Source organism: Peromyscus leucopus, chromosome 22 (assembly GCF_004664715.2).
Source record: "Peromyscus leucopus breed LL Stock chromosome 22, UCI_PerLeu_2.1, whole genome shotgun sequence".
Taxonomy (NCBI): domain Eukaryota; kingdom Metazoa; phylum Chordata; class Mammalia; order Rodentia; family Cricetidae; genus Peromyscus; species Peromyscus leucopus.
Window position 1 is genome coordinate 39,902,470 of NC_051081.1, and position 72,089 is coordinate 39,974,558.

Genomic DNA, 72,089 nt, shown 5'->3' on the forward strand with positions numbered 1-72,089 from the left:
AGAAACAAAGTATTAATGTTTGCTGCTACGTGGATGAGATTTGCTTACATTCTTATGCTACATGAAGAAAGCCAGTCCTATAAGACTGGTATATGTATACCCTGAGACGTCTAATATCTAGAAAAGGGGGAATTATGGAATAAAGAAAGTATGCTGTAAGTTTCCTGCTCTTGAGCAAGCCTCGCTTATAAAAAAGGTGCCTCTCTTCCCCATCCTATGAACTTCCCACATATGCTTCTGCCATTTAGTTGTCTTACAGAGGGATTGACTACCGTCCCACATGCAGATCCTCAGCACATTTTATTACTTATTCCATAACCAGAGGCAAACCTAGCAAATGATTCACAGAATGCATGGTACACATTGGGAACTATAAACACATCTCAAAACAGTGTGACCTTTTCTGGGTTTTATTGTCAGAATCCTGGTGCAGAAATGAATTCTAGAGCTTTTGGAGAACCACGAAGGAATGTGGTGCTGGACTGAGTCAAATTTACTGGTAATGATTCTATGAAAGAGAATTGGATTTGATGTAGTACACTTCAAGTGATCCTACTAGCTGGTTTGGTAGATAGACTAAAATTTGGCCCCAAATTGGCCTATATTAAATGAAGTTCAAATGCCAAAAGCTCTCTGGCACTTTTAGATGAAAATATCCACTGGATTAGGAAAATTAAAGCTTTGGAATAGATTTTCCAAATTTGTTATTTTCCATTTGCCTATTTATCTCCCAAAGGACACATCCTTAACAAAAGTTATGAGAGATATATTGCCATGTAGAACCCTAGAATTCCAAAATAACTCAGTGGAATTGACTCTATCCATGCTATGATTATTGATGGAAACGGCTACCATTGACTAGTATTCCTGGAATCCATTTAGAACTGATGGGATCTGAGACTGGCAAAGCCAAGTGAGGTCACATCATCAATAAAGTCAAAGTGGGAGTGGTTGCTATCACAGAATGAGAATCAAAGCAAACAGTAGTCAGGGTTTAGTGTTGGTTAGTTGGCAACGGTATCTCACCAATTGAAATAGACGGGCAGGCTATTAAAATCTTCCACATTTCTTGGAAACAAAATTTCTCCAGGTCTCAGAAGCAGAATTCTGACTTGACTCAGTTGAACAGAGTCATGACTGGCCAACCAATTTCCGATTTTTGAGCCATTCACAGATGGATAATCGCATTAAAAATAAAATGAAGAGGACAGCTGAGGTTCTTGAGAAAGGATGCTGACATGCTGGCCAACTTTTTACCCTATCTCGTTGACTTACTCTCTCCTGAAAGAATTTCTGTCTTAGCTATTTACCAGAGTGGATATGCATTGGGAAAAGGGAAGCAATTCCACTTGACTGACTTGAAATCCCAGAGACCAAGCACATCACTTCCAACCACCCTTCAGAGTAGAGATCAAAGTGGGAAGGGGAGAACATGAATAAAACTTTGCCAGCGTCAGAGTCGGGGTGTATGCATCTGAGGGGCCATTTTGTGTATTATTTTTCCTATTTCAGAGTACAAAAGAAATACACTAAGCACCTGGCAGAACCACCCCATCTGTTACTGGTCCTGTAGAATCTCTGCTTATATAAGGGGGAAAAAAATCAAACTTAAAACAGTGTAACTACATCTTGCCAAAATAGTAAACCACAAGAAAAACTGCATTCCTGGAGGGACCATAAAGACTAATAGAAGGATTAAGAGGTGAACAGCACAGTGGTGGTGATGTCTTCGGTACTCTCCCTCAAACCTGCCCAAGTAAGAGAACAACGGGCCTCAATAACTTGGCAATGGAATACTGAACACTTAAATGGGTGGTGACTTAAGGTAGGTTGTTCCATTACTGGAGCAGATTTCACATACCCTGGTAATGGCCACAATTGATAGGCTGAATTATTTTCTCTGTATCAGATAGTAAAGCATCAAAAATAATTTCCCATGGACTGGGCCAGGCATAGATCTTTCTTACCCACCAAGAACTAACTTCCAAGGCTATATCATAATCTGTCTATAGATTCTTTGACAGTCTTTCTCTGCCTTCCACAGTACAACATGCTATCCATTATATTACTATCAAGAGTGCTAATCTGTTATATTATTACAAATCCATGAGTAGTATAATAACAATTGCATCTAGCTTCAGACCAGATATTTGAGTTTCTGATGTCAGAATTTACTACGTTCCAACCACACCAACAATTCCTAACTTCAAAGCTTTGGGTCAAATCAAAATTTTAATGATACTTGGTTTTTGTACATTGAAAATTGAAAATACAGTGCTTCCCTCAGAGGAGTTGAGAAAATTAAATGAGATACTAAATGCAAATATAGCATTGGCTGTACAAAATAAGTCCTAAACAAACTATTATTTACCTTGGCAGGTTCGTGTGTGCAAAAGCAAGAGTGTAAGTTCTGCAAAGTTGTAGGAACTTTACTACCTCACTGAAAAGTCTGGGAGAACCAGACATTCAAAAATACCAAAAACTCCATCTAAGAGGAAAAGTAAATTGCTTCATCTTGCCCCTCTTGGCATTAATCATCACAATTTTTGCAGTCACTTTTCAGACTGCATAGACTGCACTTGAGTGTGCTGGTCTATTCCTTTTGCCAAGAAAACTCCGAAGCTACAAAAACAAAAGCCCACAAGGAAAGCTCTACACCAGGTCTAGACAACCAGGCCAGCCTCCTTGCCACCTAACCCAGGAAACCTGGCAGGTACTCTGCTGCTTAAGTGTCTGTCACAGATAGAATACTATCAAGAGTCCTTGTCAGACCTCGATATGTGAAGCTTGGCACACACAGACCCTTAGAATGATAGAGCAAAGCTTTATCATCCACTAGTGATAATGAGTCTACTTTTAAAAATCAGTTCTGGCTTGTTACTCAGTCTTAGTAGAAACTGGCTATTTCACTACATGTTGCTAAATTCTCAGGCAATCTAAGCTACCATTTTGAACTGGATGTCTTCTGTCTCAAAAGTCACAAAATTGCTTGGGTTCCAGTAGAGTTGACCCCGTTCGTGGGCTGGGGAGGGGATGGGAGAGTGGGGAATATGTGCAGGTGAGCTGGCCCTGAGGGTGTGAGAGCAGGAAAACTGACCCTGCCCCACCCCACCATGCAGTGGCATGGGTGATGGAAAGATGCCCCTCCCCACATCCACACCCACCCACCCAACCCACCCACTGCCACCTGTGGCAGTCAGAAGAGCTGGCTTCAGGAACACGAGAGTAGGAGAGCTGGGCCCATACCTTACCAACCTTAGCACTCAGGAAAGTGGGCCCTGCACCTTGCCTGAACAAAACAGTAGAGCTGGCCCTGGTGGTGTGGGTGTGGGTGAGCTGGTCCAAAGGGAATGAGAGCAAGAGAACTGGCCCTGCTCCCTGCTGCCCGTTGCAGTTGGGTGAGCTAGCCAGGGCAATGCTAGAATGCTCACACGCCTGTTGTCAACGAGGGAAAGCTGGCAGGCTAACCAAACCAACTACCATCCGGCTCAGAACCAGGGCTATGAGTTGGCTCACCACAACATCCACCTCATCTATGAACTGCAGGAGCATGGGAAGGGGCCAGACCTGCAGAGCCAAGGCTGCAGGATTTCCATGACACAGGGCAACAACAGGATATCCAAGAGGAGTCCCAGTGAGGGCCCAATATTGAGGGTGTAGCAGAAGTCAGAGGCCACGAACCAGACCAATGACTCATTGCAATGAACACTTACAAGTAAAGATTTATGGGCTGAAGGATGAACTGTATGACTCACTCTGTCACACCACAGCTTCCACTTCCATGCCAAGATTTGTTTTTTAAATTGGTTTGGTTGGTTTCATTTTGTTTTGGGTTGTTTTTTTTTTTTTTCTTTGAATTTTGGGGAAGTTGTTTTGTTTTGGAGGAGAGGTTGCAAGGGCAGAGGGCAGATATGAAGGGACAGGGAGATGGATAGGATTCGGATGCATGATGTGAAACACACAAAGAATCAATTAAAAAATGGGTGTGTCCAACAGTCACTCATCAGATAGTGATATAAAGGAAAGATTAGACTTAAGCAAATCATTACTATAAGAACATTTGCATGTATCCAGACTTGCATTGCTTCCAACACACAATATTTCTACTAAAGTCATTATTCTTAATCACTGTATGGCATTCCCAAGCATTGCTGTTCAAACAAAGTTTCACTTGAAAAAAAATCAACTATGGCAATAGGTCCATCCCTAAGAAATTCGTAAGAATCATACTGTTTTCCATCACCCTGAAGTAGGTGGCTTGAAGGAATTGCAATCTGACTTCTTTTAACAACTTTTCATGCCGGTAACATATACAGAAGAAGAAAGGAAAACATAAATCTCAAGTAACCAGGAATCTCTCTCCCAGTTGGCTAGCTCACATAGTGGCAGAAAGTATTATACAGGAATAGAAAAGCTATCATTGGTGCTACCAAGCATGGAATGCTGCATGCTATGATAAAGACTCAATTGTCAAGATATACCCAAGAGTACAGTAGTGGCCTGCCCAAGAGTGGCATGATGGTTATGGAGCTAACTAACTGCTTTCTGTTTCAATATGTAGCCTATTCTACCAAAGGTGTTTCATGTGTTGTACCATAAAACTGGTCAAAAGCTCATCACCAGGGAGATCATAAACCCTAGTTGGGGACCTTTGTTGTCAAACTGCCTTCTAAGTATTGTTTATGCATTATTGTTTATAGATTTGTGCTTCTCATATACCATATCAGAGGAGCTTCTTTTTACAGCAGGTAACAATTGATGTGGAGATTCATAACTGGTCAAAATGCCAAGTAAAAATGACCACCAGTGTTCAGTTATGGATGAATCGTCTATGCTAACTTATCTGCATCCAAGGCACTGGAACCATCATAGAAGGGTGGCAGAAGAATCTAAAAGCTGGAAGATAAGGTGGAGAGCTGGGAAACACTGACTTCTGGATAGGACATGGCTGTTGCACATATCAATCAACTCATAGCAACTGCCATTACCTACACAGGACCTGCACAAGGTAAAGCCAGTCAAATTCTAAGAGGAATAGGGGAGGGGACTCTAAAGCTCCACCCTTGGTGGGAGAGCTACTGGCAGTTGATAGTCACTGAGAGTGGAAGAGAGAGTCACTCTCTCTAAGGGAACAGAACTGCAAGTAGGTTGGCCATGTTTCCGTGGATGGATCCACACCTCTGTCCATATGACCAGCACTAGCTGGAGCCAGGAGGCTATACAAAACAAAAAATCAAAATAAGGGAGAACAAGAAATCAGGAGGGAGTGCAGATGGGTGGCACTAAGGAGTGGGACACAGTAATGGAAGGAAATGATCAAAATCCATGTGTAAATGGACAAAACTGTCACAATTTTCCTACAAAATGACACATCATTGGGGTTCTGGTGGAAATGCCACTGGATCTACCCGTTGTTGTTGTATTGTCTTCTCATCCAAGAGCATGCGTGCTTCCATATTTATCTATGACTTCATTAATGTCTGCAGGCAACGTTTATCTCCTTGGTTAATTCCTAAGTGTTATATTATTTTCGATGCTATTGTAAGGTAATTTTCTTTGGGGGATTCCCATTATGAATCACAACATGCAGCTGATTCCTGTATGCTGGTTTTATAGCTTGCAACTTAGCTTCATTCATTAGCACTAACCATTTCATGAACTCTTTAGTTTCCCACATCTGTGTTCATACGATGTGCAAACAGGGATGATTTTAATATTCCCTTTCCAATCTAGGTAGATTTTGTCCTTTTTACTGACTAATGGCTCGGCCCTTTAATTGAATTTCCAGTGCTCTCTTGAAAAGAGATGATACAAACACCTAACAAAAGAGCACTACAGCACTACAGCCTTGTGCTCTTGTAGACAACCTAGATTTGGTTCCAAACACCTACATCAGAGAGCTCACAATGACCTGAAACTCCAGTGCCACCAGATATGATGTCTTCTTCTGGCCTCCTTAGGCTCCTGCATGCATGTGCTACACATAAAACTTACAGAGGCACAAACATATAAATAAAAATAGGGAAACCATTGAAAGGTGATTATAACAGATGGTTTTATTTCTAATATTAAAAGACAACATCTCAATCCCATATCATTGAATGATTTTAGTGCTGGTCTTCACATGTATGGCTTTAATATTGGAGTGGACTCCTCCCATTTCTAGTTTGTGAAAGGCTATCATAAAAGGATATTTGATGTTACCAGGAGCATTTTCTGCATTGATTAAGTAACCATGTGGAATTTTCCCCTTCATTCTCCATAATGTGGTATATGAAGCTTTATAATTTTTGTATAGTAAACTAGTGGTATGCTCTAGGAATAAACACAATTGACCATGGTGTATGAGTCTATAATATGCTGCAGAATTCCATTTGGTAGAGTTTTGCTGAATTCTGTCAGTGTTCACAGGAGGTATTAAAATGTGAATTTATTCATTTTATTGATTTATTTATTTCATATTGTGTTTGTTGGCTTTCAGAGTGATGGCCCCATAGAACTTATAGAATGAGTTGGGAAATATTCTCTCCTTCATATTGCTTTGGGAAATTTTGAAAAGGCTTGACATTACTTGCCATTAAATGTTTAGAGTTTAGAGAATGGCTCAGTGAAACTAGCAGGTCCAAGAATTTCATGTCAGGAGGTTTGATGACTGATTTATCCTACATATTGATTACAGAATTTTTCAGTTCCTTTCTTTCCAGTGGTTTAGTCTTAGTGGGTTTTGTATTTCTAGCAATTCGTACATTTCTTCTGGTATCTAATTTGTGGCCATACAATACCTTTTGTAGCCTCTTGTAATTATTTTTATCTGTATATAATTGGTAGGAATGTTCCCGTTTTCATTTTAGGTTTCATTATGGACTTAGTTTATCACATTTAAAATTGTGTCAATTTCCTTGAACTTTTCAAAGAACCTACTTTTGGTTCTATTGATTGTCTCAAGATCATTTCCATTCTCCATTTTTCTTATGACTAATCCTTATTAGTCCCTCCCTCTGCTGACTCTCAATTTAGTTTTTGTCTTTCTCTACCTTCTTACATTGTCAAGTTTTGTTCTTCACGTGATAACTTTCTTCTTGTGGGATGCTCTCATTATGTCTGTTAGATAAAGTGGTCTTATTGTGTCACGTCTTCTGTTTCTAATTTACTGTTCTCCAGTTGCTTCATCTATTATTGAGGGGAAGGTACTGAAATTTCTCACTAATTTCCTCCATTTATGCCTTCATTTCAGTTATTTTCTTATTGTATCATAATGGTCTGTTGTTCTCTATGTAAATGTTTGTAAGTTTTATATCCTCGTGCTGTGTTGAATATTTTATTACATATAATGTCTTCCTCTCTTGTAAGTTTTTTTTTCTTTTACTCAAAATTGATTTTATCTAATATTCCTATAGCTACCCTGCTCTATTTTGGCGAATGTCTTTCTTTCAACTTTTTTCAGGATAGTTGTGTCTCTTTACCTACACTGCTGCTTTTTAGACAATGTATAAACATATGTTTACCCTTATCTAATCTTTGACTTTTTATTGGATAATTTAATCCTTTAACATGAACACTAGTTAATATCAAGAAGAAACTCTTTTTAAATTTGCTTTATCTATGTCTTACAGCATACTCACTTTGCTAGTTTGGCTTCTTCTTTCTTAGGTTAAGCATCTCACTATGCACCCAGTGGGTATTTGTGAAATGTCTTTCTTTCTTTCTCAGTCCCTTTGGGCACATTCTATAGCTACTTAACTTGTGGTAGCCGGGATGACCTTCAATAGCTGGGACTCACAATCTTCTACGTTGAATTGATAAGTTGAACTGATACAGGACAGCATCCAGTCCCTTCTATGTTGAACTGATACAGGACAGCATCCAGTCCCTTCTATGTTGAACTGATACAGGACAGCATCCATACATTCTGCTCCTTCATAGGTTAGACTTGCCTTTTGCAGTTGTTTATTTCATTTGGTCCTCACTTCCTTCACTTGAACCTGAAGAGCTCCAAGTAACAGATTCCTTCTGTCCTTATTTATCTTGGAAGGCTTCAATTTCTCCCTAATTCATGAGGGGCATTTTTTGCCGGACATAGGAGTTGTGGTTGGCAGATTGTTTTGGTTAAAGTGAAAGAAAACAAAAATAATCCTATTAATTAACAACAGGCAGAAAATGCCAAGAGATTAGGAGTGCTGTATCAGAGATCGAATGTGCAGCAAATAAGAACAAAGGATGCACAAAGACTCTTACACCCTGGAAATGGTAAGACCAGTCAGAGATCTGGCCTAGCACTCTGGTGAATAGCTTAGACATCTATTATTATTACTAACTTTACAGGTTCTTGACCAGCTACCTCACTGTTAAAATTGCAAGATTTCCCAAGTACAGCTCACATCTCGGTTGTGTTTTCTATTGTTATGACAAAACATTCTGACAAACATAACATAAGGGGCAAAGGGTTTATTTAGCTCACAATTGCAGAGTTAAAGTCCATCACTGCAGGGCAGTCAAGACGGCAGCGATCTGAAGCAGCTAGAAACAGCCACTGTGAAGAGCAGAGAGAATGAATGCATGCATGCTTCGACTCAGTCCCCTTTCTCCACTCTTACACAATTCAAGACCTCCCACATGAGGAACAGCCCCATCTGCAGTGGACAGGTCTTCCCACATCCATTAACAAAATCAATGCACCACAGATAAGCCCATGGGTCAATCAGATCTAGACAAGTCCTCATTGAGACTCTTTGTGGGTGATTCTAGATTGTATCAAGTTAACAATTAAAACTAACCATTACAATTCAGCATGGAAAGTTGTCAACCAAAGACAGATAAAAAAGATAATTTTTAAAAAAATCCTCTTTGGGGAGAAAATGTCAGTTTGGATTCCATTGTACACACAATATTTTATACCAGCCAGCAGAAAATTAATTTTGCTATTATCCCTATTTGGAAATCAATCATAGGAGTATTTAAGAAGGCACAGTTGGCATTGTACCCATGATGCTTTGGGCAATGACAGACTGAATATATAAAGGTGGTGGACTTATAAATACATAATGGAGTTGGAAATTTCCTACCTCCTATTGACACTGTAGCTGCTGTAAATTTGGGGCAAAAAGCAAAACTTTGTTCTTGTGCATGTGGTAATACTCTATGTCAGGAGGCTTATAAACCAATGCACTTCACTTCTGTCATGAAGGCAGAAAAAACACAGTAATGTCTTCTGTCAAACACGTCCTCATCCATATTACTGGCTTATATATTTATGGTACGATGCTTTTAATGGCTGCTGTGGAATCTACTCCTCCCCGTATATACAAAAATGGTGACTGTAGGGCATAATATACCATGTAAGCAGCAGCTACTTAGATCTGTTTGTTGTCTCTTGATTGTATCAAGAGACCACATCCCATGACTGACCAATCCCATTTAAGTTCATATATGCTTTATAATCTTTTCACAGGAATAGAATTTCTTAGTGGCATATTTCTCAAGAGCCATCCCTCAGAACACATCTCCATCATTAAACAGTATGTCACTGTACACAGATGTCAGGTTTAAAAAGCTGGACTACGGATTGTCTGCTACTGTTGACAAATTTGTACACTAATAAGTGGATCAACTTAGCAGAAACATCTGTTTCCTCAAATATTGTCAACACTGAACATTTCTCTGTTAGCACCATCAGCAAGAGATATTTTACAGGAGATTTAAAAACTAGAAATTGGGTTATTTTTTTAAAAATCATATTCTTCTCAGTCACTGTGGATCAGTATAGGACACCAGACACTGTTGCCAGGGAAGACTTCTTTTCCTTCTCAGCTAGCTAAGCTGGCTGTCTTAGAATACAAACAAAGCCTGCCCTACTAGTTTCCAGTGATCTTCTTGGTTTCTCTGACTTCTAGACCATGTACACATTTAGCATCAGATGAAGAGAGCAAGCTTCTTCAGAAGGTCTCACACATCACTGAGGTGGAGGGCTTGGAGGCAGAGAAAGCCTCATGTAGACTTAGTCTCTCTCTACCTGGGTTTCTAACTCAGCCTCGTGGGACCTAGATCTTTTTTTTTTCCCTTGTTCTACCTTACTTTATATTCATCTTTCTTTCCAAACTGTCTGCACTGCTCACTTCAAGGCTCCACGCTAAACACTGAAGCAGTAACTTTTCCAATACTGTTGAACCAGCTGTCGCAGTTGTCTTTCTGAATCATTATAATAAATTCCATCTTATCTATTATTCCTATTGGGTCTGCTTCCCTGGGAAAACCCAAAGTGATGCGTTCATAGCGAAGTTTATACAACCATAGGGCACTGAAAAGAGAACACTTAGCAGGAACCCCACACTCCCCTGCCATCTTTGAGCTCAAAAGGATCACAGGCAGAAAGATATTGGAGATTGGGACAAGACCACTGGTTAGTGCCAAAGGTGAAAAGTGCAGCAGTTTTGATGGCTGAGGTGAAAGAAGTCATTAAAAGGTCACCTTTATCAGGAGAAAAATTACTTGTTAAATTCAGAATTGCTAATATGCCATCTATGGTTGCTGTTCTTAGGGAACTCCTTGAGAGAACACACAGACTCTCAAAGCCAATGGACTGACTGGCCCAGAAACTAGGCTTAAGGGAGAAGTGTCCTAAAGACAAAGCACAAAGAGAAACACTAGTTCCTAGCTATGTCCAAAACTGCATGTGGTGGTTTGAATAAGAATGACCCCATAGAAACATATTTGAAAGCTTGTTTACTAGGGAGTGACACTATTAGGAGGTATGGTTTTGTTGGAGTAGGTGTGGCCTTGTTGGAGGAAGTGTGTCACTGGGAGTGGGTTTTGAGGTTTCAGCCAGGTCCAGTGTCTCTCCCTCTCTTCCTGCTGCCTGCCAATCCAGATGTAGAACTCTCAGCTTCTTCTCCAGCACTGTGTTTTCTTGTGCACCACTGCCATGCTTCCCACCATGACGATAACGGTCTAAACCTCTGAACTGTAAGCCAGCCCCAGTTAAATGTTTTCCTTTGTAAGAGCTGCCATGGGCGTGGTGTCTCTTCACAGCAATAGAAACCCTAACTAAGACACTATATATTAGGCTCACAGTATTCTTGAGTTCTGCCTTCAGCCTGTGGCTGCCACTCAACATTGTTCCTAAGCTGCTTCCTCAGATGATGTCATAAGACACTAAAAATGGCAAAGGCCGATCCACTTCTGAAAGGCACAGAAGCACTGACTGAGAGAAAATTCTAGAATCATATCTTTACCACTCTTTCTAGATTCCATACATGATTATCAGAGAATCCATTCACATTCAATACTCACAAGTGCATAGAAAGACCCTAGTGTGGGACTTAGCAAGAATATCTTTAAATATTTTTAAGCATTTATTATTATTATTATTAGTAGTAGTAGTAGTAGTAGTAGTAGTAGTAGTGTATGTGTGTGTATGTGTGAATGATACATCAGAGGAAGAGGCTGTACATGCACCACAATGTATATGTGGACATCAGAGAACAAATTTGTGGAGTTGGTTCTCTTCCTTCACCTTTATGCGAGTCCTGGGAATTGAACTTACATCACCAGGTTTGCTCAGAAAATGCCTTTACCCACTGAGCCATCTCACCAGGCTGTGTTGCGGGAATTCATTCTGTTCAGCCAATGGCTTTGGGGTACAAGCCCTAGGGCGTGACTTTGCCTGCCTACATGACCCCTTAAGAGTTGAGGAAGAGTCTTCGTTCACTCCTTTGGGTGGCCAGGACTGGGTTAAGCAGCATAGAGCAGCTTGCAATTGGCTCCATCCTGCCCAGGGCAAAAAGATATGAAAGCAGTAGCTGGACCAGCAGGCTCAGCAATGGTGTCTTCCGTGTTCTGTATGAGTGAGTCTATATCCCCACTGTATCCCCTTAATAAATTAATAATAGACCTCTGCGGATTGTCGCATTAAGGCTCTGCTTTGAAATACCTGAAGGATGATGTACTGACACAAAACTCACTGTCTGGAGTGATCAACCCACCAGACTGTCCACTTAAGTCCAAAGACTAAGAGCAGGACTAAGTGGTACAGGTAATGTCCTACAGGACAAAATATCCTGGTCAGGGTTGAGAATGAGCAGGTGTCTATGCCAGACAGGATAAACAGGGACCATAACAAGCAGTTAATGCTAATATTATCTTAGATCTACACCAACACTTTCCACTTTAAAAGTCACTTGAAATATTTATTCAGTCAATGCTGCAGGCATAGTTCTATGCAATAGACTATGGTCGTGATAAAACAGAAAAAGAAAAGGCTCTGCTGCCAGAATTCTCACTCTTTGGAGGAAAACAGACAGTTCACAAGTGAAGAGATAATTGGTGTTATGGACTATGAAATATAAGAGAAGAGGAAGGGGGGACGATAAGAGTTCTATTTCACAGCAGAGAATCAGCCGAAACATTGATCTGAAAGTAGCCATTATCCTGGGCCCCAAAAGAACTGCTGCAGTAAATTATGCAAATGTCTGTGGGAGAAAGGGCTATCAAGTAAAAGATATCAGGCTTGAATCCAAGGTACCTGGTTTATAAACTTGTGCATATTTTCTTTCTGGTGTTCTTGTGATATTCTAAGTTGATTCTGAACACTTGAGTGTATCAAATCACAGCCAGACAACGCTCTATGTTATGTCTAAGCTTATTCTTCAACTTTTCCCAACCTTCCAAGCTAATGTAGGGTCCTTTTGAAGGGGCCAAAAGTATAGTAAAGGGTTCCAACACAGGTCTCTTAGAGGTAAACCAGTGTGCCAAAGGCCATGAGACACTCTAATGGATGTTCTACCATTAAGTTACCTGCGAAGTCCTCTCATTTGTGGTATGTGTCATCAACCTGGCATTAGAAGGCATGCCCTTTCAACACTCTGATGAAAAGGAGGGAGCCCATTTTGAGCCTAGGCATCTTAGTCAAACATGCATTGCAAATCCAGACTTTCTAGGCTTGCAAATTCTGGAGGCAGAGACTGGTACACAATCCTGTTTACTACAAAGAGGCTCACAGCGCTGACCTAGTTACCTGATATTTCCACACCCGCCCTTCCGCAGCTGTTTGGTTATCAGGCAAAAGGCTAATGGCACAGTAAATTTTGAGTTGCTGCCTCAGTTCTGTCAGAACCTAGCTGCTTAAAGAGTTCACTTGCAGAAATACACTTCACAGGGAAGAAAGAAAAAGACCCACTGAGGAGAAGGATGCTCAGTCACTTACATGCCCCTCAGTCAGTGAAGATATTCATGTCCACGAGTTTAAAGCAGAGACAGTGTGAGCTAGTTCTTAATATATTTTTATGAAGTCGTCACAAAATATGGACTTCATAAAGAAAAGTACACAGATCATGAATGTCTTTTTTTGTTAAAAGTCATCCAAACCTCCTTTTGGAGTCCTAATTATATGCCCCACACAAACATAAAACCGGTCCATAGCTGCCATAGTTAATGTTGCACAAGAGAAATCATAACACATCACATGTTCTTTCGTAGCTGCCTTGTTTCCCCCAAGATTGTGTTTCATCCATCCATATGGCTGCACACTGTAGTAGCTTGCTCTTCTATACCATATCATTTTGTACAGCTTTTGTGCCAATTCCAAAACAAAATTCCTATGTTTCACAAACCTATACATAACGTGGGCTTAAATTCAGATACCTAAGAGTGATAACTCAGTTTACATGGGAAAACATTGAGAAATGTAGGGGAAAGGGATAATATTAAATACTGAACCCTGCTGTGGGATGAGCCTTCTGTACGCTATAAGTATGTATTACTCTTATTGGTTAATAATAAAGCTGTTTGGCTTATGACAAGTCAGGATAAGATTAAGCAGAAAATCAAACTGAGAACTCAGATAAAGAGGCTCGAGAGATGCCAGTGAGCCACCCAAGAAGCAAGATGCCAGAGGACTGTTAAAGCCATGGCCATGTAGCAATACACAGATTAACAGAAATGAGTTAATTTAAATGAAAGAGATAGTTAGCAATAAGCCTGAGCTATTGGCCCAACATTTTGTAATTAATATGAGTTTTGTGTGTTTATTTAGGACCATGAAGTTAGGACAGAAAACTCCACCTCCATTTACAGAACCCTTTGAAAGAGAGCTTAGACCCAAGAAAGAAACTAAAGGGAGATGCTAAATCATTAAAATCCAATGGGGGGTTGTCCTTGATAATGAAGTACAGGCATCTCTCCAGGTCATGAGAGAGCTCATTGTAGTACATTATTCTACTGTCTATTGAGCATCAACCATACAAACACTGAACTGAAAATTAATCTGAGCATAATCTGGTCAAATGTATAATTGTGAGCATCATCCTAATGGCCCTAAACAAGCAGTTGAAAAAGACAAAATCTCCAAGAGATAGAGAAGAAAATAAGAAACCACTGGCTAAAGACAGAAAGTGGAAAGCTGAGAATAAAACTGAGTCTGAACACCTGGATTGAGTATATCTGGAAAGTCATTCTTATAGGCCAAAACATGATATCTAGTACTTTAATTAGTTAACTGCCAATTCTGTTCATCAAAGAGGTTTTTGGTTCTGTTGTGGTAAGGTAATTCACTTCTGAAATTTCAAAAGCTGGTTTTTAAAAATATTAATTTTCTAAGCCTCAGTTTCTTCGTCCATAATTCAAGACTAGTTCTCATTTTCAAATTATTATTTTTTGGGGAAATGAGATGAATCAAGTTATAACCAATGACTAATAAGGTAATCACTTAAAAAATGAGTCTTTAGACATATTTTTCAGGAATTGTCTACTATATTTAGTTGAAAAAAAAAAAGAAATGAGAGCATAAGCTACTTGCTTTCTACCTGGTCCATTTGTACATAGATGTAGGCGTTGATATTCATGAGTTAGACAGAGACAGAGATGCTGAGCTGCCACCTCTGTCAACATCTGTGCTTAGCCACCTGCCCAGGACCCCTTCCACTATCAACTAGAGTCTTCTATCTGGCAGTTACATGACCCTCTAAGCAGGACAAAGGTCATCACAGTCCTGGCTCCTTGCTGACACATCAGACCCTGAAAGCTGTAAGGGACTCGCAGGACCTGTGACCAGCATCTTCCTAGGGCTTGTGTCTGTGGTAGCTTTGGCAGAGGTCATGCACCTTCTGTTCGAACATCATCTATGACAGGAAGTGTGGTGTTTTACAAAGCAGTCTGCCCTGTTGTTGAGCTTCTGTGGTGGCTACCTGTCCCATGTTAAACTGAAACTGTCTTCCTGCAACATCATTCATTGGTTTTCCTTCTGCCTTCTGTAGTACACACAGTCTGAATTCTTCCACCTGAAAATCATTCAGGAAGATTTCCTTCTTTTGTGAATATGCATCACTTACCAAAAAGGTGATTGGCAAGTGAGCCTTGAAAGTCTGACAGCCTATTTTCTTTACTTCTTTAATGTGCTAGAATAAATCAACCCCCTATACTGTGTGTATGTGTGTGTGTGTGTTTGTAGTGTTGATTTTACATGTAGCTGTATGAGATTATTGCTCACGAGAGTCACTAAAACTTTGTGCTTGTATGACTATAACTTGATAGAAAATAGTTCCATAATTCAAAATCAGCAACATGTTGAATCTATACTGAAAGGAAGGGTTAGATGTGTTGACATATATAGAAGAAAAGATGGTGGAATAATCCTTCTGTACACTGTGAATATGTATTACTCTCATTGGTTAATAAAAAGCTGATAGGCTGGTAGTCAGGCAGGAAGTATGGGGCAGGACAGCCAGAAACAGGACTCTGGGAAGAAGAAAGCAGAGTCTGGGGAGTCACCAGCAGATGCTGAGGGATCAGGAGATGAACATGCTATGCTAATAAAGATACTGCCACATGGTGCATAAATAAGGAATATGTGTTAATTTAATGGGGGAGAGTTAGTTAGTAATAAGCCTGGGCTACCCATTGAGTATTTGTAATTAATATAAGCCTCTGTGTGGTAATTTGGAAGTGGCTCCCGGGTGGGAAAACTCCACCTACAGGCTATGGGATTTGATGGAAATATTTTGAAACAGTGTCCCATGTACTCCAGACAGATCTCAAATTTGTTATGTAAAGTTAATGACCTTAAGATCTTACCTGATCTTCCTACAACCATCTCCTAAGTACTGAGATTACAGACATATGTCATCACATTTGGTTTCTGCAGTGTTTAGAATTTAATCTAGGTCATATGCCTGCTAAACAGAATCTCTGAAACTCTACCAACTGAGTTACATTCCCAGCCCAGGACATGGACTATAGAGTCAATCTGCCAGAAGGAAATCTTCGTTCTTCTCTACATTCTGCTTACTAAGTCACCTTGAACAATTCCATTTTTTTCTGAGCATCATTTTTCTTATTTTTGAAATTGTTTATTGAGAGATTCATATGAGATTAAGACTCTTTAACTTGTTAATATACAGTACATAACTAATAAAAATAAATTGTGTAATGATAGTTATTATTTTGATTACTGTTATTCTAGACCATCCTTGACCTCATTTGAGCACATTAACCTGAAATCCATTTTTTCTTCAAATCAGTCAAGGCCACATAAGTAGCAAGAGTCAAAGTAAGAAATCAACTTTAAAGCATTTAACTTTAAATACTGTGATTCTCTTAACAGGCCCAATCTGTCCCCATGTCACAGGCCTGATTAAATAAGGAGCCAAGCCTTCAGCAAAAACCAAGACCTTTTCTTCAAAACAGTCCCCACAGGAGATAATTCCTATATTCCAAAGATGTTGCCTCCTCAGAATATATCTAGATTCCTTATAAAAAAAAAAGATTTGAGAGCGAACTGAACTTTGAAAATAAATTCTCAGTGGAAGCAAATTGTGCCTTTTGTTGCCAAAAATAAAACTCACCCTCACTCAAAAGTCATTCAGAGTCAAGTCTGATGAATAGGCTGAGTGATGGAGCTGGGGTTAGTTTTATACCACATGCGACATGTGCCTATGAAACTAAGTAGTTTCCATGTGTGATTCATAAATAAGCTCCCAAAACCATTCCCCAAAGGAATGTCCATAAGGTTTTGGATTGTTCCCACTGGAATAAGCCTACATCTTAAAGAAACTTCATTCAAGAAAGACCACATTTATTTGAAAGCATAAATTCTCACTTATTTGTTAAAAGCTGAAAGTCAATCCCTGTAACTTACCTAAAGGCAACAATATGGTAGATTGTCTTTTTACCATATGCTTCAAATTATATCCTAAATCTTAAAGATGCAGTCTTGTCCTATGAACAGTTTAAACTGCAGCCAAGGGAAAAAAAGAAAGGCTAGGAATGATGCCACGGGAATTGATTCATGTTCAAAGTGTAATGAAAAGGGAAAGTAAGATATTCAGACTCAACAACTCTGTGGGGAAGCTAGTTAGAGATGGTGACAAATTAATGACTTCAATGGGTGTCTATCTCAGAGTCAGTCAAGGAGATGGTGAATGGAAAAAACATTCTACACATATACAATACAACCAACCTAAGTCCCCAAGGCATGAGATGATAGAGTGCCCTAGCATCTGTGAATTCCCCAAGACATGAGATAATAGAGTCCCCTAGCATCTGTGAAGTCCCCAAGGCATGAGATGATAGAGTGCCCTAGCATCTATGAAGTCCCCAAGGCATGAGATGATAGAGTGCCCTAGCATCTATGAAGTCCCCAAGGCATGAGATGATAGAGTGCCCTAGCATCTGTGAAGTCTCCAAGGCATGAGACAATAGAGTGCCCTAGCATCTGTGAAGTCCCCAAGGCATGAGATGATAGTGGGCCCTAGCATCTGTGAAATCCCCAAGGCATGAGAGGCTAGTGTGCCTTAGCATCTATGAAGTCTTACTATGTCTAACTTGGAGAGTGTTTATAGTGTTGTGTTGTGAAAGACTTGAAGAAACAGTATTATGAAGAATTGCACCTGTAATATTAAGAAGTTTGCAGAATACTAAGAAATAAGCAGAAATACATGGCCCAATTTTACAGCTTAGAAAAAATATTCTTTAAAACCAGATATGGTGGCCAGATAACTAAAAGCCAGAACTTAGATGGAAGATGCAGGAGGGTCAGATGGAAAGGTCAAGGTCATCCTTGACTACACAGCAACATAGCAAGATCAAGGCCAGTCAATGTAACATGAATATGAAGCAGGGAGAGGGAGAGGGAGAGAGAGGGAGAGGGAGAGGGAGAGGGAGAGAGAAGGGAAGGGAAGGGAAGGGAAGGGAAGGGAAGAAGGGAAGGGAAGGAGGGAAGGGAAGGGAAGGGAAGGGAAGGGAAGGGAAGGGAAGGGAAAGGGAAAGGGAAAGGAAAGGAAAGGAAAGGAAAGGAAAGGAAAGGAAAGGAAAGGAAAGGAAAGGAAAGGAAAGGAAAGGAAAGGAAAGGAAAGGAAAGGAAAGGAAAGGAAAGGAAAGGAAAGGAAAGGGAAGGGAAGGGAAGGGAAGGGAAGGGAAATGGAAAGGAAAGGAAAGGAAAGGAAAGGAAAGGAAAGGAAAGGAAAGGAAAGGAAAGGAAAGGAAAGGAAAGGAAAGGAAAGGAAAGGAAAGGAAAGGAAAGGAAAGGAAAGGAAAGGAAAGGAAAGGAAAGGAAAGGAAAGGAAAGGAAAGGAAAGGAAAGGGAGGGGGAAAGGGAGACAGAAAAAGATAGGGAGAAGAAAAGAAAAAAGAAAGAAATCCTAACAGTAGCATGGGGAACCAGGAATGAAATAAAACCAGTCAAAGGTGATAGCAGGAATTCAGTGGAGATGCCTGGGAGATGTGGACAGAGGTGATGGGGTGAAGAAGATGAGGGGCTTTGGTGAGGATTGAGGGGAGGATCAGCTAAAAAGATTTGTTTTGAAACTGAAATAATAAGTCAAGGAAATGAGGGGAAACAAAAAGATTTTTATGACAATTTGGCTCACTAAGGGCCTTTTCTTTTTACAGAGACAGCATTATCAGAGCACATGTGCGCGTGTGCGAGCACACACACACACACACACACACACACACACACACACAAGAACAATGAATACATTTCATTATTTTTAGTCAATCACAGGGCCATCACAGAGAAAATAAGTGATACATGAGCTCAGAAATAATTTTAAACCTCTGTGTTTGGCATTTATTTAAGGTTATTATAAAGAGATAATAGTCTATGTGCTGCTTATAATAAAGCTGTAGGGTTTTCTTTTTTTTTCCTCTTTCAAATTAAAGTAGCAAGGAGTGAAAAATGCCTTGGGCATGGCAGTGATAGTTAAGCATCTTCTTTTAGTTTCTTTCTCAGGTCCAAGGTGATTTCCAAGAGACCTTGGAGACTGCTGTGAGTTTCCCATTGATTCCATATGCACAGCGGTTCCAGGTGTGCTCCAAACCCAGATGGTGGTGCCTATTGTTAAATACTTTTAAAGGAGAAAGGCCCTAAGAGGGAAGAAGAGCCATAGTGATGAGTTTCAAGGCAAAAGAAAAGCTATCTCCCAAAAAAGACTGATGCCCTGTCACCTTACCTCACGGTCAGAGAATTTTCTTAGACTATGGCCACAGCGTAAAAGAAAGCATAAAAACCTTTCTTCTAGAATGCCCAGGATATTTCAAAACAAACAACAACAAAACAACAAACACACACACAAACAAAACCTTTGCCAAAGAGGAAGGAGGGGAGAGAAGACAGAAAGGGCCTAGAGAGGGAGGACTACACCTTGCTCCGCAAAATGGAATTAATTGACAGGAAAAAAAAAAGAACTTCAGGAGACCTAGCAGCAATGTGGAAGCAGATCCTGTGAAACAGGAAGTAAGGTCACTATGGCACCATTGACTAAAGAGGGAAAGAGCATCACAAAGGAGCTTTATTCCTCATGGTTCCAAGTCAGGTCCCACAGAAAGGACCTGGTACAAAACACAGTGAGAAAACAGCCATGCAGCTAGCTCTCCTATCTAAATAATTCACATTAATGAAATGTTGTAGTGAATTCATATTTAGTCCCTTGAATTTTCTGGGATATTTGTTAAACAACTATGGATACATAGGAACTACTCACTTCCCTTCCCTTGAATGAATTCATACTTTGAATTCATGAAAGACAGATCCTTTCATCCCTCTAGGTCACTGTGTCGAGAAATGGACAGGGCAGAGTATTACAAAGCACACGGCCATGCCGAGGGAGAAGAGAGAGAATCACTGTGGGCATAGGGAAGGCAACATTTACACAGGACGTTTTACATTTGCATTGGACATACTCAAGTTAAGCAGGAAGTGTTGGGGCCAAGGCTTCCCCTGTGCAAACTGGCGTGACGTAAGCGTTTCCTCAAGGAAAGACACTGTTATCCACCACCATGTATCATCATCACGGCTGAGGCCACATCAAGACATTCGCCTCCCTAAAGTCCCCTTTACATCTACGCACAGCACATCATGGATCTAGCTTGAGAAAACAGAATTCGAATTGACCGTTTCGTAGAGGCCTGAGATCTCCCTGAGAGCGAGTCTAACCGAGGAGGGTAAGAAGTAGGAGGTGTCTTGAGAAGCTGCGTTATTTGTGTTTAGAGCAGATATGGGTGGAAAAACAAATCTGGTAGGGGACAGTATGGGGGCAATTACATACGGCACTCTGAAATTATCCCCTCTCGACCCCTGTTTTACTCTGTCTTTGAATCACCCCAACAGCCGTGTACCTCACCACGCTCTAGAATCAGGAGGGCTGTGTCTCCCTCCCCTGAAAACCACAGTCATCACAGTAGTGTAATTTGGAGATCGCCTAAAAGAGGTCTGTCTTGGTTATTGGATGTTATAATGAAAGCAATTTTAGGAGTAAAGGTTTATTTTGACTCGAAGTTTGAGGTTGTAGTCCCTTGTGGTTGGGAAGTCGTAGCAGCAGGAGTTTAAGGCAGCAGGTCACAATGCATTCACAATCAAAGAGTACAAGCTGATAAATGGCTGTACTCGGCTTCCCTTTCTCCTTTTTATAAAGTTCGGGGTCTCAGCCTAGGAAATGATGATGTTCACAGTGGGCGGGTCTTTCCTTCTCAACCTAATCAAGGTAATTCTCTACAGACATGCAGAAAGACCTGCGCTCCAAGTGAGTCTGTTACTGTAGTGTGGGAAACTATTCCCTTTTGATCAAAATAATGGACTTTACTTCTGGGTATGTAGGGGTAGCCATTCCAGCTTTGATCTGGAAGTTCCAGACCCCATTGAGGCTTCAGTAACTATCACATCTACAAGGTGGGGACAAGAGAGGCCCCTGAAGACCTGAGATCCAGATGTGCTGGTTCTCTTGGTTCCTGGCCCCTGGATGCTGGAGGTAAACAGAGCAGAGTTCTCCAGAGAACACCGCCGGACAGCGCTACACCTTTCCCAGACTCTGTAAACTATCCCTTCACTTGTAAGTTACCCCACAAAATAAACCTCCCTTTTAACTATGTGGAGTGGCCCTAATAATTTCACCAATTATGGGTAGAAATATGTTGTTGTCTTCTTCTTTGTGAATTAATACAATTTGGCCACTTAGTCACCTAGCTAAGGGTGATTGAAGAAGGCAGATTTACCATAAACCACGCAAAGCAATTAGGAAGAATGATTATCCCTTGTGGTGGTTTGAAAGAAAATAGCCCCCAACGGGAGTGGCACTATTAGGAAGCATGGCCTTGTTGAAGGAAGTGTACCACTGTGGAGGCGGGCTTTGAGGTCTCATATATGCTCAAGCCATGCCCACTGAGACCGACCATTTTCTGTTGCCTGCAAGTCAAGATGTAGGACACCATGTCTGCCTGCATGCCATGTTACACCATGATGCTAATGGACTAAATCTCTGAAAATGTAAGCCACCCCAATTAAATGTTTTGTTTTAGAAGAGTTACCATGGTCCTGGTATCTCTTCACAGAAATAGAAGCCCTAACTAAGACATGCCTTTAATGAGATATACTCTTCGTTTTCAGAACATCCACCATCTGTACAGTCACTACAGAATCTCCATGAGGTTCCGTTAGGTCTACCTACCATTCTAAGTCCTGACTCAGAGTGATATAACTTTCCCTCTTTCTTTTCTGACTCTTGTTTTCAGATTTGACCAGAGCCTAAGTATGTTGTTTCTGGTACTTTGGGCTCCCTTACTCTTTCCTGAACGTCTAGCCCTCCTCTGCCACCATCCCTACCCTGCTCCTTTTACTATATGGCTGCCTGTCTTCTACTTTGGCTCATGTCCATTACTGAACATGTCAGCCTACTCAAATAGCATGGCTTCCTCAGCTGCAAAGATTTCTAGTTTGCTGGCCCTACTGTTTCTCTCTTAAATGCTAATAAAATTATACACACACACACACACACACACACATACACACACACACACACTTTGAGCTTCCTTATGAACCCTTTCTTAAATTCCTTTAATAAGGAGATTAAGAATCGCCAGATACAGGGGGCTGGACCAATGGCTCACTGGGCTAAAAGGACTCACTACTCTTACAGAGGACTTATCTTAGGGCCTCAACATCCACATGGCAGCCTTTATGCATCTATGACTCCAGTTCATAAGACTCTGATGCTGTCTTTTGACCTCTGCAGGCACTAGGTACACATATGGTGCACTTACATATACGCAGACAAAACAGTCATACACATAAAATTACTTTTTTTTAACAATTGGATAAAAACAGAACCCCCAGATGGGATATCAATTTCCCAAGCAATATGTGCCACCTAAACAGGGGTCTTCAAATTTCCTTATCACACACAGCTCTAGATCTCGTTGACAGTTGAAATTATCATGAGGTCCATAAAAAAATAAAAGTGGAAAGAGTTGCATTTGAACCTAGAACAAAAGTGCTTCTTTTCTATCGTGGGCACTCTGGGAGTTCTAAACCTAAAAGTAAATCCAAGCCCTTAAGAATTTCAGTATGTGAAAGCTCTTCATAAGCATGGGCTACCCATGCCCATGCCCGTGCATCACAAGGTGTAGATAAGGTCAGCATGCTTCATAGATGAGACACGAAAGGACCACAGTGTGGAAGGGTGGGTCTCAGCTCTCCCATGATGACAGGCTAAGGTTGCAAAGTCTCAGTCTGCCCCAAAGCAAGCGCACCCTCACTGCCCCATTGGCTGCCAACGCAGCTGTGTGCAGATCCGCCGCCCGCCTTTGTCTCCCTCCTCAGAGACCACAGGATAAATATATTTACATGTATTTACACACATTTCTGGAACATTAAGTTAACTTGAATATCGGAGGAAAATTAATCTAAACAGTTTTTGTTAAAATAGTGGCTGACATTTATTGAGAGTGTTTTATGTGAATTAACTAATTCATTTGCTCAGCACTGTTGAGGATGCTTTATATGAATTAACTAATTTATTCTCTTACTTCAACAACAAGAGGGGAGCACTCGCAATCCTTGTTGGGAAAGTGAGAAAATGAGTTTACAGGGAAGCTGAGTAATGGGCCCAAAGCTGTGCAGTGTTAAGTAGGGAAGCCCAATTTTAAACCTAGTCTGCTGACACAGGTGGGGTACAGTTTGAGAATACAAAATTAAGATGATTATAAGAATGACTAACAGGACTTCAAACGTATTGACTGTCTAAATATATCTCTTGGGGTAAGGGCCTTTTATCGTCTTTATTTCAAGATGCTATTTATAGTAAGTTTAAAGCAGTGGTCCTCAACCTTCCTAATGCTGCAACCCTTTAACACAGTTCCTCATATTGCGGTGGCCCCAACCATAAAGTTATTTTCGTTGCTATTTTGTAACTGTAACTTTACTACTGCTATGAATTATAATGCACCTATCAGTTTTCCGATGGTCTTAGGCAGCCCCTTGGGAAAGGGTCATTGGACTCCCCCAAAGGGGCTGTGACTAGCGTGCTGAGAACTGCTGATTGAAAGCATCTGAGCTTATATATGAACTGGTGTGCACCTGACATATTTGTGTATTCAAGATGAATCTGTTGCAGTAGTACTAAAGGCCCACGGGGCCATGCAGCTCCTTTTTCACAAATAGTTCCTGAATGCTGTCTATATGCAGGGACAGATAATTCAGTCTAAACTCCCTCCCATGAAAGGAAGGACAGAAGCCATGAGGGTACCCCAGTGACTTCGTGCTTTAGGAGTCTTGTTAGTGGGTTGTTTTGTACTCATGTCAAGTTCTGGCTTTATAAAGCCAAACTTGACCAAAGTAAAGCGAACCAAATACAAGACATAGCGAGACATTCACTGCTTTGCTATCCTTGGGGTTGTCTAGCTGCTACCTTAAAATGAATTAATCCCCCCTCTGGAAAAAAAAAAAAAAAAAAAAAAAAAAACTCAAGAAATAAGAGATAAAGCAGTATGAAGTGAGAAAGGTGAAGGAAAAAAATTAAATTTGATTGGACAAACACAAGAAATAAACAGCCCTAAGTGACCGCATGTTTTGAGGCTGGAGTGCAGGAGATAGAAGCAGGGGTTGGTTGATACAGTGGATTCAAGGGGACAGAGATGGGCAAATGAGGATCCACTTGTTCTTGGCATAGTCAGTGAGCCAGACCCTCTGCTAGGCACAGGAGACCCAACAGAAATCAGCATATGTCAAAACAAACATGAGAGGCAGGAGGGGGAGGGACCTTTGGGAGTAGTTTCAATGATGCCATTCACCATCAGTCAAGCAGAGCTAATTAAAGACATCAGAAAGAACATGAGGATCTTCCTTGGTGTGGGAACTGGGAAGGAGGAGGGCGAAGGGGACACAGAATCCTTCCGTCCAACTGTTCCTCCAACTGTGTGCTCAGCAGGTGTGTCTGGAGACAGTTGTTGTGGGCAGATTACTCATTAATGTCAGAAATTGGGAGGGGGAGCCAGAAATGGCATGCAAAAAAAACCCCACTTGTCTGGATGTAAAAGAAGCCAAGGGACAGAGCAGAGCTCGGTGAAGGCAGGAGCTATGGGCCGTTGTGCTCTTACTGAGGGGTTTTAACAACTACAGGGTTGATGGTATCGTTGACAGAGTGACAGAGTGGTCACCTGTGGAATGAGAGCAGAAGCTTAGAGGTCAGGTAGGTGGGAGAGTGGCTTATTCTGAAGAGGGGACACAACTTGAAGAATGTGCGTTCTCATCTGTGTCTCACGTTTTTTCAGTAAGTTTTTGGTAATATTTCATGTGAACTCGGATTAGTAGTGGAAAAGCACATGTTTCTCCATCCTTTTATGCCCTGTTGTAAACGTTGGCTCTTCAGAAGTTGTATTATTTTTGTCTCTCTTCTGGAGGCCTGCTGTTCCCTTAATTGATGTGGTAGCATTTGACTGGCTTGTTGCCCATCCTCACATAATCATTATTTTCCATATCTCAGTTGTTGCTCCATTTCATTAACTTTTTTCAGAAAATTGCTGCCTATTTATCTATTTATAGGTTTTGAACGTGTGTAGTCTTTGTCCAAACCCAGTATGATTTCCTTTATCTCCTTGCTTTTGATCCTGAATTTTCCTTTGTTCAGAATCAATCATTTCTCCCCTCGATACTTCCCTTTGATATCCCCTTCTTACAAGTGCTGACACTATAATTGGGATTTTCTTGAATTTATGCTTTATGGAAATTCTTCTGGTGATAGGTGGTTAATCTGGGAGACAGAAGGTCTCCAGTTCAAGGCTCCTGATCTAGTGTCCCAGTACCATCTCTACCCCCCTTTTCCCGCACCAAAGTCAACTCCTTCAACAGCTCCTTCCAGTAAGTACTTTTACCCCATGTTCTCTTTGTCCTTTCCCTGGAACCATAGAGTTTTCATAATTTAAAATCCTGTTTCTTTCACTGCATGTCAGCTTATTCATTTTAATTCATTTCCTCACAATTTTCAAAAGACATATTGTTTATTTAATATGCATGACTATCCTGCCTGCCTGTAGGTCAGTATACCACATGTATGCCTAATGCGTGGAGAGGCCAGAAGAAGGTGTCATATCCAGTGGGACTGGAAGTTCAGATGGTTGCAAACTGACATATGGGTGCTGAAGGTCAAACCCAGGTCTTCAGGAAGAGCAGCAAGTGCTCTTAACCATGAAGCGCATGCTCTTTAATACCACTATTTAGCCGTGGATCTCAGATCTTCAGGTTTCTTTCTCATCTATTACTACTATATAGAAACAACCTTGTACTAGCTCAGTGTATTCATTAGTTTACTGTATTCTTTATTGTCTGGACCATTAAGTTCAGTTTAGTAGATTGATTTCTGTGGTGTTTCTTCAGCCCTGAGCTTAGAAGAAACTGTGTCATAGAATTCCATCCGTGTCCATAGACTGAAATGACTGAACTGAAACCTTCATTGGCTCATGGGAGTATCACAGAATATCTCACCATCTCCTTTTGTGTTGCTTTCGGTGATATACATTTAGATTCAGTCAGGCAAGGTAAAACTGTGAATCTCTGGCTTCTCTGATTTCAAGATTTCACTAACTGTTTATAAAACCTTTTATCTAGTTAACTCAGCTGCTTGCTATTAAGATGCTTTATCTTCTCGGCTCAGAAATAAAAATCCCAGGGTAAAGAAAGAAAGAGGCCCGGTGTTCCCTGTTTCTGAAGCCCTGTTTGACTGTCCCTGGCTTAAGCTTCCTGGGGCTAAATTATCTAAAACAGATCTTGTTGTAACACTGTGAAATGTAAATTCTAAGGACTAAGAGGGCATTTGCCTGAGCCTGAGAAAGCTGTGGTTCTGAGGAAGGGTAATACAAATTACAAGCAAAACATACACTCACATCTTTTATACCTAAGATGATGTTTTTCAATCCTCTCTAGGCCCCTCATGGGTCCTGGCTGCACACTAGCATCCTACAGGATCATCATCTTACATGTGAAAACCCAGGAAGCTACCAGAGCCACACTGGCTAGTGACCAACCGCCTTTTTGTCCTTGAAGCAATGCAGTCACTTTAGTGTCATCTTCTTGTTCCCAGACTTGATTCTTACTGCCACATGTCACAAGGCAAGAACATACTCTGAATTTTCTCTAATTGATTTTTGAATTAGTTCACAAAAGTGTTCCCAACTCCCCAGCTCTGCACTAGTCTTCTGGGATCTCCACTACAAGCCATCCAGGTCCCTTCAGTTATTGCAAAACTGGGCCATGATACCAAGCTCACATGCACCTGTCCCCTTGTGCAAAAGCATCCCTTGCTGCCTGCTGCCATCAAGTTGGATGCAATCCCACCCCCCCAACAAGGAAACAAGGAAGTAACTCCCTTGTTAAACAGTCATTGGCCCATGGCTGCTTCCATACACCTCTTCTGATGCTGCTATAACAGAGATGTGGCACTCATCAAGCTCCAATTGGTACAAGAAGAGTCCCTCAGTGAAACCAAAGACAGCTACACCTTGTACATCTTGAATTGTATTCCAGATTATTCTGTATTGTGACCTCTATTCCCTTTTGAGTTATACTTTGTCACAGGAGAACAAGAGCAGGATACCTCACCACATAGTCTCACAGGAATTTCTATAGATGTATTTCTTCTTTCTTGTTTAATAGTTCCCTATCTTTGTTAGAACCTCTACTTCCCAAGGTCCTATGGGGAAAGGTTGAGATCAAAGGCTAGATAAGTCTGAATGTTCCCTCCCCCTTGGATTATTTCAATCTCTAGGACTGTTTTTAAGATATTCTTGTTGAGAAGGTGCCTGAACTGGCTTACCCCAGTAATCAGATCAGTGAACACCCCACCTGTCATCATAGAGCCTTCACCTGGTAACTGATGGAAGCAGATGCAGAGATCCACAGCCAAGCACCAGGTCAAGTTCCAAGAGTCCAGTGGAAGAGAAAGAAGAGGGATTCTATGAGCAAGGGGCATCAAGATCATCATGGGGAAACCTACAGAGACAACCAAACCAAACTAGTGGGAACACATGAAATTTAGACCAACATCTGTGGAGCCTCCATAGGACTGGACTAGGCCCTCTACATAAGCAAGGCAGTTATATAGCTTGATCTGCTTAAGGGGCCCCCTGGCAGTAGGATCAACATCCATCCCTGGTGCATGAGCTGACTTTTTGGAGCCCACTACCTATGGTGGGAGACCTTGCACAGCCTTGATGCAGGGGGAGGAGCTTGGACTTGCCTCTAATGAATGTACCAGGCTCTGCTGGGAGGCCTTACCTTTTTGGAGGGGGGACTAAGGGGTAGGTTGGGAGGGGAAGGCTGGAGGGGTGGGAGGAGGGAAGAGAGGGTGATCTGTGATCGATATGTAAAATGAATAAAAATTTCCTTAATAAAAAAATAAATAAATAAAATATATTCTTGAGAGTTCCATTCCCTTATCAATAATTGCATTCCCTTCCCAAAGAACTCCTGTGGTAATTAGGCCTGCTTTAGAACTGCCTCATGGGCTTGCCAGTGTTGCTCAAGTGCATTTGAACCCTAGAATAAACATACCAGGTTAATTGTGAGACCCCCTAACCCTTGATTTATTGTTGCAGAAACATTAGTACTTGAGGCCCTTTCTATTTTTATTTCCCATAATCTTTTTTGTATACAGTAGCAGTACAGGTTAGAAGATACTTTGACACCAACCACTTCATTAGTTTCAAAATAAGACTACTAGATAAGTAGTACAGGTGGCATTTTATGAGTCTTTAGTCTTCATATAGCTGGTGTATACAAAGTTGTCTTTTATCCAAAGCTACCTGTTCTAGTTTTGTTTCTGTGGCTGTCACAAAATAGCCTGACAAGGAGCAACTAAAGGAAAAAAAAAAGATTTATTTTAGCTTACAATCCATAGGTCATCCTTGTGGGGAAGCCAAGGCAAGAACCTCAAAAAGGTCAGTACATCACACCCACAGTCATGAGCATGAGGAATGACTGCCTATATGTGTCCATGCTCCACTTGATTTCTCCATTTGTATACAGCTCAAGACCCCTGCCTAGGGAATGGTGCCACCCAGAGTATACTGAGTCTTCCAACATCAATTTAAATGAGATAATCCCTCCCAGGCCAAACCAATTCAGAAAATCCCTCATCAAAACTGTCTTCTGGGGTGATCCTAGGTTATGTCAACTTACAACTGAATGAGTTGCACAATGTAAAAGGAACTCAGTTGTTACTTTTAGAATTCAAATGTACAGCACCGATACTCAAAATCCCTGTGTCATGTTAATGAGGTACAGATAAAGAGAGCCTATGCTTAATAATAACTATAATTTATGAAGGAATTTGAAATGTTAGCCAAGTTTGGGAAACTCCTAACTGGTTTGTAAACAATCAGAAGTCTGGCAAGAGAAGGTTTTGCTGTGTTCCCTCCTAGCAAATAAGCATGTGGATGAGTTTGGCTAACACAGGAGGGAAAACAATTTTAAGTGAAAATTAACTCATTTAATTCTTGTGTGGACTCTTATCCAGAGGACCAGTCCCATTTACAGGTTTAAGAGACTTCACTGAGCACAATTCCAGTCGCTTCTTCGTCAGGCCCTGTGCTGAGGTGCAAGGAAGGATTATAGAACTGATTACAAACCAAACCTAAATATCAAAAGAGTTCATGGTTTGCTGCGGAAAATAAACCTCGGACACAAATAACTAGGAGACGGGTTGACTGCGATAAAAAACAGATAAAACGCCATGCTAATCCGGAGAGTAAACAAGGCAAGCAAGCAAGCGTTCTTTAAAATGTAAATAGCTCTCCCTCACTTGCAGAAAGGAGTAAGAAGGAAATCCACTCGATAAATAAGGAGATGTCAAATGACCCCAAGCATCCACCCCAAGATACACCCATGTATGGGCCCCACTCACCCTAGAGGAGCAGTTGGTCTTCCTGGAACACAAGCACTCTGGGGGCATTGCAGGCTGCTGTTCTCTTGATCAGTAGCAGAATTTAGAGTCTTTGGTATTGACCACTGGAAGTCAGGTCACTCTACTGCTTGGGTGGTCTGACTCAGCCCAGTCCCTTCTGCCACAATTGACGTTCTCTAGTTTCATCAAGGGGGTATTAGATTTCCACGGGGCAGATTCCCATTTCCACAGGGTGCACACAACCCACTAATGATGATTGCAAATGAGAGAGCCCTGTGCATCCATTCAAATCAAAGTCACACCTTCACCCTTGGAATATAGTTGTGATTACATTAAAGACACATTACAAGTCTGTCGCCTCTCGTTCCTTTTATTGTGTGTGTGTGTGTGTGAGTTGCATCTGATCCCTTTATTTCCTATTAAAATGTGAGCATTTCCTTTGGATTCAAATGTGCCTTCTCTACTACAAAACAGCAGCACACCCAACAGTTCCAGTTAGGAAGTGAACAGGAAAAACTGCATCCATTTAAACAAGCCGGTATACGGTCCAGCAAGCACAAACATGCTTTTCTGATTCCAAAATGTGGATTATGGACATTATGCCTGGGACTTGCCTTCAATTTTCTTCTAAAAAGACAAAGCCTAGCTGGTTTATACCCCTTGTGCCTCATCTTCCGTATGTCTTCTCTCTTAAGTGGCCAAGCATGTTTTCTGTTCTGCTTCATGCAAAGAAACCTGATAAGGGCAACTGCCAGCATTCAGAGCTTTTTTTGGGGGGCGGGGGGGCAGAGCAGGGAAGACCTGGGTTGAAGGTCAAAGAAGGTTAATAAAAGACCACTATCTAGAGGACCCCCAAAGGGATTTTCTTAGAGTGATAACCTGTTATATCTTTATGTCTGTTTTAAATATCATGCACTGAACATTTTTTTTAATGAAAGAACATTACCCCAGTCCTGTACATATAACTGTAATTATAAAATCTAAGTAGATAGGCTAATCTTTATTGCCCTCACATTATAGAAGAGACATAAAGTCCAGGGATGTTGCTAAGATGAGATGGGGAGGACAATGTCAAGCAGTTGCTTAGAAGATCGATTCTATCCTCTGGATTCTAGGAGCATCTTGGACCGTCTTCAAGGTAACAGGAATACTGAAGTGCATGAGCAGTGGGCTTTGCCCCCGTCATCTCCTAATGCTACACTACTGCCTTTCATGTGGGTGTCAAAACACTGGCCTGTCATTGGAAAATCTTACAAGTTCATCACGCAATGTCTGTCTCTTGGTACTTATGAGAAGCAAAGCAAAAAGACCCACACAATGACTTGTGATGTGAAAATCATTCAAAGAAGCTGTATCTAAGGTAGGTGTATACATACTGGAGACTGTTAGAAACCCATGGGGTGGAACACAGGCTATAGGAGACACCTCTAACATACCTAGCAGGAAAATGTATTCATTCCTCGCAGACATGAGTTCCTAAATCTTTGTGTGACCCAATGGTAGAATGAGGAGACAGAGATCATCATTCAAATGCAGGCAGCTAGGAAATGGAAATCTCCTGGGACTGGTTATACACTCACATTTACCAGTCAGGCAAGAGGTGTCTCCGATTCTAGCCAGGAAATGATGTCTCACATTCTTGCTTAGTTTGCTTTGTTGCTCAGTGAGCTTCCTACCTAAATCTCTACTTCAATCACGCCTGATGCAGACAACCTTGAGATCTGAAAACTCTCCGTTCCCTGCTTCTTTCCCACTAGGAGGCTGCAAATGCAGGTCATGCTTAAGCTTAGGTGCTGATCTTATGAAGAGAAATTATTTTGGGGATTGGTAGATTCTGCATTGATAGATGCCATTCTATATCCCTTATGATTTATTAGTTCTTATAAGTACATATCTGCCCCAAATCTTATGTTCTGGATTAAAATGTGTTATAATGAGCTCAGCATTGTTTTTCAGCTTTACTCACAATCAATTTGCAAAGCCACTGACACACTGTGATTTCTATTTCCTGACCCATCATAGCCCGCCCTGGCTTAAGCTCACCAGTAGTATCAGCAGTATGAATAGAATAGTTACTAAGCTATGGAGCACAGCGGAATCTCACAAGCTCTAAACTGCTGTGGTTCCCACAGCATTCTTTATGTCTGCTCATGAGAGACTCACACAAGGCCCTTGGGGAAAGGGAAAAAAATAAATAAAATTTAATTTGATTCCTTTTGCCTGGCTTTTAAGACCATCATAAACTGTCATTGGTTAGTTACTAGGAAATAAGATTTAAAATATTTAAAGTAATTGATTTTTCCCTGTGTAAACAACTTCAGAGCTAAGCTAAGGGTTAGCATATTATCCTTACATCTCCCTTGGCAGACGCTGGGGAGAGGAGGGAGGGATGTTTGGGAAGATGCAGTTATAATCTTTCCCAGCCGAAGTTCTTAATTACACTCAGGTCTTGAATCCTCAAGTTAGCATATTTTGCCCATTCATTGCTCAATAAATATTAATTGGTGTAGATGGGTTATAATTTAGCATGTGTATGATCTATAATTTACCTGTAGCCTATAATTATTTTAAATGTTTGAATAAGGGAATTGATTGGAATGAAAAGAAAATAACTTCTTTAACTTTTTTAAAAAATGTTATTATGATCTAAGTCTTCATAAAATCACCCAAACTAATGCGGCATTTCATGTAGACTGGGAAGCTATCATCTACTATGACCCATGCCGAGGACAAGACTAGTTGATACTGAACTCAAGTTGATGCCAGCTCTGAAGTTTTCTGGTAAAAAAAAAAAATAGTTCCAGCTACTGACCCAGCACAAAATGACCAAAAAAATACCTCCTTTGTATACAAGAACAAGCCCCAAGAGCCCACAGGTTTTTCTTTGGGGGTGTTTATTACCCTCTGAAGTTCCTTGACAGCATTGTACATTTATGTGATAAATTTTGGTCATTGTGTGGTTCCCATGTCCCTCTCATCCTCCTTCCCTTCATGATGGGTCCCTTCTCAGTAAGCCCCCTCCTGGTTCTTATCACATGTGACCCACTACACTCAACCAGCCATGCACAAATAGATATAACCTTTCTTAACTGTGTTCTTTAGCAATTTGATTCGTGTATATAAAATGCATCCTACCTACTGTGATATTCCTACCCAGTCTAACCTCCGCTATTGCCACGCCCTTCTCCCTACAAGTCATTTCCCCACATTCACTTCATTCTGTTTTGTTTGATTAGTTGTCTTTTCAGACACCCTGAGTTTAAGGATCCATGCAACAAGAGGTAGTAATTTCCATTTGGGTTTTTGAACCTAAGTGATTGGACCAGGAATAAGTTTGCTCATTACTATCAGTATGTAAATGCTTGTTTACTGTTAATCTTTACCAACAAATAGATTCCAGCTGGGTTTTTTGTTGTTGTTGTTGTTGTTTACCATGAGGCATAAAGATATGGGGAAGGCATATTAGAAAGCACTCTTAATTATTAACAAATGAATGATGTGCATTAATGGGGTTGAGTGTTATTTCCAAACATGTTCACAATGTGGACTAATCAAATACAGGAGGATGAACTGTTTTGTTGACATACAAATTACACATACTAATAGAGCTCAGTGCAATATATTTCTCCCTTCCTCCAATGGGCACTGATCAACACCAACCACGGTGTCTGACTCCAATCCCATCAGATTCTCCGTCCTAGGAATGGAATGATTTAGCTGACACCTTCTCACTCTATGTGCCTAGGAGTGCCTGAGACGATTCAACTTGGGATGTTGATAGGCTTCTATCCTCTGCCCAATATGCATGTAAGAGAAGCAAGAGAGGAAGCTCATCTGAGAGAGAACTAACAAGGTACAGTGAACAGAGGGAGAGACCAAGGCCATTGCAAGGTCCCTACTATAGTCTCTTCCTGCTATTCCATCCTTTATCTCCACAAGAGGCCTGTTGCTCTGTCCCTTCCAAGATGCAGCACAGTCACGTGGTTCTCACTGAGCTCCTTTCTTCTGCTTTCTATGGCTTATGTTCAAAGACTGTTCTACTACCTCATATTTAAAAAAAAAAAAAAAAAAAAAAAAATGACTATACCTCTGACCCTTCCGCATTTTTACCCCTAGGGAGACTTTGCAGTTGGCATACCGCCTACCTTCCAAAACATTTCTTCCAAGACCAAGAATAAAACCATATGTTTAACTTTGTAAGTCCTTCTTGCAGGATGGAGATGAAAACAAACTTGAAATAGTTTTCATTCTCAGAGAAGCCAAATACTTTCATAGTCAAATTGGCCAGCAGGGATGACCTAGTGCCAGGGGCCTGGGGACTTAGGAACCTTGAGTGCTGGTGGGAGGAAGGTGAAAATGTGCCATCTGAGAGGAAAGAGAATGTTGCGACTCTCTGCCAGTCAACTGCATACTTGCACCGGCTAAGGTATGTGTGCACAAATAAACACACGCGTACTTGCACACGCATGCACACACACACACACACACACACACACACACACACACACACACACACACTAGAAAAGACAGAGGTGGCAAGCCAAACCAGGAGTCCCCAGGGAACATTTCTGTAGTCTTCGCCAAGCTGTGGGAGCAATCAACCAACCCCCAGGCCTCTCTTGGACCTTCTGATCACAATCTCCATTCTCTCTGTGCTGACTTCCAGGCTTCCTTGCTTTGCAGTTCTATTATCATCTCATGAAACTTTAAAACTCTCCACCCTTCGTTCATTGTAGTCAACTTTAAATAAATTCAGAGTGTCACTTGTTAAAATAAATGACATTTAAACAACCTCAGCATGGTAACTCATTCCTCATTATCATAGCGTGCTCTCCTGAAAGGTCTATAGTACATTATCTCTATGAAATGGATTTTACCTTCAATATTAACCTCATTGCTTAGGGAGGAGAGGAGCTAAGCACTCTGGTGAGAGGTGGTGTAGAAATGCATAGGTAGATTGATAGGACCGCACAAGTGATGATAATCTGAAAGAAAAGCAGACAAAGGGTTTAGGTTACACATTAGGTAGCACGTCAGAGCCAAGCTAGAGCTGTGATGACTGAGCCAGCTGCCATGATGGGACGAAAAATCTGATGGGATTGGAGTCAGACACTGTGGTTGGTGTTGATCAGTGCCCACTGGAGGGAGGGAGAAATATATTGCCCTGAGCTCTATTAGACCAAGAATGTGTGTTTCATTTTGGCTACCCAGAGTCCACTGTGTTGATGCCTCCGTTGAAAGAGAAGTGACCCTCGGGGTGAGTGCATTAACTACCAGGCACCTCCCTTGTGGAAACTGAAAGCCAAGGTACAGGGTAATTAAGTAACATGCCTTAGACTAGAGGCGAGGTCAGCAAACACACTACCCCTGTCCTCATGGAACTCCTAGAGACCTTGCAGTCTTTGTGTTGGAACATTTCCTGGCACACCTGGATGTACAGGGACATGGGCATGTGGAAGCCTGAGGTTGACTTCGGGAACCTTCTATGAGTATTCTCTATGTTAGTCACCGAGGCAGGGTCCCTCATTTGACCCCAGAGCTCATCTATAATCGCTAGTCTAACTAGTCAGCTTTCTCCATGATTTCCTGTCTCCACTCTCTGAGTGTTAGAATTATAGGCAGGTTCCAACACCCACCCAGCATTTCATGGGTCCTAGAGGGGATCAGAACTCTGATCTTCATGCTTGCTTGACATGCACTTTATCCATCTGAACCATCACCCAAGATCCAGAGACCCTGCAGTCCTTTGCTTATTTCATCTCTCCAGGTCTTTTGACACAATACCATGCCAATTTTCTCATCTCATTCTCTTTATTTCCTCTTATCTTTTAAGAATGTAAAACCAATGGGATGACTACCAGTGCTTTGACTAGGAAGTTTTTTTCTTTGCAGCTATACTCCCAGGCAGATAGGGGAGATGGCCAGCAAACAATGTTTCTATTTAATAACCCAGTGTTCAAGGAGACCTTCTGCTCTGGCAAAGGACTCCAAGCTGTGGCCCAGGATGAGTCAGTAGATGGGTAAATCTATACTCAACTGAGGCCCAGGGAAGTTTTGTATGGTGAGACTCATAGGTATTTTCTCCCAAACACCTTTTGAAATCTGACATCTAGCATGTAGCTCCTTCCTAGGTACAGACTCTCTTGAATTCTGGCCAGGAGCTGTGAGTTTTGTGTATATTCCAAATAGGTGTGCACAATGCTTGTACTGTAAACCTAATTCTAAGTGATGGGAAAGCACAAGTCTAAAAGAAAGCATACTCTTTGAGGTATCTGCAGACTAGGCCCAGCAAAGAAAGGAGGTGAGTTTCACAAGCATGGATATAGAGGAGTGTGGAACATAGGACAGGGTTCTTGAGGTATTTATTTTATAGCAAAAATAAAGAAGCTTCTGTTATGATTGGCTCATAAGGCAGTGGGAAAGGACATTCACTATGAATAAGTATTACTTGAAAAGCTACTGTATTTTATAAAGTATAGAAACTCTCACCAATGGAGAGTCTAGGAATGAGAATTACAGTCTTAACTTGCAAATTACTTTGTAACCTGTGTGATGTTTTTCTCAGGTCTTCAACTAGGAGCTAGCTGCTGGAGACTTTCACGAATATTCCCTTCTAAGCACAAGGGTTCTATCTGGGCAGGTAATATACTTACTCAAGAGACCCCTTTTTACATCTCACAACCTTTTCCTTACTGTGTATTATAATAAATGAATTCCTTGCTTGTGGCCATCTGGGCCACAGTGATTCTTGGTGTCTATCCTAGCAAGCTTTAAAATGTAAATTTGGCACAGGTTAGAGACACCTAAGAAGGGTATCTCAGCTGATGGGCTTTCCAAATCAATTTGCCCTATGAGTATGTCTATGATGAATTATCTTGACTGTTAATTGATTTAAGGGCTCAGCCCATTATGGGAGACACCATTACTTGAGCATGTGGTCCTGAGCTAGATAAGAAAGCTAGCTAAGCATGAGCCTGAATGAGGCAGCAAGCAGTATTCCTCTACTGTTTCAACTCCACGATCCTACATGAGTTCTGACCCTAACATCCCTTTTGATGATGGACTGTGACTTGTAAGCTAGAATAAATCCTTTCCCCTTCATAGATTGTTTTTGGTCTCGGTATTTTCACAGCAACAGAATTAAACTCCAATAGTATCTTGTACAATTTCCCTCAGATCAAAGATATTCTTACAAGGCCCCCCAATGGTCCAAAGCTTATCTTTGGAACTCACACAAGTTAAGTGTTTAAAATAACTATTTACCAGCAATAATGAAAATATTTGAGATACTCTTTAAAATTTTAGTTGTGAAATATCAATAAAATAATTGCCTAATTCCAAACCATGTACTATTCTAATTAATTCTGTGTGAGACATTTTTTCAGCTTCAAAGATTACTCTACTTGTATTGCATAACAAAATAATAGTATAATTAGGAATAAATTTGTCACTTTTATAAGTAATTCCTTTTTATTATGTGTTTGGAAGCAAAGCACAAGCATGATTAAAGTCTCTTTTAAAAGGTTTTATTAATTACTATGATTATTATGGATAATCAGGGTCCACAAACTACAGAATGAACCCCAGACAAGATGTACAAAGCCACAAAGCATGGCAGAAACAGTGAGGGACACTGGATCCGGGTTTGGCTATTCTTTGAGGCCTGGGTCTCCCTATCTACCTTTTCCCTTGTGGAAGGCAGAGAAGGGAGTCCACTGGCACTTTCCATCTCCTGATCTTTGCTCTCAAGTCATCTCGTGGAGGCACAATGGAAGAAGCAGTGTTTTTTTCTCAATCAGCAACTCTCAGCCTGAAGTCAAAGGGCCCTTTCTCAGGGGGTCACCTAAGACCATCTGCATATCAGATATTTACATTATAATTCATAATGGTAACAAACTACAGTTATGAAGTAGCGAGGAAAATAATTTGACGGTTGAGGTCACCGCAAGACAAGGAGCTGTATTAAAGGGTCGCAGCATTAGGAAGGTTGAGAAAAACTGGTCTCTGTGCTTTACTGGTCTCACAGGCCTTTCTCCATTACCTCTGGTCTTATTTAATCAGACCTTAACACAGAGAACTGGAAACCCTCTGCCCGGGAGGGAACTTCCTCTAGGGCCATACTCACCTCAGTTATAGTTCTTTCCCTAGTAACAGGCTACCCTCCTTTCATTTACAATGCTCTGAGCAAGCACACTGGCCAAGGTGACCTTGAGGAAGAAGGAACTTATTTGCTTTACAATTCTAGGTTACAGATCACCATTGTAGTGAAGTCACAGAGGCAGGAGTTCCATGGAGCTGGTCATACCACACCCATAGGTAAGAGTAAAGAGAGATTAGTACATCCATGCTCTTTGCCTGCTTGACCTGAGTTGGCTTTCTTCACTCTTACCCAGTTCAGGCCCAGCTCATGAAATGTTATTACCCACATTTGGGGAGTGTATCCACACCCCAACTAACAATCAAGATAATCCCTATAGACATGACCATAGGTCAGCCTGTTCTAGAAAATTCTTCAACTGAGGCTCTCTTCTCGACTGACTCTAAGTTGTGGCGAGCTGATAATTAAAAACTAGCCAGGATAGGGAGGGGTGAGCTCCTCCAGGGCAAGGACTGTGATTGATTTTGACTTTTCTTTCTTAGATCCCCAACTGAGAGGCAGTCCCAACAGACATTCAAGAACATTAGCTGAGCCAGGAACATGCTTGTAGAAGCAGATGCAACAAGAAGACACTTAAGTTCAGTAGTTTGAGAATAGCCTGGAGAATGTAGCAATACCTCAACCCCAACTTTAAAAAGATATAGTTCTTGAATAGATGGGCCAATTAATGGCATAATAAATTACCACTAGTGTGTATTGCCCACAATAGATGCACTGGTTTCTACTTCCGACTTTGAACCCCAAGAACCTTGTGTGGAGCCAACTATTGTGGAATAGGACTCTACTCCTCCATAATGTCTAGACTTTTCTACTAGAGAAACCATACTTCGACATAAACCATGTCTCCCCAGTATCCCACTATGATTTATTGCAAGACACGGAGGTTTGTAGAGCATCTTAGCTACCAGAATACTTAGACACCTCTTTCTTCAAGTCCTCCCTATCACAGGGGAAAAACAAGACCCGGGTATAGATGGAGCCCACCCAAACTCTTCCCTGAACTATGTCATCTAAAACACATCATGTCTAATGCTCATCATTGTGAGTTGCCAGGGGCCTTTCCTTCCAGAAATTGAAGAGACCAGTATCTCTAGGAGGACACAAAGGAGGGCCATCAGATATAAAAAGAGACAAGTGGGGTCACTAGGGAGAGCTGTGCTCCAGTAGACCTTTCCCTCCAAGACTTCTGTTCTCTGGTCTGTTCTTTATGTCCACAGAAATTCACAGGTATTCCTGGAGTCATACCACTGATAAGGCCATCTGTCCACTTCTTTCCCTAGGGCTCCTTGCTCTGCCTCTGTCTCGTCCCTCTGGAGCCCAGCTGCCCTCTCCCTCACTCAGCCCATTAGCTGAAAGACAGCACTATGTGCTAACAATGACTGACAACACACACTGCCAGATGATGATCCCCATGGAAACCACATAAAAATGAACACTAGACAGAAGATATATATATCCTATTTTAAGTAGAGTCTGGTTTCCTCAACTTTGTCTGATTTCCTTTAGCCCAGGCCTTAGCCTGCAAGTGACTGAGCAAACCTCGGTGTGTACTATAGCCCAAGACTGAAGAAGAATGTGGGCTGAACAGCATGAAAGGCTCAACTCTGCAGGGAAGTCATTGCTACACTAGAAAGACTGTTTCTCTCTCAAGTCCAACACCACTCCTAAAAGAAACACAGCAGTTCTGCCCACCACAGGAAACTATGGGAAAAGCCCTGATGGCCCCATAATGAAGAATCATAAGATAGTTTTCCACATCCTCCTGGATTCCCAGAATATTCTCCAGAATCATGTGGATGGTACCTAGGGATAGTATTAATATAATATATAACTTTTCTCTCCTTTAATGAGTTTTTTGAAATCCCTCAAAGTCTTTTCAAAAATCCTTCTCAAAAATTCCTATAAATACATCACCTACAGGATCCATAAGGTTCTGAAAAAAGAAAAGAAAAGAAAGGGAGACGGGGGATTCTGTTTCTCTCTGTGATAGGAGACATGGTAAGTGGGTTGGGGTATCACTAATGTACCATAGAATGGCACATGAACTTCCCCCCCAGGTATGGTAAAGCACCAGACCTGGTACATACATAGAGAAGAAAAGGATTGAGCAGGGAAAGCCTCCTTTTGGAGTCTTGGTCCTGGTTTTAGATCTGGGCTTGATGATAGCATAAGCAATCCTGGATTTAAGTGGATATAGTAGATAGTGCTTGGTTTTTTGAGCAACAATTGAAAGCCAGGGCAGCCATAGCAGGAAAAGCTATATGGGATGGGGGGGGGGAGTGGGGGCTACCACTGGCCTTTCTTAAAATCATGTATTATTTGCCATATTTCTACTGTGCTAGTCTTTCTGGCTTCTCCCTTCACGTCTTGCACATATGCATAATTGTTTTAAGAGTGTTCGGCCACAGGTGTCCTTCATGTGTCCCCAGGATAACCAAAAGAGAAAGAAAAGATAAGAGGTCTCATGGGGCTGAACCTATATGATTGTGAGACTATCCACAGATTTAGATATTGTCCTTTTTGGGAACTGACATAGACAGGTTGTCTTAAAGAACTTAAGAGTTCTCTTTTTGGGCCGGGCGGTGGTGGCGCACGCCTTTAATCCCAGCACTCGGGAGGCAGAGGCACGCGGATCTCTGTGAGTTCGAGGTCAGCCAGCCTGGTCTACAGAGCGAGAGCCAGGAAAGGCTCAAAGCTATACAGAGAAAAAACATGAATTCTCTTTTTACTCATACACCTCCCAAGAGCCTGTTCATCACCGACTGGGCACCCCCCAGAGTCATAATCCCTGTACTCCTAATCACTTTGGGGAAATGGCCAGAGGTTTGGGATGGTCAGGAATCCCTATTATCAATTAGGAGCATATCACCACCACGACTCCCCAGTTTCCAAAAGCAGCTCAAGTCCTTCCACTGGTGCCTTTTGCCTGCTTTCTGCAGAATGTATAGATGCCCCCAAACCCTTCTAGCATTGGCTACATCCATCTATTTAGTATTTCACTGAGCACTAGATTTATTCTCATCCGACCTACACAATGACTGCTCCAAGAAGCAGAGGGTGTGGTTTCCATGTCTCTCCTATCCGTCACAGTGACCATGAAATGAGAACCATGTACGAATTCATCTGTTCATCTATTCTCCAAACCATTAGTGAGCACCCAGTCCTAGGCCAGGCTTTCATCTCGGCGTTAGACTCACATTCAATCCCCGAGTTTGAAAGTTCTCAGTATCATGAGAGGACCTACCATGTGGCGCTGTCATGATCACGGCATACAATGACCTGCAACAGAAGTAAAGGCAGAATGAGTGCCCCGGGGCACATATCGAAGAAGAACAGACTCCCAGGGGTGGCAATGGAACTGTGTGCCAAAGCACTTCCGTAAATACTTGTTGATTAATCGGGGGAGGAGTAGGCTTCTTTGGGGACTGTGGGGACAAACTGTCCTCATTAGCGGATGATGAGAAAAACATTTTCCTTATAGTGAGGGAGCTCATGAGAGTCAGCAAGTGAAAATATGTGTGTTAATGATAACGAAAGGAGAAACCCAGATGTAAAAGGCTCATATACATCCTGAGTATCTGACCAGCCCCTTCCATCTGCCTGGTTCCAGGGGAGAGGGGTGATCCCCTCCTTTCTGGTTTTCCTCCCAAGTCCTTGGAGATGCTTGAGCCCAGAGATAGCCACACAGCAACAATCCAGGCCCCGGGAAACCATGTAGACTCAAGCTTGCCGCTGACCAGCCAAGCGATATATACAGATCCCTCTTTGAGACCCTGGCCTGCCAAGGGCCGGGGGCCTCTGTGTGGTTTGGGCTTTGCCTGCACAGTTTATTTATTCTGCAGCATATGCTGGCTCAGCAAATGAAGGCAGCTCCAATTTTCCATGTTCATTTTAGACCTCCCTTAATTCTCGTAAGTTACGTTCTGTAGCAATCCCGTCCTTATGGTTTATCAGTGAAACATCTGTGGTTTTTCGTCCTTTGAACTTCTGAGCCAAATGGCTTAAAACTACCTACAGTTAGCAACCCTTTCCCCTGGATCCGGTGACGGACAGCATGGTGGTTAGGAATGAGCATCTTCTGCAAACTTGGTGATGCTTTCATTCTTATAGCTCAGTTCACACAGTCCTTGGATTGTATGTCCTCAATCTGCCTCCCGATCAATGTCGAGGAGTGGGAAAACACAGAGTGATGGGTAAGATGGCTTGTCTGGCATGGGGAGGGCAATCTAATCACACATGTGTCGTGTGAGGTGTACCTAGCCCTCCCCTCCTCCCAGATCATGTTCCGTCACTTATAATGGGCTCCTTTTCATGCTCAGCTTCACAGTTCTTAGGACTACCACGCTTTCTGTGGGGCAATAGTCACCCAGGATTTGCAGCTGTCCATATTAAACAGAAAGAGACAGAACTGGGTCTGTCAAACAACAAACTGAGAAGGAAGACTTGTACTTTTCATTCTATTTATGCCTAAACAGCAGCAACCATAAAAGAACACTTTACATTAAAAGGGATGGTAGTGGCCAGAGATGGCGGTCCACATCTTTAATACCAGACCTTAGGAGTCAGAAATACGAGGCTTAGGAGTTCATGGTAGGGAAACAATTAATTTCTAGAAAGTTCAATGGTCCATCTCTGGCAAATAGCATGGCACTTTTTTTAAAAATCAACATCTAAAGCTAAAAATGAGGTCATGAAGCATCCTTGTCCCTCTATCTTTTGAGTTCAGAGTTCAAGGGTATCAAGTCCAGCCCTAAAAAGTTTGCACGCAATTTGAACATTTGAACTATTTTATGATACCCACTAATTTGATTTATCACACTGACGTCCATGGCCTGAGGGTCTAAATACCCCAGCGTAGCACTTCCAAGGTTTCAGTTCTTATCTCAAGAATCTCATCTAGATTAGGGACAGAAAGGACAGGGAATTAACTCAAAGGAACTAGACCACTGGAAAGTGACAAGGCAGAAGTCCAAGCAAGGAGTGAGCCTTGGAAGTGCTATTGTACCTGTGGTGTCTCTAGATTCGATACATGTAGTCTTGGTAGAAGTTTGACTTCCTGGCTTAAATGTTGAGCTTAAGAAAGCTGGGTGCTGATAGACTGGTGATGTTGGATACATTGAAGACAACAGAAGGCTGAAATGGGGAAATTTAAAAACTGAATTAAGAAAGGAAGCAACCATAACAGATAATCTCACCTATTTTGCCTCCTTGATTGTTTTGGTTTGCTTCCTTCCCACCCCCCCATCCCTGGTTTTGTTCATACCATTGTGATCCAGGCTAATCTGTGACCCAAGAGCTACCACAAACATTGGACTCTATAGAATCACTACATTTTATCAGAGACCCAAGGTGGGCGCTGGCCCTGCTCAGGAGAAGAACCCAGGATATCCGCCAAATGTTTTTTAGCCAGGAATATCAATTTCCAAGACTAGGGCTGTCACTCACTGGTAGAGTGTTTTGCCTAGCAAGCGCAAAGCCCTGGGTCCAACCTCAGCAATGCAATAAATAAATAAATGTATAAATAAATAAGCATATTTCAAAAGCATTTAATAGGGGGAAGAAAACTTCTTAGTGAGAGATAAAATTGGAAAGCTGCCACTCTGTCATAGGAAAAGCGTTTTAAAGTCATGCATTCACCTACAGGTACAGAGCATGGACTCAGATGTTGGAAGAGGAAACGACAGTTTCCAATGCCCCTACTGAACATGGGTTCGTTAGAACAATTACAAAAGGTACATATTTAGCCTCCTCCAGTGCTGCCTAAGGCTGGCTCTGTTGAAATGTGTCTATTGCTCAATACACCACTATGACTGCCTCTGTAGAAACAGAGGTGAATTCACCATCATCTGCATGGAAAAGAGGCCCACTGGAAACAGCAATAAAAGTCCAAGCATGCAACCCACCGGACACAAGCCTTCTGCAAACAGACCTACCCCAGACTGATGCAACTAGACATCAGTGATAATGCTACATTGCCAAGAGGCTGTATTGAACTAAGGTTATAATGAATGGGGGGCATTAAACTTGGGGCACATTTTTCTTTATCTGAAAATTATTTACTACATTCCCACCTCTGCCTTGAGTCTGCTAGACTTAGACATGGAACTTGTACATCATGGTACCTAGGTCATATCAATAAATCAAAGGCTCAGAAATAGACCTCAATCTCAACAGAACTCGGGTCAGAGACTTTGGACAGCAGGTAGAATGGTTTCTGGGTATATCTGTCTCCACAATTAATTATCACTTCACTAGAGCAGTGGCTCTCAGCAGGATAATTTTCTCTCTCACTCAAGGGATACTTGGCAGTGTTTGAAAGCATGTTTTATTGTCACTATTGAGAAGTCACTGCTGGTATTTAGAAGGGACAAATCAGAATGCTGTTAAGAATCCTGTAATGTACAAGCTGTTACTCTGCTTGTAAAAGTGATCTAGTTTCTGATGCTGACAGTGTCCAAGTCTAAGACGTCACCACAAGTCTAGAGTCACCACAATATTCCAGGAGGACAGGGTTTTCAAGGTGTAGCTAGAAGCTGGAGAGGCCACTTGGGAACATCCATCCAAACCACCAGGGTTTTATGCCCATCTAATCCTCTCAACTTATGGCATTATCTATAAGGCTGTTCCTTGTTTATACATACATGTAATCGGTGTTCATGCTACAAATGCTCAGCTTCATACACTATTCATTGTAAAGGAGCGTTTCCTGTTCCGACTGCCCAGTCCCAAATAACCAACTCAGAGGCTGAATATGAATTAGAAATGGTCCATAGCTCAGGCTTATTACTAACTACATGTTACATTTTAAGTTAACTCACATTTCTTATTTATGATCTGCCACATGACAGTAATTTTATTAGCATGGCACATTCATCTCCAGCTCCCTCTGCATCTGGCTGGTGACTCCTGACTCCTCCCTTCTCCTTCCCAGCATTCTCAATTTGGCTTTCCCACCTAACTTCCTGCCCAGCTACCAACCTGTCAGGTTTTTTTTTTTTTAACCGATGAGAGTAATACATATTCATAATGTAGAAAAGGATTGTTCCACAGCAATTCTTAATGTAGCAACAGAGCCAGTTACAAGGGGGAAAGAAGGTCAGGAATTGCCTTCAAAATACTAGTTACTGCTTTGCACAAGGCATATAACTCCACTGTCTTAGTGACTATTCATTTGCCATGAGAAGACACTATGACCAAGATAACTTATAAAACATTTAATTGGGGCTCTCTTACAGTTTCAAAGTATTAATCCACGACCATCATAGTGGGGAGCAAGGCAGCAGGCAGGTGGTAGCTGAGAGCTGACATCTGATCCTCAAGATAGAGGCAGAAAGAGCAACTGGGCCTGGTACGTCTTCTTGAAACCTTAAAGCCCACCTCCCAGTGACACACCTCCTCCAAAAAGGCCATTCTCCTGAACAGTTCCACTAACTGGGAACCAAACATTCAAACATATGAGCCTAGGGGGGACTTCTCACCTGAACCACTATACATCCGGCTTCCTTTCTAAAGCCTTACCTAACTTATGGATAGATTCTGCCCATGAAACCCATTCTAGTCAGCTGGTTAGTGCAGGTATCTTATCTTTTGGAGAATTAAATGTGGTTTACCCATTACACCTGTGCTGGATAGTTTTATGTCAAACTGACACAAGATAAAGCCAGCAGAAAGGAAGGAACCTCAATTAAGAAACTATAAGTTTGGGCTGTGGGACATTTTCTTAATTAGTGATTCATGGGGGAGGGCCCAGCCCATGGTGGGTGGGGCCATCCCTGGGCTAGTAGTCCTGGGTTCTATAAGAAAGCAGGCTGAGCAAGGTAGAAAAGCAAGCCAGTAAGCAGCACCCCTCCATGGTCTCTATGTCAGCTCCTGCCTTCAGGTTCCTGTCTGCTTGAGTTCCTGTCCTGACTTCCTTTGATGATGAACTCTGATGTAGAAGTACAAGCCAAATCAACTCCTTTCCTCCCCAACTTGCTTTTTGGTCATGGTGTTTCATCTCAGCAATTCTAACCCTAACTGAGACAGCCTGTCTCTTGAGTCGGGATAAGATGTTGGTCCTTTGTATTCGAAGTGACTCCACGTGCATACCCACATGTTTGTGACTTCTTCCACATCGTACCTCTATAAGGATACTTCATTCCCTGTTTGCTCCAATGCACTTTTCCCTCTTCACCGCCTCACACTTTCAAACTTGTATTAGCCAAACCTTGACATTTTTCTACCAGCCGCTGGCCATTGAGAGCACTGAGTATAGCCAGGTGGCAGTGGCGCACGCCTTTAATCCCAGCACTCGGGAGGCAGAGCCAGGCAGATCTCTGTGAGTTCGAGGCTAGCCTGGTCTACAGAGTGAGATCCAGAACAGGCACCAAAACTACTGTCTAAAAAAAAGAAAAGAAAAGTAACTCATCAGCTTCTCTGGTTATTATTAATCATCTAAACCAGTAGGTCTCAACCTTGGGATCTCAATCCCCAAAGACCATCAGAAAACAAACATTTACATTACAATTCATAATTATTCACAAAATTATGGTTATGAAATGCAAATGAAAATTATTTTATGGTTGGGGGTCACCACAACATGGGGAACTGTATTAAAGGGTCGCAGCATCAGGAAAGTTGAAATTGAAAAATGAAGTCAGCAGTGATATATATGTATCCTGTCAACTTTACAAGAAACATACTACTCTCCCCATTTTACAGATGAGTAAATAGTTGCTCAGGATCACTCACTTTTAAATTTCAGACAATCAGTTCCAACTTAGCCACACTGCATCTATCGGCAACACCAATTATTACTTCACTACAGTTTCCCTCATGGTGTTACCCATCTAACAGAGGGGCAGGCGTGTACATTTAAATCTCCTCAAATCAAGTCAGGCTGATGAGCTCTTCTTGATCCTTATCTACAGGCTGCAGGCAGATATCCCACTGAGAACTCTAATGCACCTTTCTGAAAGCCTCCTTGAGGGCCTGGTGAGCACGTGACTCAGTGAGGCACAGTCTTATGAATAGTAATGAAATCCAATCAGGAACAGAGGCCCGGGATTTTAATTGAGCTATCCTTTAAAGGACTGCTTTTCTCAGTGTCAAGGTCATGTTCTCCTAGCTAGCGCAAGTTATTTTATGTGCGGAGCAGAGATAATAGACATTAGAGACACATTGGGGACAAGTGGCATACGGTATGGAAGAAAGGAGGAAATATACGAAAAGCAATCATTGAAGTATACACTATAGACCTTCCCATTGATAATTGGTTTAAATTATTAAAGCACATAAGAGGTTATTAACTAGAGAGAGTATAAATTACTTTTTTTTTTTTTTGCTGAGCATGACTTTTCAAAGTCTCCCAAACTTCTATTTAAAAAAAAAAGCTTAAAATTTAAAGTCTTTAGGAAAAAAAAATCTTTAAAAACTTATCACCAGAGTGGATGGATGAGAGAGCAGATGCCTCATGAATTTGAGATCATGTTACCTGCCATGAGAGTATAAAATGTGAAATGGTATTTAAATAATGCTAATGGCGCTCAATGGGTGGCTGGCAGTGGCCTGGTCTGCCAACCAGGGTTGTAGGCCCCCTGGGGCAGAGCACACCCAAGGAGGAGTGAGGCTGGCAGCTGAGAACAGGCCCTCTCAGCTCTCACTGTGATGATCCACCCAGCAGTCCTGGCCTGTGAGGACAAAGTGGACCTCACCATGCTCACTGCTGTGAGGTGTGGGAGAGCATGTGAGCAATCTCATCAACCCCAGGAGACCTCAGGAAGAGGCAGCGGCCTGAGGAAAATGAATGACATCTCCCATCCTCCTCATGACTGATTGCTGATTTATACCCCTTCTCTGGGGCCCTTCCTGACTTTTCTGCAAATAGCCCTGATGAGCCTGCTCTTATCTAACGCAGCCCCAATCTTCCGGGGTTTTGCATTAGCATTTTTAGGATGTACTGTTCCGGCAAGAGACCTTCTATCTAGTAAGGCCAATTATCTCCTTAGATTCCTACTTCTATCTTTATTCATTAACTCCTGATTCCTCTCTCAGAAATGAGCTCATTTGGGCTGCTAGCCTCTTCTTTGAATGACTTTCCTCCTCATGGCCTAAATCCAGGATCTTTTTTTGCTCAGCCTCCCTCTAGGCGGGCTCTGCTGCCCTGTGCTTCCTCACCTCTGCCTTTGATTCACTGGTGGCATCCCCAACTGCAAACTTAAGATGGCGATGGAAATTGCCCTTCTCTACCAATCCCAGGATAAGGCTTGATTTTTTTTCCTGGCCTCCAATGTTGCCAAAAATGCAACAATTCTTTTAAAGATGGTTAACTTGTATCAGTCATTACATGGACGAAATGCTAGGAAATGCATGTCCAACTGCACACACACACACACACACACACACACACACACACACACACACACGCACAAACGTTGTCATAGTTATTATCCATTATCTATTATTAAACGTTTTTTTTTTTTTTTCCTCTCTGATCATGCTGGAAGTTGAACATACAGCCTTATGCATGCTAGAAGAGCACTCAACCACTGAGCTGTGGCTCAGTCCTCTTAGCTGTATTTAGTTGTTTGTTCATTTTTTTTTTTTATTTATTTTGCAGCTATTCCTCCTCCAAGTCTGATCAGATTCTCATGTGCTATCAGCTGCCTTGTTCAGGATCTGAATCAAGGTAACAGCCAGTAAGAATCCCCCCTTCCTCAAATCAGAATTTTTATCAAGCTGAAAATCGGAAAGTCTTTTCTACTGCAGAGTTAGCATTCCTCCGCAAAGAGGAGACTGGCCTGCAGAAACACATAATAAAGCTGGTCAGATAGAAGGGACAGCCAGACAGAGACAAAGAGTGGGAATAGTAATGGAATCTGAGACTCTGCTTCCAGTGGCTCTCCTTGCCTTCCTATAATTAGAGTATTAGTCTCTTGTTTGATTATGTGACCTTATTAGAGTCCTTCCAATAAATTCACTTCTTAATCAAACTCTGTTTTCTTCACTTACTGCTGCTTGCATCCAAAGGACTCCTGAATAACAGAGGAATAGTTGCTTGAAAGAATGCACTCCTAAATAGTAACAGCACTTATCTATGGGATTTTTTTTTCCCTTTTCTTATCTGCATTTGCCACTGCTGTAAAATGAATGTGGAATATTTATATAATTTCATGAAAGTGTACTCTTTTTGTCATGATGATTTGTCTACTGATTTGATTAAAATAGAAATACTGATCAAAGGAATAATGAATGTAATTGGAAAGAAATTCGGTAGATATGAGTCTGTCCATTAGAAGTAGGTCAGGATGGTATGCTTGTGTGTTTTACAAATATTTATTAAGTTCTAAGCACTACCAGGCTCTGGTCATGTAAGACTGAGTAAATGTGGACATGATATCTACTGAGCTTGTAAGCTAAAAGTGATATAATTACACCACTAGCCACCCCAGTAAATGTAAGGTTGCTATTATAATGAGTGTTACGAAGAGAAGACATTTGGGAACAGAGGAGACATGACCAAGCTAGAAAAGTCAGGAATACTGAGTAAAGAAAGTACTAAGATCTGGAAATAAGCAAGAGATCACAGAGGAAGGCAAAAAAGGACATTCCTGGGAGTGGAGACTTGTGTATCAAAGGCTCACGGCAGCCGGGAATATGGGACACCCAGGATGATAAATAAAATCTGGTGTCACTGAAGTGAATGGAGCAAGAAAAGGATGGTAGGAATGGAGCTGGAGAAGCTAGAATTCTCAAACCAACCTTGTGAATGAAGTCTGAGTTTGAGGTGTTTCCTCAGGCCATGGAGGGGTCCTTAGAGGACACCTGTGATAACTTGGTATTTCTGCATTTAAGAAGAGATGGGTTGTGATACTTAACCTTGCTTGTCAACCTGATGGGATTTGGAATCACCATGTAAACAAGTCTCTAGGCATATCTGTGAGGGATTCTCTACAGTAGGCTAATGGAGGCAAGAAATTCAAATGAGGATGGGTCCCATTCATCAAAAGCATTCATCTTACTCTCTTTCCTGGCTGTGGAAGCAATGTGACCAGCCACTTCAGGATCTTATTGCAGGACCTTGCCCCCACCAAAAGTGACTGTATCCCTTAAAACTGTAAGCCAGAATAAAACCTTCCATTATTGTTTTTATCAGGGATTTTTCTCATAGCAATGAGACAAGTAACTAATATAACAATGAAGTGTGATTAGCATTGTATCTAATAAACCTCACTCTGAATGTGGTATAGAGACCAGGCTTGAGAAGGTCTATTGAAGGCACAGCTTAATTAATGACAGGAATCCTTGGATTGATCATCAGCTGGGTGAGAAATGATAGTCACATGCCCTAGAACAGTTGTGATGAACATGGAAAAGAGTCAGAAAGAAATGTAAGGTAGCTATTCATCAGTCTTCTTTCTGAAAACTGTATTTCTATCAGAGACAGAAATTCCTTTGTCAGATGCAAAGCAATTTGAATCTATAAAAAGATGACGTGGTCAAACATAATTGAGTCACAATTTGTTGAGTCTTGTTTCTATCAGAAGCAGGGGAGTTAAATAAAGGGACTAACAGTATTTCTAGAAAGCCAGGAGATAAGGAAGAACCATAGAGTTGACAAACTGTACTACAACCAAGAGAGCGTGCTAGGCAGAGAAACATTGACCACTCTCCTTGCTTCATTTTCCTTTTTCCCATCTGATTAAGACTGATGAGATACATTGACATCCAGTAGGAATGAGTGCTTTCTGGTGTAATGTATATCCATGAGACCTCTGGAGTACAAGGCAAGGAAGGAGGTACCTACGAAAGAAACCCAAAGACAGTTCAGGTCATGGGCCCTTGAGCAAGATAATCTATCCAGCTGACGGATGTATCTCCCTAAATATATACCCCATTTATAAAACAGCTCAAGAATCTTAGTGGAGGGATTAGGGAGATAGCTCAGTGGTTAAGAGTTCTTGCTGCTCTTTGAAAGGCTCAGAGTTCAGTTCCCAGCACCTATATCAGACAACACATTAGGGCCTGTAACTTCCAAGTCCCTCTTCTAGTTTATCATCCTCTCATACGTCACTCAGTAGCAATCTTCTTTGTCTGATTCACCATTTGATGTTTGCCTAACATATATATTTATTTATATGCTTTTTTTTTGGCCTGGCTGGAATATTATCTCTATAACCCCAGGGTCCTTATCTATCATGCACTCTGTATTATCCTCAGTGCTAAGAGTGGTGCCCAATACCTAGTGCTCAACTTGAAAAACAAATCAATGAATAAAATAATGTTTCCTGCACAACTGATTTTTGACCACCTACATACACATGCATATATACACACACACACACACAGAGAGAGAGAGAGAGAGAGAGAGAGAGAGAGAGAGAGAGAGAGAGAGACATATATACATGAAATTTAAAAAAAAAAAAATACATCTTGAAGGAAAGAGTCTTCCTGGATCCTAAAGGAGGTTGAAGTCTCTAGTATAACTGGAGGAACTCAGAGTCAAGGGTCTGGAAAAGTATATGGGTTTTGCAAGCATTAAATAAAGATGCAAATGAAAAGTCATAAGACAAGGGCAGAACACAATGAGTCACTCAGAAGGATGTGAACAATTAGCAGAAACATAAGTTGCTTGCTAGTCTAGCATTCGGAGATGAGAAACTCTATGGCCTAGAAGGACCATTAATTAAAAGATTTCCTGGAAAAAGGGACAGTGGGCTGGGGGGTGTGGCTCAATGGTAGAGTGCTTCCCTAGTAGAGGAGACTCAGGGTTTGGTTTTCAACACAGTAGAAAAGTGGTTCTCAAACTATGGGTCACAAGCCCTTTGGGTGTAGGGAGGGGTTCGCATATCAGATTATCCTTCACATCAGATATTTACATTAAGATCCATAACAGTAGCAGAATTTCAGTTATGAAATAGAAACAAAATAATTTTATGGTTGGGGGGTCACCACAACATGAGGAACTCTATTAAAGGGTCACAGCATTAGGAAGGGTGAGAACCACTGCCATGGAAAGTGTGTGTTGGAGTCGTAGCTTGATTAGAGCCATGCAGGGTAAAAATATTTTGACATTTGAAGAGCAAAGGGACAAGCACAGCTTTGCCAGGTAGAAAATGAGCATCTGCAAAATGGGGGGCAGGGGGAGAGAAAAGTAAATTATGTTTGAGAAATATGATTTTTGGGTTATTACAAAGACCATGTAAGCAAAGCAAAAATCAATTGTGCTGGAAATGTTATTTTATTCATTGATTTGTTTTTCAAATTGAGCACTAGGTGTTGGGCACCACTCTTAGCACTGAGGATAACACAGTGTGCGTGATAGATAAGGACCCTGGGGTTATAGAGATAATATTACAGCCAGGCAAAAAGAATATAAATAAATATATATGTTAGGCAAGCATCAAATGGTGAATCACACAAAGAGGATTGCTACTGAGTGATGTATGAGAGAATGATAATATGATAACTTGTAGGATTTTCAAAGAAAATCTCAACAAGGAGGGCTCTGAGCTCCTATGAGACGTAAGCAGTGATAATGTTCTTGCTCCAAGTTATGAAGAGAATTCGATATTATGGAAGAGAATTTCAGACAAATGTAGAAATGGAATCCATCACCTGAAATGGGTGTTCTTCTCAAGTAATGTGTTTGAGAAAATAAATGAAGATCAAGGTAGCTAGAGCATTGTGATGAAATCCCGCACAAAGTACAGGTTCATTTGCTCTGGCTAAAGAAAGACTATTGCATTCTTAGGATGCTGTAATAGTTCACAATTATGCATAGTAGAGAGATTAACACCAGGGAAAAAGACAAATGCTACATCTTAGTTTGAATGTTTTGCTGCTGTAAAGAGACACCATGACCACGGTAACTCTTATAAAGACATTTAATTTGGGTGGCTCACTTACAGCTTCAGAAGTTCAGTCCATTATCTTCAGGACAGGGAGCATGGCAACGTGCAGGCAGATGTGGTGCCGAAGAAATAGCTGAGAGTCCTACATTTTCAGGTGACAGGAAGTCGACTGACAGTTACACTGAGGGAAGCTTGAGCAAAAGAGATCTCAAAGCCCACCCACACAGTGACACACTCCCTCCAATGAGGCCAGACTTCCTAATAATGTCACTCCCTTTGGGGGCCATTTTCTTTCAAACCACCACAGATGGAATTAGTGTGTCATGAAGATGATGTGGTTAATTGTGGCTTTTGGTTCAGTGTTTGAGACTGAGTCTTGCTGTGTAGCCCAGGCTGGCCCTAAAGGAAGAGCAATACTCCTGCCTTTGATTCTCAAGTGTTGGAATTACAAGTGCTTGCCACCAGGCATGGTCTTGGTTGACATTTTGAAAAGATAATTCCAGCTACAAGGTAGAAAACTGTAAGTGGGTGAAAACGGGAAGAGGAAAATTGTTTAGGCAGCTGGTGCATTAGTCTAAAAAAAAGTAGCAATGGCTTCAACAGGGGTGAAGAAAATATTAATGGGTTGAGTGAGGCTGAGAAGTAGAATAAGAGGATATGTGAGGCTGTAGATTCACTCCTCAGCAATGATTAAAGAGAAAACAATGCACAATTCACGATCTGATTTTAGAGGTCATCCACAGTACTTATGCTTTAATTTAATGTAGGAATTGAGGGAAAGAAAAGAACCAGGAAACATTTTCAGTTGAGGAAATGGGTATATGGCAAAGTCATAAAAAAAAAAAAAAGCAGGAAACTCATGGCAGAGCAAAAGTAAGTAGGGAATGAACCAAATTGTGCCTCTTGTGTTAAGGTTGAGATACATAGGGCATCCAAATGGAAATGTCAAGAGAACAAGCTATCCATACATCAATTATTTGGGAGTGATTAAAAACTGAAGATACCACCTGAGGGCCCTTGGCATAGAGAGTATTTTAAACCAGGGCAAAGGTGACGTCATGTAAGGAGAGTGCAAAGAAAGGAGAACAGTTGGATATAAAATAAGCTGAAGAGCAGGGGTTAAAACCAACCCCCAAAAGACTGAGAGTTAACACTGACTTGGAGGAAAGCCTGGTGAGCTAGATGCCTGGAAGACAAAGCATGTGAGGGCTGGAAAGAGCAGCTCTGAGATGACAGAACGGTGTTCTGTGGAGTGTTGCTGAGAACTCAGAGACAGGAGTCACATGGACTGGCAACAAATGAATCCTTAGAATTCCTTAGGGCAGAAGTTAGGAAGTACCAGAGGAGCAAAGACCCATTGGAAGATGGTCAAGAAAGGACATTCAAAGAAGCAAAAAAGACAACAAAAGGGACCAAAGGGAGTGGTAACAGTTGCAGAGGAGGTGGGATCAAAAGAGGATTTTGTGTGTCTGTACGTGTGTGCAGATTCACGTGTGTGCAGGCGACCATGTGTGTGCAGGTGTATGTCTGTGCCCATGCAGATGGAGGTTAGTGAACAACTTTGGGTGTCGTTCTTCGAGTACCTTCCACCTTTATTATAAACAGGGTCTATCAACGACCTGGAGACTTGCATAAGTCGGCAAGGCTGATGGTTAAGCTCCAGGGACCCGCCTACCTGGGCCTCCCATCTCACCATTACTAGTATTACAAATGCGTTCTACCCCACTCTTTTGTTTTGTTCCGTCCTTTTTTCTTTTTCTTTTCACATGGGCTATGAGGATTGAACTCAAGTCCTCACACTTGAGAGACAAACATGGCCCTAACTAAGCCATCTCCCCAACCCAATTTTTTTTTTTAAGGTAGCAAAGATTTTGCATGTGTTCAACACACCAGCACCAGCAATCTTATTGAAAGAGGAACAACAGAGAAAGCCAAGGAGAAGAGAACATAAAGGCTTTGGCAAAGCAGGAAGGAACACAATCTCCAGCCCAAGAGGAAGAGGTGGTCAATCAATCAACAAGCACTTCAGAAGCCTGAACCCACCACCCCAGTCACCCTCTGTGTGACTTTTACTGCTCAGGTTTCTGACATCACCTTTGGAATATTTTCCAACATTTATTTCCTCTGGAGTCCTGGTTCTCAACCTTCCTACTGCTACAACCCTTTAAGACAGTTGTCAAGCTGTGTTGACCTCCCCATAAAATTGTTTTGTTGCTACTTCATAACTGTGATTTTGCTACTGTTATGACTCTTAATGTAAATATCTGATTGGCAAGATTTCTGATGTGAGACCCCTGTGAAAGGGTCGTTATACTTCTCAAATGGGTCGTGACCCACAGGTTGAGAACCACTCATCTAGTGGCTTCACACTGAGCAAGAGCCTCATTTTATTCTTGTTCCAAGTCCCAGGTGCCTTCCCAATTTCAGACACACAGAACGACAACAAATATATGCTGAACATGTGTTGAGTGAGACTCCAAATGCTGTAACTTAAATCACAGCAAGACCATTAGCAGTTATTTGAACATTTGATTTAATCATAGACAGTGTTGGGGAGCTAGACATAACTAGCAAAAAATAGACAACTTCAATGACACCATTTTTTTCTTATTTTAAATTTGACTTAGATTGACAGAGAATAAGGTTGGGGCCAGATGGATGTGGGAGTTGGGTATGAGATAGCTCTCTCTCTGCAAGTCACCAATCAACAAAGAATGATTGCCATCTTACATATAATCCTGTTTAATTCGTGGCAGGAACTAATTGTACATGTAACCCCAACTCGTCTACCCAGAATGTTTAGTTCAAACTTTACAGGATGAATTTTAGCATATCTTTTCTATTACTTGAAAAAATATTCTACTCCGGCCATTGTCTGTGTTCTTGAGGCAAATGTAACAAACATATCACGTTACCAATCACAGCCTTACTCCATCACACAGCATGCTAGTCTCAACATCTCTTCTCTGAAATGCAACTCTCTGTTCTTCTTTTGTTACACAGCATTTCCACCTTATGCTTTCTAAGTCAAGTTACAACTACTCCAAGAAACCTTCCCAATGGGGAAAATATTACTTGCTTAAATACTATAGTCAACGTGTGTGTGTGTGTGTGTGTGTGTGTGTGTGTGTGTGTGTGTGTGTGTTATGGAACATTTCTTTACGCTGTATGAAGCTGTGTCATTGTGATTGGTTTAAAAGAGCTAAATGGCCAATAGCTAGGGGGGAGGCATAGGCAGGACTTGTGCAAAGAGAGGAATCAGAAAAGAAGAAAGCAGAGTCACCAGCCAGATGCAAAGGAAGCAGGATGGGCAGTACAGAGTAAAGGTAGCCCAGCCATGTAAAAGAATGTCAATTAAAAGATACAGGTTAATTTAAGTTATAAGAAGTAGTTAGGAACAAGCCTAAACTGAGTCCAAGCTTTCATAATTAATAATAAGTCTCCATGTCATTTTTTGTGAGCTGGTGGCCAAAGAAAAATCTGCCTACATTTCATGTGTTTGTATGTGTGTGTGTGTGTGTGTGTGTGTGTGTGTGTGTAGAGAGAGACAGAGAGAGAGAGAGAGAGAGAGAGAGAGAGAGAGAGAGAGAGAAGAGGGAGAGGAAAAGGAGAGAGAGAGAATCACTTATTATTCAGCAGTTGTAAAGCAACAACTCATTGATTTGAATCTGGAGACAGGGAAGAAGGTGGGGAAATGGGGGAGGAGAAGGAGGGAGAAGGAGATGGAATGGTCCACATATGCTTTGGCCCAATAGACAAGAGCTTGGCTCTAGCATGGAAGATTTCCTCTGCCCTCAGCAGTACCAAAAGCAAGACAGAGCCTCCCTACAACACAATTCCATTCAGATTGCCATAGCAAGATACCCCCGGGTCTGTAAGCTATAAATACCACCTGTGTATTTCTCACAGCTCTACAGGCTGCAAAGTCAAAATGCCCATAGATTCAGAAAGCTGCTCTCTGCATGGATGGCATTCTCTAGGCCTATTTTTTGGCAAGGAGCAAATGGACTTCCTTGAGACCTTACTGCGAATGATTTCAACCCATTCCTAAAGACAGGGTACTTAAGGCTTGGTATTTGCCCAAAGGAGCCAACCCCTCATGCCAGTGCACCAGAGGAGACTAAGCTGCCATACACAGCTTTTGAAACATACAGCATTCAGACCATAACAAGGAGGAAGTGGTCTTGGGAAACTCAGTTGTTAATATAGATGGGCCATGTAAGTAGTAGACCAACAACACATTCTTCTAAGTAATAGGTCATTGATGATCCTCTTTGTTCCCCCTGAAAATGACATATACATGTTTTCTAAATTTTACTTGACCAGACAGATGTCTGAAACCGCTGTGACTACTGCATCCTATCGAAAAAATGAAACAACCCCACCTGCAAGAATACAGAGCAATCAATGGAGGATCAGTGGGGCAACTCAAACTTTCTGAAATATGCCCACAGAGGAGCGGTCTTGAGGGACCCACCCTTTTTTCCCCCCCAGACCTTCTGGTTTCTAAAGCTAACCCTTTTAATCACTGGTCCCTGAGGTCCTCCCAGCTCGATCAGACCATGAGACAAAGGTTGGGAACGAGCGCCCCTCTTTACCATTCTCCTTTGATCAACACGGCAGGCCACACTCTCTCCTGACACTCTGGGCTTCCTGGAACATAATTGAAATAATGTGGGTGACATATCTGCTTTCATTCCCCCAAGCAGGAGTGGAAGTCATCAGCTCTCATCATTTAACCTTTCAACAAATAGCTCTGTTTGTTTCAGCCAGCGGCAGAATAAATAATTATAATAAAATGTCTTAATACAAAGCTGAGCAGAGACCAGTCAAGCTACTAAATTAGAAAATATGCATGTGCCCATATGGTACCTAGAAATCATGCTCCCATTAGCAGAGTAGCTTTTAGTTAGTAAAAATGGAAATCATTTTGCCAAACATCACGTCCAGGCTGGAAGCAGAGTGGATCTCACATCCAGACGTGGCGCATCCTTCTTGTGGGGGGCCAGTGGAAGAAGCTAGCAGCATGCCCCCAATATGACATGGAGGTAGGCTTTATTGTTAGCCACAGCACATGCCCCCTGGCAATCCTCGCTGGCGCCTGCCTTGGCAACAGAATTGGCTGCCTCTTCCTATTTGTCTCTTTGCTCCTATAGGCATAATGTGAGTATTTGTTATACTAAAGGGTTTGCTTCGCTCACTTGGTATTAGACTTAGGGATCAGACATAAAATAATTATTCAGCCCGGAGCAGCTTCTCTCACGCTTCCCTTTCTAAGCCAGCAGCCAGTTTCTGCAGGGATCTGCATTACAGGAAGAAAAGCCACTCATCGCCCTACTAGAGTCTGGGCTGACTGAGAGAAGCCCATTAAACCCTTTATTTGTGTTACCTTGAAAATAAAAGGAAGTTCTCCAGCTTTGGCCTGAATGACTGGGTCCCATGAATGCAGCAAATGTCCCTTCTATTAGTGATCTGTGAGATTCTATTTATAATGTGCCCCTCTAGTAGGGCTGACTTTCATCTATGACCTCAAAAGTTACACACTCTGTCTAAATGGTGTCTATTTGTTGAATGACTCACCATCTGTGTTTCAAGAAGGCCAAGTATACTGCCTCTGGAGATCTCAGTGTCATGTGCACGGTGTTTCTCCCATTTACTAATTGCTGCTCTTAAGACTTCCTCAGAAAAGGGAGCTGGAAAGATGGCACAGTGGTTAACAGCCTAGACTTCTCTTGCAGAAAACCTGAATTCAGGTCCCAGCAGCAATGTCAGGTGACTCATAACTGCCTGTACTCTGGGCCCAGGGAAATTTGATGCCCCTAGCCTCTGAGAGCACACACACACACACACACACACACACACACACACACGTGCACACACACACACATACAATTTTAAAAAAATAAAATAAATCATTTAAAGTAAAACTTGCTAGAAGAACGAACGAACGAAATTCAAAATTCTCTATCACTGAACTGATTTGCAGTTTCTGAGAATGCCACATGGCACATTTTCTATTTATGAAAATCTTTCACGTGTGTGTCAGCCCAGAGTCTCAGGATTGTGTTTTAGTCTAGCCAGTCCAAATGACTTCTGCAGTGTATTTAGCATCTGAAGATGTAGACAGCCATGGATAATCACTTTCAAACATTCCTCAAATATGTAATGAGCAGCCATGAGCTGGGCCCATGGATAAATGGTATTTGCCTTTCTAGAGACTACGGTACAGTGAGAAAGTCCAAATTTAATGTACACAAGTGGTATAAGACACAGCAAGACTACAGCAGGAAGCAGAGAAGAGAGTGAAATCGGCACATGACAAATCACTTGTTTTAGAGGAGCAAGTCCACTCTGTGGGGACTTTCCACGGCACGTCGGAAACTGTCCTCAATCTCATGCTGTCTTCTTTGCTCTTCCTGGAGAGTCAGGGTATTGTCACTTTACCAGTAGTATTTATGAAATGTATCACATCTATATACTGTACAGCGTGTCATGGTGTGGGTATGAAATGTCCCCCAGAGGCACCTACATTGAAGGCTTAGTCCCCAGCTGTCCCCATGATGGAAAGCTCATAGAAACTTCAGGAAGTGATACAGTTGAAGAAAGGTCACTGGGATACCCCTTCAAAGTGATATTGGGACTCTGGTACCACCCTCTGCCCTTTCTCTGTTTGCTTTCCTGGAGATCATAAGGTAAGAGCTTTCCCTGGTGCTCACTGCTTGCCATCGTGCCAGAAACAGGAGAGCCATGTGCGATGGACTACGGCCTCTGAAAACGTAAGCAAAAATAAGTCTTTCTTCCCTCAACTTCTTTTTTTCCTGTTGTTTTGTCATAGACACAGAAAGGCGAATAAATGTTATGTGGTAAATATATTTTTATCTGTTTTACCTAGATGTGTACACACGGGCTTAGTTGATAAATGAAGCGAGAGCAAAGAAAAAGAAACCTCACTTGTAATAAGTTGATGTTATATGTGAGAAAAACTATACAAAAAGCATGTTGTGGGATGAGATATACAGGGTCAGAGTGAAGGGGGTGGAGTGTACTCTTAAAAACTGCCTTGTCCATAACTACCTCTGATACATCAGAGAAGGCTTCCTTGCAAAAGGCCATTCAATTTAACTTGCCATCAAGGTTATTTTCTGTACCCTTCCCATGTTTTACAGCCCCCGAACATCTGAAGAACCAGAATCCAGGGCCTTCTCTCAGGAACAAAATGAAACTCCTAAGGAGAACTGAAAGTATATATTCACTATACAGTAATGATTCAGTAATGGCATTTATTGCAGGTTTCATAGTCATGCTCACAAAACACACTCCTTAGCTCTTCCACTTAATAGCAATGCAACTTTAGACAGTTTCCTGTCCCTTCACCTTGCTAACATGTTTGGCTTCTCATCTCTACAAAGGACAAAATTATACTTACTCCATAAGACTAGCTTTCAATTTAAATGAGATAATATTGAAAACATTTAGCATAGTTATTAGCTCATATTGAGCTAATATATAAAATCTTTTTCCTCCTCTTCCAAGTCAGGGGAATTGCAGTTACCTGAAAGATAAAGGGATCCAGTGAAGTGAGGCAACCTGTCCTGCCAGTATGTATTGCTATAAAGAGATACCAAGACTCAGAACTGAGCCACTACAATTATCAAGAAAGTAAATATATGTTAGAAATGCAGCAGTTCCTCGTGGCTTTACCCAGCAGGTCCACATAGAGGATAATTAGGACCACAGGCCTGAGTGCAGGTGTCTGAGATGGTCTGCACTTGGCTGTGCTGTGGGATGGTCTGTATGTCAAGTTGCTCTGATTGGTCAATAAATAAAACACTGATTGGCCCATGGCTAGGCAGGAAGTATAGGCGGGACTAACAGAGAGGAGAAATAAAAGAACAGGAAGGCAGAAGGAGTCACTGCCAGCCACCACCCTGACAAGCAGCATGAAAAGATGCCGGTAAGCCACGAGCCATGTGGGAAGGTATAGATTTATGGAAATGGATTAATTTAAGATATAAGAACAGTTAGCAAGAAGCCTGCCACAACCATACAGTTTGTAAGCAAAATAAGTCTCTGTGTTTACTTGGTTGGGTCTGAGCAGCTGTGGGACTGGTGGGTGACAAAGATTTGTCCTGACTGTGGGCAAGGCAGGAAAACTCTAGCTACAATGATTTCAGGAAATTCTGTTTATTTCTTTGGCAACATGATGAATAGCATGAGTGAACACTGCCCTGATCCTATAAAGACACAAGGATAAGAAAGATGGGGAGTTACCCAGCCCAGTCACCTCCACTTATGTTGTGGTTACCCTGATTCTTTTCTAATGCTATGATCTCTGCTCTTCCCTTCCCTGAGATGGGTTTCCAGTGGATCCCACTATACTTAGTAACTGAGAAGATGCTACGTTTGGCTTTCATGGTACGTTTGCCACACTCTGTTTCCTAGGTCTCAAGGAGATGTTCCAAACGGTAAAGTTCCTCTTTCAAACACATGTCCAGGTTGAACATAAACCATAGGATCCATGTGAAAGGATTGAAGACACTAGTTTGTTCCAAGGTTCTCCAAACAAGGTTAGTGGATGCAATGTAGAGAGGACAAGTGTTAACATATAAAACCTCAAGCAAAGGATTTGTAAGCAGGTGCACAGAAAATTAAATTCTGTTAAGAAGAATAAAAAAGAAACCTGAAATACAGAAAAGAGAGACAGAAATGAGGGAGAGAGAGGGAGGGGAGGGGAGGGAGAGAGGGGGAGAATATGAATCAACTCATAGAATAAGGTCTGATCACAAAATGAATCTGGGGCTGCTTGGAAAACCAGTATCTGTGAGATTTCTTTCAATGGAGGTCGAGCCACAGGGATCAGGTTTACACTATTACCTGGGCCTGATCTGCTGCAACTTGAATCTCAGTGGAGCAGCCATATGAAAAAGGATGGCTTCATATACTGGCCTTGGGGCCAAACATCATCTATGATCCTATCAGGAAGGCTCAGCGTACTTCCCAGGCAGGCATAAATCCACCATGTGCCCAGGTTTGTGCTCGATGTATCTTTGAATGCTCTGCAAACACAAATACCAGAACCAGCCACGTCCTGATTTTCAATGTGCTCAAGGTGGAAGAGGGAAGGATGATAGGCGAGGGAAGCTTGGAACACAGAGTCTAGAGAAAAAGTCTGTTCAAATCTCAGCCACAGAACTTAAGTCTGTGATCTCAGGATGTTTTTCTCTGCATCTGTTTTATAGACAAAGGAAAGGAAACAAATGGTGGTAGCAGTTGCCTAGAGTTATAGTAGGTAATAAATAGTACCATGTCATATGTAAAGTACCGAGTCACATTCTGCACACAATAAAAGTGTGAATGACTCTCTTAAGGTGATTCAACTCTTTTTGATGTTTGAAAATGATATGAGTCCATTCCTACAGTTCATTCAAAAAGTCAGATCCCCTACAACATTTTCTTAAGAAAAGAGACATGAAGACACACACACACAGAGAGACAGAGAGAAAAAGAGAGAGACAGACAGAGAGAGACAGAGACAGAGAGAGAGAGAGAGAGAGAGAGAGAGAGAGAGAGAGAGAGAGAGAGCACTTTTACATCCTTGAAGAAGAATCTCCTTTCTGAAGGTTTCCCTATTTATTGTAGGGCCCTGGTTCTACAGAATAGAAGCATGCATGGAATCCACAGAGATATCACTTTACACATCAGCAATAAAACCTTCACACTTGGGCTTGGGGGCAATGATGTAAAGGTAGAAGCACAGGGATTCAACGAGTCTCTGCCTGGGACTCTATCAACATGCAATTTACCTTTAGTTCACTCAAGTACATGAACACTTTGAAGAGTGTGATCTTCAAAGCTCCCATTTTAGCTTAGCGGAAATGCCCCAGGTTTAGAACAATAAGAGTTGCATCCAGGTATCTGCTAGAGCACCTCTTTCTTTTAGAAGGTATAGACAAAGGAGCACAGGATTGTCTTAAAAGAGATAAATGTCCTTGCTCTGGATATTTAAAAACCTGAGGACTTGGGACCTCCAGTCTACTATGGAAGATCGATGTCTTCCAACAAGTACCAAAAGCTTGCCTGCAGCTTCCTTTGACTTGCAGAGACTAATTACTTCCTTGCTTCCTGTGCCTTGAAACCTCATTGTAAATGATGATACCAAAACCCCCAATCCAGGTAACCTAGAGCATGTTTTGTGCAACATGGTTCAACAGAAATCATACTCCTTTAGAAGTCAGCTGACCAGAGTTTAGCCATGGCGCCTCTGCCGCGGCTAGCTTGTGGATGATTTCTTTTGACACCTCTTTTCTGCTTTTCTGGGATAAATGAGTCACCCTTTAGGGGAGATGAAGATAAATATCCCAGATGATTTCCAGCTCCATGATTCTCTGATCAAGTGAGGCTACGGTGACCTCACCTAAAGCCGAAAGCAATAAGACATATTAGCGGAGATGCTGCAGTCTCCAATACTGTGTTTCAAAGCTATTTCACATTCAGAGATCATTGGCGGGTAACTTAACTCCATGACAAATATGTGCTATTTGACAATTGAAGGCAATTACTCATAAAACTACACAATTACCGAAAGAAAGGAAAAGGGAGACTCACAGTAAAGTCATATACTTTAAGAGTTGTCACTTTGGTTAGGAAAAATGAATCAAAATTATTTTTTCCATTGGCCTCTGTCATAAAATAATAACTTAATTAGGGGAATAAATCCCAAGAAAAATTTTTATGACAAGTGGAATAGTGGCACCCCAAACTTCTGACACATTTAACTTTTAGCCCATTTCAGACTCTTCTCTAATAAATTATTCCTTCTACCTCTCCAGAGAAAGAACTCCGTATCTGGGACTCTATGCATGGACTAACTTATACTTGTAGGCTGATATAACAGTAGCCAACCAATTCTCAGAAAGATCTTGAACTCCAAACACAATATCAACCTGTATAACCCAGAGTGGTCCCAGCTTCATTAAAACAATTCACGTTGGTTTTCAAATTATGCATAAAAGGAGTACTAAAAACATAAAAATCTTCAAAGGCCTGAGGGGAAGAGTCACACATCACCATTTCTTGAGTCATCACTCAGAGGGATTTTCCACACGGCCATCAACTATACACTGTGCATTATTTTTAAATGGGCCATTTGAATCTTTACAGCTATCTGTCATCAAGGCATCAGCTTAGGCCAGGGCAATCTAGTCTATGTGACAATGGGTGATTATGAAACAGATTCGTATTTTAAATTTGATTCTTTGTTCTCAGCATTTCATTGGGAAAAGAGGAAATCTTAGTTCTTAACCAAAGAATATATAGTTGCTGAATGATGGATGGGATGCTGCCATCTCTTGGTAATCTAGTACAGAAGAAAATAGTTTTTGAGAAGCAAAGGAAAGTAGTTTTGCATCTTTATTGGCTGAAGGCAATACAGTTAAGAAGCATAATTCTACTCTTCTGGTGTCAGAACAATCTGTAATTGCTGTTATTATTTTTAGCATTTAATGCTTACGGTGCATATTGAAGCTATTCCCTGACAATAATACCATATTAAAAAGAATCCATCACATGGTTTCCTGGCTTAGCTTTCACATAGAAATATCTAAATTAGATTAGCCCAGCATCTCTGTTTCTGAAATCTGTACTGAATATTCTTCCATGAGTTCATAAGCTCTATATGGACCCCACACTGAGCACTATATCAAGGTTTTTCTTGTACAACATGCCTACCAGGCAAAGAAATGGGTAAATGTCTGTTTTCTCAGATTGGCTTTTGGTAGGACAAGTAAAAACCTGAAGTTGAGAAACCTATTGCTCTGTTATATAGTAGCCCCGTGACTTTAACCTAAGCTGTCATGCTTGCTCAGTTTTCTCAGCTGTGATGGAAAGACAATAATCTTTATTTTACTTAACTCATACTGTTATCATGAGGATCAAATAAGATTTTCAGATGTGAAAATATTTTTCAAGAAGCAAAGTATTGTGCTTTGGTCAAGGATTATCAAAGAAGAAATAGAATTATTCTTTCTCCAGACTCAAAAGAAACTTTGTTAATAAATCTTCAAAAAAAAATAAAAGGGGGGAGTCTATACTTATTTTTGTTGGTAAGTGGTTACTATTTTCTTCAGATTTGAATATCTGTTGACACCAATAAAATAATGCATAAACAAATAAATAGTACTACACAGATACAATTAGTATCCATTAACCGTATCTGGCAATTGCCAGGGCATTGCATCAACTGATGGTCTGTCAGTATAATTTTGACCACTGAACAGCACATTCTGAAAGCCAAGAAGTGGGTAGGATCATTCTGCCTCCTTGGCACTCTCTTATACCTACAATATATTTTCATGGTAATCGTTGCACTATTCAGAGCCTCCAAAGCTTGGAATCCTATTTGCTTTATGGCTACTCCCTACTCCAGCAGAGCCAAACTCAGCACCCTACCTGAGGGCTTATGTGTTCCCTAAATAATTGCTTTGGTGTAAATTAACATGGTAAATTGGTAACTAGTAACCATATTGTATTTTATTTTCCAAAGAGTAAATAGGAGTGAGTGCCATACATCAAATGGAAAAGAATAACCATTTTGAGAAGACTTTGGAAAAGAAAAGAAATTGAGATTATGAAATACTATGTCATTTGTAGTTTCCTAAATTCTAAGAATAGTGTGATTAGAAATAGCTCAGCCATGTTTGTTTTGGAATACTAAGGGTGGGGGATAGTCTAGATTTCATATAAACTAAAGCAATGGAGAACCACTGTATTATGGCCATAGGGAACTTGATTTGCACCAGGAAACATAACAATAATAACAACTGGACCAAGCTCACTGTAATCAGTGTTGCCATGCACATTATGTACTTGTCAATTGTTGTTAGGTAGTCACTTAGAAGATCATGATAATCTTCAGGGAACATAATCTAACATAAGACTATTTGGGGCATGGAGGTGGGAATACACGTAGAAACCATGAAGGGAGTTGAATAACGGTGGCAACTGAGAAGAACTTTCAGGAGATAGACCACTGTGATTCAGAGGTTGAGAGATCTTCCCCGTCAAATATGTTGAGAGCTAGCTGTTAACTTAGAACATTTCCTGCAGCAGAGTCTTAAATACCTTCTTAATCCTAAACAAAACCCAACAACATCAATCACAGCTTTCTAATGAGACCCTTCTCTGGTATAATGAACTCTTCAAGGCATCAGTGAGCTTCCTGCTAGATGTATTTCAGAACAAGACAGGAGAGGTGTGTGGGACCAACATCACGAGTCAGCCCAGAGGTTCATTTATGTAATAAAGCATCTGCCTAAGTGAGATGATAGCTTCTACCATTGCATGACAAATTAAAGCCAGGAATACAGTCCTTTTCAATTAAATATTTCAAGAGCTAGGTGTAGTGGTATGTGCCCTTAATCCCAGCACTTGGGAGGCAAAGGCAATTAGATCTCTGTGAGTTCAAGATCAGCTTGGTCTACACAGTGAGTTCCAGGACAGCCAGAGAGAGAGACATAGTGAGACCCTGTCTTGAAAAAACCAAAAAGAAAAAAAAAAAATTTTACATAGTTCCAGATAGTTGTATTTGGGGGAGAAAGTACCTTGAAAAGGAACTAGAGAAACCAGAAAGCTTGGAAGTGAAATAAATAAAGCAAAATTACAAACACCCTAGATCCACATTTGTGAGTGAGAGTAACTAGTGGGTCAACATTCCTCTACCAGCTTTATCAAGGCAGACTTAACTTGGTGCCACCTGCAATCTTTAGGAAGAGAGGTCTCCTTACACATCACTAAATGCAATCTCTCATCAAGGTGAGTTTGTCTTATATTTAGATAAAATGATTGTAAGTGTTTGCTTTGGAGACTGTAACATCCTCTGTAGCTGCTTTCCTGCCTAGTACGTAATTAACCTGCCAACCCACCTTGCAGTAATAAGTGTGACAGACAAGAAATATATTAGGAAGGAACTTTTGTGTGATGTGCTTTCAAGCCCTTCTTTATCCTTCAACTATCTTTGCTTTTAATTAGCACTTGGGTAACAGCATACCTTAATGAATTACCATATTACTGTTATCAATAAAAATTATTTTGGGTCTAAAGTAGTCATTAAGATGAAATGTGTAAGATCTGTTCTGAGGAGTTTGTGGGGAGAGAGCAGTGGGGAGCCAGGTCCTATTTTCAATTTTAATCTTAAAAGATTCGAAAACTTGTATTTACTAAACATAAACACTGGGATCCATGGGAAATTAAGAGAAAAGAATAAAAATATACATGTGAAGGGAATAGAGCCATGAAGTGTTGAGGAAGATATTTTTGTTAAAAAGATGAAGTATTTAGGGAAACATGTTTCCCTTTTGTAAATTTCTAGAAACCTAAGCAAGATAAGAAAGAAGGCTAATTGAATCACCTAGAAGGGAATGGGATGCTCTTAAAAAGAAAAGGTGGTATGTTCTGAATGCTACAGGTGAGATGTAGAAGGGGTGAATTTAAGGTATTTGAACAGATGGGTGACAGTAGAGAAAACAGGAGAAGAACTGCCTTATTGCCTCCAAGGCGACCTATAAGCTTATAAAATTGCCATCCCCTGTGTTTAAAGAAGGTAGGTATGGAGTTTAAACTAGAGAGAAGAGAATGACGGAATGTTTGTTTAGGAAGCTACATGTTTGCATCTCTTCTCTTGAATAAGCTGAGGAACTTCTAGCCATGTTCTGTTATTTGGTGGCAGGTGAAGGTATCCTCTGGGGGTAGGGAGAGACTCTAGGGAGCTGAGCACAAGCATGTCATACTTTTCTCCCACCAGCCTCCAGGGTAGCCAGAATTCTACCCTCTAGGAAAAAAAGTTGCAGTCAAAGAGAAAAGACTGAAACATCCCCGTAAAAAGCCTAAGAAGTTCCACCTATAATGAAACCTTCTAGCTTATACAGAACATCCTACCAATGTCTTAACATCATCCCCTTAAATGATAAGGCAGTAAAAAAAAAATAATAAATTGAGGGTGATGCTATGCAAATGGCAAAGAACAAAACACAAAACTTAAAGTGTATTCTTAAATGATACCCTTTTCATTTATTAAAGCATATACTACAAAGCAGTAATTTTAATATTGTACTATTTGGTTTGTAATATATAGCACTGTGTGGGGAAGTTGGAAATAAAGCAATATTGAGGCTAGTAAAGTTTCTATATTTTTCTGGAATTAAATTAGTATTAAATGCAAAAATAAATCTCAACTCATAACCTTAGTGAAATAAGACAAAAGATGTCGTCCATTGAACACTCACACTGTTACAAGGCAAGAGTAGCCATGGGATAAGGAATATTTTGGAATAAACACAGAGAAGCAAAAATCAAAACTTCAAGCGGTTTGAAAAGTTTCTGCTCTCTGCCAGAAAGTAAAGGGAAGATAGTACTGAAAATGTTTTTTAAATGTCTTATTAATAGTTTAGAAATTAAATATAAAAAATAACTTGGAAAAGATTATCAGCCATGATTACCTGAGCTCCCAAAATGAAAAATGTCTTCAGGCTCCCTAAAAATAAATGAAATATACTATAAAGTGCAACACCATGCTACCTCAAAACACTAGAATGAAACAAACATCTAAACACAGCAGGTATTAAAGAAACGGTAAGCAAGACAATTCACAAGGTGGAAATGGCAAAAATGGGCAACTTCTCAACAGTAGTATTGGAGCTCAGAGCACAGAATAACAAGCCTTTTTTTCCCCCAGAGGTTTCTTTTTATTTTATTTTTTAAATTATCATCAAGAGAGATTAGATATCATTATGACATTTCTGAATAAAGTATGTTTGAATAGGTTCTCCTCAACCTACATTGCCCACATTAGTTTAGGATGCTCTCTTAAGCCAAACTCTCACTTATGTAAGATGACCAGTAAAAGTGCCTGGGGCCATCCATCAGATTAATCTATCCTGCACCTTTTTCCAAGAACGTAAGGTAACAGAAATGGTACGTTAAACTGAGGAGTAAATGGAAAAACATGCAATCTGGAATCTGACACCTCCAGAAAATCCTACTGGATAACAGGAAGAGAAAGCAGACTAAAATTATATAGTCTTAAGAACAAATAATCGAAGACTGAGCTATTCTAACACATGCAAGAATGATATTTTTTTTTCCTAATACAATGAATATGATTGATAATGTAATGTGTTCTGGGATTAGAGAGATGGCTCAGTAGTCAAGAGCATTTCCTGTTCTCCCAGAAGACCTGGTTTCAGTTCCCAGCACCCACATGACAACTCACAACCACCCATAACTCCTGTTCCAGGAGAGTGACCTCTTCTGGCCTCTGTGATCATCAAGCATCCACATGGTGCATAGACATACATGCAGGCCAAACATTCAAACATATAAAAATCTATAAATCACTTTTTAATAATGTCTTTTACATAGAAAATACATAGAGAAATTTGGGGATGATTAATTATAATTCTTAAAACACAAAGATTATTATTAGTTCTCAGGAAATCAAGATGGTGGGTAAGAAAGAATGAGTGATACTGACAGAATATAGGTGTGTGGTGTGTGTGTGTGTGTGTGTGTGTGTGTGTGTGTGTGATATAACCAACTTATGGGGACCCAGGGACAGAAGAACACTGCTAAAAGATGGAGACAATGATTTCTGTTGAGCAACTTTGAGGATACAAAACCTCTAGGAGAAGATAAAATAGAGCTAGAGGATGTAGGAAAATTGAGAAGGCATGTTTAAATTCACAGGACCACTTTCTGTGTTCTCCCATAATGTCAGGAGAATGTAACAGCAGATACCAAGTGTGTGAACTTCCACCACTTCTGGGAAGGCTGCTGTTTTCTTCATGCATTGTTTTCAAGACCTGGCTCCTCATTAATGCTTTCTCTTTAAAAATGCTAATTTCAATAACCCAAGCCCCTTTGTGAGAAATTAGCCAAAATTGAGCTCTTTTCAGGTAAAATATTCTCTACCCTTTACATCTTACATTAACAAGTAGGTAGTTTGAACTGTAGGTACAGAATCCCCAAATCAGCCTCTGGTGGTTTGAATGAGAATGGTACCCATAGGCTCATGTGTTTGAATGCTTTGCCCTCAGTTGGTGGAACTCTTTGGAAAGGATTAGAAGGGTGTGGACTTGGTACTTGGTACAAGAGTTGTGTCACTGGGAGTTTTATTTCAAAAGCCCACATCATTTTAAGTTACCATCCTCTCTCTCTCTGTCTCTCTGTCTCTCTGTCTGTCTCCCTCTCTCTCTCTGCCTCAGTGGTGGTTGTCTTAAGATGTGAGCTCTCAGCTTCTGCTCCAGAACTATGCTTGTCTGCCTGCTGCCAAGCACTCATGGACTGACTGAGCTGACCCTCTGAAACTGTAATCCCTGATAAACATTCTCTTTTAGAAGTTACCTTATAAAATACCTCATGATGTTTCATCACAGCAACAGAAAAGAAACCAACACACAACCTGTCTTTTTTACATTTATCTTTGACTTTTTTTCACTCAAACTTTAAAGAGCTGAATGGTCTATAACGTTATTAAAGAATTATAATGGGAAGTAGACATAAATGTGTGAGTGGCGATATTGCTTCTTTTCGCCAATTTCTGTAGTTCATTTCTTTTTTTTTTTTTTAAAAAAGTCAGTGTTTGGCTATTCCTTTATTTTATTAATTTTTTCCATACGAACCACAATTTCCCCTCCCTCCTATCTTTCTGTCCCCTCCCCCTCTCATCCCATCTATCCTCCTCCCCATCCACTCCTCTTCCATTCAGAAAGGGGCAGGCTTCCCATGAGAGTCAACAAAGCTCATCATATCACATTTAGGCAGGACCAAGCTCAGCGCCCTGCATCAAGGCTGGGAGAGGCATCCCTGAATGGAGAGTAGGTTCCAAAAAGCCATTTCTTTTGTCAGGGACGATCCTGTTCCCACTACTAGGGGCCATTCTTTAAATCTGTTTTCTGAATGCCCACCCAAGCACTCAGGGAGCTCTCCATGGTATTGGATGAAATCCTGCCCAAGGAACATCAACCACAGACATTCAGAATTAGAAGAAAATTTAGATACAATGTATTCTAATATTCAAAATTACCTTGGACTCTCAGTGACTCAAGAGATACAGAATATCTCAGATTTCTAATATAGGGAAAAGTTAGCTGCTTAAATCAATTTAGTGCTGCACAACTTGAGTGTAGGCTAGAGTGGGAGTTAGGGCTTTTTAATCTACATTCACAGATGATACTTAAAACGACTGCCAAGTACTCCACCTCAGTTATACCAATGATATTTTGAAATACATCAAACCACCGTGGCCATCTTAACCCATCTTCCTTAACAGACAGCTTGAGTTACTTGGTCTCTACTCTTTTTTTTTTTTTTCATTTCAAGGATTATATTACAAATAATAAAAACACTGTTTCTATGCTAGTAACTTTATATTTTTTGGCTGTGAGTCCACCCTTTAATGGCTGAGCCATCTCTCCAGTCCTCTATGCTAGTAACTTTATTAATTTCTTTTCTATTTTCTCTTTCTCTTTTTTTATTTTCTCTTTCTCCATTCTCAAATTTCATGTTTTTCCTTTAGCCTACCAAAACCACATATATGTAATTTACACAAATTAGAAGTATCAAGTTAGTAGACTTGCCTCCTGGATGTTTATTAATTTCTTTTCTATTTTCTTTTTCTCCATTCTCAAATTTCATGTTTTTCCTATAGTCTACCAAAATCACATATACGAAGTAACAAGTTAGTAGACTTGCCTCCCGTATGTTTGAGCCTTACCTATGTTTTTGAGATAAACATATCTAGACAGTGCTCTTATATTAATACAATTAAAATGTGAGTCACATTTCCAACTTTAGATTTTATGATGGCCACATTGAAGTGCATACAAATCTAGATAAAATTTAATTTTAATACTTCATAGCCTTGCATATCAACATATAATCAGTCCAGCAGTAATAGCATATTTTCTAACCTTTGTTCATGCTGAATCTTTGAAATCTAAATGTGCAAAGTTATGAAATTTCCTGAATGGTTCACATGGCAAGTGGCTACTTTACTGGCAAATCCAAGTCTGAACTGTCAGGTAAGAACATAACGGAGTCTTTCCAGAATAGCTCATTATTTGAGCAACATTTACCTGCATGGAACATACCAATTGTTTCTGGTTAATTTTAATTGTCAAGTTGACACCCTAGAGTTATCTGAGAGGAGAACTTCAATTGAGGGATTACCTAGACCACGCACCTGTGAGAGATGGTCTTGGTTGCTGATTGAGGGAGAGAGGGCACAGCTCAATGTGAGTGGTACCATCCCTAGACAAGTGGTTGGGGCTATATAAGAAAGCTAGCTAAACATGAGCTGAAGAGTGACTAGAAAGCAGACTTCTCTCATGGTTTCTACTCCAGGGTTTTGCCTAGATTTACTGCCCTGACTTACTTCAACGATGAACTGTGACC

At 41.1% G+C, this 72,089-nt stretch overlaps 1 long non-coding RNA gene across 1 annotated transcript; it reads right to left on the bottom strand.

Moving 5' to 3' along the window:
* Positions 1–8,430: 8,430 nt before the first annotated feature.
* On the bottom strand, positions 8,431–39,158 carry LOC119086473. The gene is made up of 3 exons (XR_005089759.1): positions 39,058–39,158; positions 34,532–34,639; positions 8,431–8,530 (listed from the first exon to the last, which is right to left on the bottom strand). It is a non-coding gene; the product is annotated as an uncharacterized LOC119086473 (long non-coding RNA).
* Positions 39,159–72,089: the final 32,931 nt, after the last annotated feature.